Genomic DNA, 72,089 nt, shown 5'->3' with positions numbered 1-72,089 from the left:
CTGAATCTTTATTTAACTAGGCAAGTCAGTAAATAAATTCTTATTTACAATGACTGCCTACCAAAAGGCAAAAGGCCTCCTGCGGGAACAGGGGCTGGGATTAAAAATAAAATAAAGATATAGGACAAAACACACATCACGACAAGAGAGACAACACTACATAACGAGAGACCTAAGACAACAACATAACATGGCAGCAACACATGACAACACAGCATGGTAGCAACACAACATGACAACAACATGGGCATAGAAGTTAGTTCAGTAGGTAGGTAGGTAGGTAGGTAGGTAGGTAGGTAGGTGGGTAGGTGGGTGGGTGGGTGGGTAGGTAGGTAGGTAGGTAGGTAGGTAGGTAGGTACTGTAGGTAGGTACTGGAGGTAGGTAGGTAGGTAGGTAGGTAGGTAGGTAGGTACTGGAGGTAGGTAGGTAGGTAGGTACTGGAGGTAGGTAGGTACTGGAGGTAGGTAGGTAGGTAGGTAGGTAGGTAGGTAGGTAGGTAGGTAGGTAGGTAGGTAGGTAGGTAGGTACTAGAGGTAGGCAGGTACTGGAGGTAGGTAGGTACTGTGGGGAGATACTGGAGGTAGGTACTGGAGGTAGGTAGGTACTGTAGGTAGGTAGGTACTGTAGGTAGGTAGGTAGGTAGGTAGGTAGGTAGGTAGGTAGGTAGGTAGGTAGGTAGGTACTGGAGGCAGGTAGGTAGGTAGGTAGGTACTGTAGGTAGGTACTGGAGGTAGGTAGGTACTGGAGGTAGGTACTGGAGGTAGGTAGATACTGTAGGTAGGTAGGTACTGGAGGTAGGTAGGTACTGGAGGTAGGTACTGGAGGTAGGTAGATACTGTAGGTAGGTAGGTACTGGAGGTAGGTACTGGAGGTAGGTACTGGAGGTAGGTAGGTACTGGAGGTAGGTAGGTACTGTAGGTAGATACTGTAGGTAGGTACTGGAGGTAGGTACTGTAGGTAGGTAGGTACTGGAGGTAGGTACTGTAGGTAGGTAGGTACTGGAGGTAGGTACTGTAGGTAGGTACTGTAGGTAGGTACTGTAGGTAGGTAGGTACTGGAGGTAGGTAGGTAGGTAGGTAGGTAGGTAGGTAGGTAGGTAGGTAGGTAGGTAGGTATTTAGGTAGGTACGTAGTTAGTTAGTTAGTTAGTTAGTTAGTTAGTTAGTTAGTTAGTTAGTTAGTTAGTTAGTTCGGTCAATAGATCGATAGATCAATAGATTCTATAGTATGCTAGTTTACTACATAATTATATAGTAAGTACTGTAGTAATCTATAGTAAACTAATATTTTTTTCATGTGGGTAGTGTAGCTTGCTGGCCAAATGCAAATTCACCACTGAAGAAAGAACGTGGATCCTCCTTGGCTTTCCACTTCATTTACCCACACAGGGGATTATGTCATCCCACTGGGTTTGGAGGCACAAAAACTCTCCCCGACAGACGAACGGAAGCACAGAAGCCTGAGGATGCGTCAGTAAAATCCACTGCACACCCAGACAGGTGTTGTTTTGTTTTCAGTTTGCAGCTCAGAGTCAACTAACATAATCAGATTACAGTTACCGTGCCGCCGTCCCCCCAAGGAGGCTGGATATTGACTGTGGATATTTTGAGAGTTGCATCTCTTCTCCTTCTCCTCTGTTGGTGGGGTCTTTAGTTGGAAGTGGCAGGTGAGAAGAGAGGGAAGCCCCACTTGTGTGCGCATGAAACCACACCACACACACACTAATTAGCATACATCCCTTTTATCCCACTCACCTATTAATTATTCATCGCCCAGACATGCATTATTCAACACTCACACTTCCACAACAACAGAGGGGGGGAATGAGAGTGATACCTCCTCTCTCCTTCTCTCTCCTTATCTCTCCCTCTCTCCTTATCTCTCCTCTCTCTCTCCCTCCCTCTCTCCTTATCTCTCCTCTCTCTCTCTCTCCCTCCCTCTTTCCTTATCTCTCCTCTCTCTCCTTATCTCTCCTCTCTCTCTCCCTCCCTCTCTCCCTTATCTCTCCTCTCCTCTCTCTCTCCCTCCCTCTTTCCTTCTCTCCTCTCTCTCTCCCTCCCTCTTTCCTTATCTTTCCTCTCTCTCTCCCCTCCCTCTCTCCTTATCTCTCCTCTCTCTCTCTCCTTATCTCTCCTCTCTCTCCCTCCCTCTCTCCTTATCTCTCTTCTCTCTCTCCCTCCCTCTCTCCTTATCTCTCCTCTCTCTCTCTCTCCTTATCTTTCCTCTCTCCCTCCCTCCCTCTCTCCTTATCTCTCCTCTCTCTCTCCCTCCCTCTCTCCTTATCTCTCCTCTCTCCCTCCTCCCTCCTTATCTCCTTATCTGTCCTCTCTCTCAATTCCCCGAGCTCCATTTCTCTCTCTCTCTCTTGTGGCATTGTCTCTCTTAGGTGTACAAAGACAAATGATCTTGATGAGGAGGAGAGGAGTGGAAGAGAGGAGGAAGAGGGCAGAGGGGAGTAGAGGAGAGGAGAGGAGAGGAGAGAAGGAGGAGGAGAGAAGGAGAGGAGGGCAGAGGAGAGGAGAGGTGTAGGAGAGGAGGAGTACTTTTGAGATTTTCCATCCGCCCACACGTTTACTGCACCTCTATCAGGGTTTTCTTCTCTCTTTCATCTGATATTTAATTCAATCCCTCCATCTAATAAGTGCCACAGTATTCCATCAAGGTGACTGAATGACAAGCGTCCCAAATGGCATATTATTCCCTATACTGTGCATAACTTCTAATCAGGGCCCATAGTAGTGCACTACACTGACAATAGGTTGCTATTTGGGATGCAGCCGAGAAGCTTAATGAACACCTCACTGGAGGTGGTGGGCTCATCAAACGACCTGTCAATCAAACAACCTGTCAATCAAAACCCCAAACTTATTTACTCCATCATCTGAAAATGTCTTCAGTCAGACGGGAGGGGTAGAAGAGGAGAGAGAAAGTGTTTATTTTTAACCATAACTTCATGTACAGACTAATGAGATGTGCTTACTGTGATGTTGCCGGAGTGATCTAACTCAGAGGTTCACAAACTTTGTCACTGCACCCCCCCCTCAGCGTAGGAGGACATCCCCAGCACGCGTCTATTTCTACACAAGCACTGCTCATGACATAAACTGGAAACACCTCTCCTGCTTGTAAAGATGACTTTGCAGGTATTAAGCTAATTCTCTGCAATTCTACACATTTTGTCATGTAGTGCAGGGAAAATGGTGCAGTTTTCAAGCAGATTTTTGTGCAGTTCTGTAAAACTTTCCATGTCTAATGTATATTCATGTGATATCTGAGTGACAAAAAAATTACAACAACATCTATAGGCTAAAAAAAACATTAGCTGACATTAAAACATTAGCTGACGCGGCTACTTTAAACATCTCTTTATTAAGGTCTGTAATGACTGACATGACAAGAGGACCTGATGATGTAACTGATGATGTAATAACCAATTTCGAAATTGCACCTTGTGCATTCTACTATTACAACTTTCAAGAGTAAATTTAAAGCTGGAATGAGTTCCTTTAATATATATATATATTTATATAACAAATAAATTATGCCCTAATCTATGGATTTCACATGACTGGGCAGGGGTGCAGCCAATCAGAATTATTTTTTCCCCACAAAGGGGCTTCATTACAGGCAGAAATACTTCTCAGTTTCCTCAGCTGTCCAAGTGGCTGGTCTCAGATGATCACTGTAGGTGAAGAGGCCGGATGTGGAAGTCCTGGGCTGGTGTGATTACACGTGGTCTGTGGTTGTGAGGCCAGTTGGACGTAGTGCCAAATTCTCTAAAACAATATTGGAGGTGGCTTATGGTAGAGAAATAACCATTCAATTATCTGGCAACAACTCTGGTGGACATTCCTGCAGTCATCATGCCAATTGCATGCTTCCTCAAAACTTGAGATATCTGTGGCATTGTGTTGTGTGAGAAAACTGCACATTTTTTGAGTGGCCTTTTATTGTCCCCAGCACAAAGTGCACCTGTGTAATGATCATGCTGTTTAATCTGCTTCTTGATATGCCACACCTGTCAGGTGGATGGATTATATTGTCAAAGGAGAAATGTTGACTAACAGGGATGTAAACAAATTTGTGCACATTTGAGAGAAATAAGCTTTTTGTGTGTTTGGAAAATGTCTGGGATATTTTTATTTCAGCTCATGAAACCGACCGACACTTTATGCTTTACATGTTTATATTTTTGTTAAATAGCTAAAGTTGAAGTCGGAAGTTTCCATACACTTTGGTTTGGCGTTATTAAAACTCGTTGTTCAACCACTCCACACATTTCTATAGTTTTGGCAAGTTGGTTTGAACATCTACTTTGTGCATGACACAAGTAATTTTTCTAACAATTGTTTACAGACAGATTATTTCACTTATAATTCACTGTATCACAATTCCAGTGGGTCAGAAGTTTACATACACTAAATTGACTGTGCCTTTAAACAGTTTGGAAAATTCCAGAAAATGATGTCATGGCTTTAGGAGCTTCTGATAGGCTAATTGACATCATTTGAGTCAATTGGAGGTGTACCTGTGGATGCATTTCAAGGCTTACCTTCAAACTCAGTGCCTCTTTCATTGACATCGTGGGAAAATCAAAAGAAATCAGCCATGCTCGCTTCGAGGTAAGTAACACTGAAACATGCATGAGAGCACCAGCTGTTCCGGACTGCGCTGACCAACTGACAAGTATCTTCACCGACATTTTCAACCTGTCAGACTGAGACTGAGTCTGTAATACCACCATGTTTCAAGCAGACCAACATAGTCCCTGTGCACAAGAACACTAAGGTAACTTGCTTTAATGACTACTGACCCGTAGCACGCACGTCTGTAGCCATGAAGTGCTTTGAAAGGCTGGTCATGGCTCACATCAACACCATTATCCCAGAAACCCTAGACCCACTCAATTTGAGTACCGCCCCAATAGATCCACAGATGATGCCATCTCTATTGCACTCAACACTGCCCTTTCCCACCTGGACAAAAGAAACACCTATGTTTTACCTTTATTTAACTAGGCAAGTCAGTTCAGAACAAATTCTTATTTTCAATGACGGCCTAGGAACAGTGGGTTAACTGCCTTGTTCAGGGGCAGAATGACAGATTTGTACCTTGTCAGCTTGGGGATTTGAACTTGCAACCTTTTTGTTACTAGTCCAACACTCTAACCACTAGGCTACCCTGCCACTATGTGAGAATGCTATTCATTGACTACAGTTCAGCTTTCAACGCCATAATGCCCTCAAAGCTCATCAATAAGGTAAGGACACTGGTACTAAACACCTCCCTCTGCAACTGGATCCTGGACTTCCTGACGGGCCGCCCCAGGTGGTAAGGATAGGTAACAACACATCCGCCACGCTAATCCTCAACATGGGGGTCCCTCAGAAATTCATGCCCAGTGAGGGGTACAAGCTCAGTCCCTCCTGTACTCCCTGTTCACTCATGACTGCATGGCCAGGCACGTCTCCAACACCATCAATCAAGTTTGCCGTTGACACAACAGTGGTAGGCCTGATCACCGACAACGATGAGACAGCCTATAGGGAGGAGGTCAGAGACCTGGTCGTGTGGTACCTGGACAACAACCTCTCCCTCAATGTGATCAAGACAAAGGAGATGATTGTGGACTAAAGGAAAGGGAGGACCGAGCACACCCCCATTCTCATTGACGGGGCTGTAGTGGAGCAGGTTGAGAGCTTCAAGTTCCTTGGTGTCCACTTCAACAACAAACTATCATGGTCCAAACACAGTAAGACAGTCGTGATGGGGTCACGACAAAGCCTATTCCCCCTCGGGAAACTAAAAAGATTTGGCATGGGTCCTCAGATCCTCAAAAGGTTCTACAGCTGCACCATCGAGAGCATCGTGAACGGTTGCATCACTGCCTGGTACGGCAACTGCTCGGCCTCCGACCGCAAGCCACTACAGAGGGTAGTGCGTACGGCCCAGTACATCTCTGGGGCCAAGCTTCCTGCCATCCAGGACCTTTATACCAGGCGGTGTCAGAGGAAGGCCACCCTAGTCATATACTGTTTTCTCTGCTACCGCACGGCAAGCGGTACCGGAGCACCAAGTCTAGGTCCAAGATGCTTCGGAATGACTTCTTAACTGCTTCTACCTCCAAGTCATAAGACTGCTGAACAGCTAATCAAAGGGCTACCCAGACCCCTCTTTTACGCTGCTGCTACTCTCTGTTTGTTATCTATGCATAGTCACTTTAACTCTACCTACATGTACATATTAAGTCAATTACCCCGACTAACCGGTGCCCCTGCACATTGACTCTGTACCGGTACACCCTGTATATAGCCTCACTTGTTAATTTTTCTGCTGCGGTTTAATTATTTCTTACTTTCATTTTCTATTATCTATTTTTTACTTAACACTTATTTTTTTCTATATTTGCATTGTTGGTTAAGGGCAAGTCAAGTCTAGGTCCTTAACTGCTTCTACCCCATGTCATAAGACTGAACAGCTAATCAAAGATTGGTTAAGGGCTTGTATTGTTTTATATATAAAGCATTAAAGGCTTGTAAGTAAGCATTTCACTGTAATACCCGTTGTATTTGGCGCATGTGACAAATTAAATGAGATTTTATTTTATTTAGTTTATCCAATGTGTATTATCACCTGTAGCCCAACTGATGTAGCATAGTGGCTATAAATAAATAGGCAGAGGAATGGGCTTGCCTATGATTGTCATTAGCTAGATCAGTGCTAACTCACCCCTTTCATCATGGGGGGACAGCCGCAACATTGAGCCCAACCATAACCAATTACCACTCGTTTTTCACACTAGCGCACAAAATGATCATCTCTTCACAATAGAAAAAAACTGGCTATCCTTTTCTACTTAATTCTTATTCATGCTCATGAATTGACCATGTTAAATGTGACAGTACTTCTTTATGTGTTAAAAGTTAGCTGACAGAATGAAGGGTTTTCGTTGGGGTGAATAGAGAAAAAGAGAAGCTATTGCTCATTCTTCTTACCTTGAGGACATGATTGCATAATTGGCATCAGGGGGTCCAATCAAAAAGTGAATGATTTAGTAGCACTGTTGTTGTCCACACACAAACACACAAACACAAACACACAAACACACAAACAAACACATGTCGCTACTCATTACTGTATCTATTATTACGTGTTTTATTTTTTCTATTGTTTCTCTATTTTCTTTCTCTCTGCGTTGTTGGGAAGTAAGCATTTTACTGTTAGTCCACACCTGCTGTTTACCAAGTACAGTACCAGTCAAAAGTTTGGACACATCTACTCATTCAAGGGTTTTTCTTTATGTTTACTATTTTCTACATTGTAGAATAATAGTGAAGACATCAAAACTATAAAATGACACATATGGAATCACGTAGTAACCAAAAAAGTGTTCAACAAAAGTAGCCACCCTTTGCCTTGATCCGAGCGTTGCACACTCTTGGCATTCTCTCAACTAGCTTCATGGGTAGTCACCTTGAATACAATAAAATTAACTGGTGTGCATTGTTAAACGTTAATTTGTGAAATTTCTTTCCTTAATGTGTTTGAGCCAATCAGTTGTGTTGTGACAAGGTACAGGTGGTATACAGAAGATAGCCCTATTTGGCGAAAGATCAAGTCTATATTATGGCAAGAACAGCTCAAATAAGCAAGGAGAAAATGACAGTCCATCATTACTTTTTAAGATAGATCAGTCAATTCGGAAATCAAGAACTTTGAAAGTTTCTTCAAGTCTGAAATCAGTTTTGACTGGTACTGTATATATATATTTTTTATCTTTTATAATATAATTGTCACAACTCTCCACTTGGTAAGAGTTTAGTCTGACTGCTGGATCTAGTATGTTTCCTGGAGAGTATGTAGGAGCTCGACTAGAGGGGGTGCACAAGTCTTGTTTGGTACGACGCTTCAGCGGGAAGTTCAACAGTTTTTTGTGTTATTATTTTATTCTCGTATGTCAGGTTCAGTCTTCTGACATTTAAAACGATACATTAATTTCCTCCTTTTCCTTAACCACTTTATCACTCGACTTTTCAAAAATAAATCAAGAGGGAGCAGAAATTCTGATACAGATATCGGTGCCCTTTGTTTCTTCCCATGTGACTTCAGATATATTATTGTCACTGGCAGAACCTATAATACTCCATTGATCTATGCGGCAAATTAGGATGACAAAAATGTTCTGTCTTCACTTCCAGATATGACCTCACACACTTCCAGTGGTTAACCTTCCAGTTACTCTAACCACTAGGCCAACGCGTCCAACACTCTAACCACTAGGCTACCCTGCCGCCCCACTTTGGATCATTCCTCCAACAAAATCAGCACACCTTCTAAGTCTGCTAAGGGTATCCAAACTTTTCTTGAAGACTTTACCGTTACAGACCTCTGGCGTTTTTTCAATCCAACTAGTAGGGAATATACATTTTTATTCCGTGTCCATCACACTTATACCACGCATTGATCACTTCTTCTTCTTGGATAAGACTTCTTTCCTCTGTATGGAGATGGAGGAGACGGTAGTCTAGTGCTCATACCATTCCATTGTCATATCTGATCACGCCCCTTCTGACTTCAGAGCTATAGGTTGGTGGTGGGACTCTTTTGACAACATTCCGACTGCTCAGATTGATGTTTCTATAGCTACCAACGACGTTTCAGCCTCTGTTCTGTGGGAGACGTTAAGAGGTCAAATAATTTGATACACTAGTTTTGAAAGAAAGCGTTTGATAAAAGAGACTCTCTGAACTGAAAAATAAGTATTTTACAGTTAGACAGTACTTACGCGACCTCACCATCCCTAAATGTGTACAGGGATCGACTCTCTTTACAAGCTGAATTCAATACCTTGTCAACAGACAGGCCAAATTGAGGAACTGCTGCTTAGGTCGCGACATACTCACCATGAGTATGGTAAAAAGTAAATTGCTTTTCTCACCCTAGCCATAACCATTTCCAATGTATACCTAGTCACAATCCAACCACTGTCCAAACATTCCTGCAATGTTTCTACTGTGGGAGGATTGTGACTTGGAATTCAAATCAATCTGAAGGGTCTGTGTGGACCCATTGCACCACAGCTGTTCACATCCTGGTTCAACCCTAACCCTTAACCACCACCCTAACCCTAACCCTTAACCCTAACCCTAACCCTTAACCACCACCCTAGCCCTTAACCACCACCCTAACCCTTAACCACCACCCTAGCCCTTAACCACCACCCTTACCCTAACCCTTAACCACCACCCTAGCCCTTAACCACCACCCTAGTTGGTTCCACGCTAACCCTTAACCACCACCCAAATCCTTAACCACTACCCTAGCCCTTAACCACCACCCTAGTTGGTTCCACCCTAACCCTAGCTTCCTGTCCACATCCCGGTTCAACCTTAACCCTAGCTTCCTGTCCACATCCCGGATCAACCTTAACCCTAGCTTTCTGTCCACATCCCGGTTCCACCCTAACCCTAGCTTCCTGTCCACATCCTGATGGAGGACGGTAACACCCAGCAACAGTCAGCAAAGAGCTATTTGAAAGGTTATTTCTTAAAACCAGTGAATCAAATTGTTTGGGGACAGACTTGATGGAGACAACCGACCACTGAAGGTTATCATTGGTAAAGATTGCCACTCCACCACCTTTGGAAGATCTGTCTTGCCGAAAAGGTTACAACCAGAAAGGTTAACATCAGTATTCAAAACACTCTTCCTTTACCACATCTCAGTAATGACCAACACATCTGGATTGGAGTTGTGTTAAGCTTCTAGTATTAATGTGCAGAAAACCCAGGTTTTTACGAGAGCAGAAATCAGTGAAGCAGATATCAGAGCACAAGTCAGAATTGGGGCTAGCAACAGTAGACGGGCCAGGGTGTACATGCACATTTCCAGATATCATCAGTAGTAATACAATCAGGGTACGGCAGAGGACAGGGAGAGCTCTGCAGTGCTGATTTATGACATCTGATTGTGCATTAGATGGCAACAAGATCATATTGTAACTTCAACAGGTAACATGAATACAAAGCCAGCGAGAGGTGGTTAGATAGGATGGGGGGCCAAAAGTCTGTGTAACCAATAGAGGGTCACAGTCCCGAGTGTGGGAACAAACATAGTTTGTCCCACGGTTGGGTAAACAAGAAAGTTCATACTCAACAAAGCATGCATGAGTCATGAGGCAAATACCAAAATGCACAAGAAAAAATATATAACGACTTGGGGCTAGCCATTGCAAGTTCAGAGTCCTTCGCCCAAAACAGTGTGTGTTCATGTCCACATCCCGGTTCAACCTTAACCCTGAAACCACCACCCTAACCCGAGTTTCATGTCCACATCCTGGTTCAACCCTAACATCTCCATACATGGTGGAGATGGCAGTCTAGTGGAGGAGATGGTAGTCTAGTGGAAGAGATGGAGGAGATGGTAGTCTAGTGGAAGAGATGGAGGAGATGGCAGTCTAGTGGAGGAGATGGTAGTCTAGTGGAGGAGATGGTAGTCTAGTAGAGGAGATGGTAGTCTAGTGGAGGAGATGGTAGTCTAGTGGATGAGATGGTAGTCTAGAGGAGGAGATGGAGGAGATGGTAGTCTAGTAGAGGAGATGGTTGTCTAGTAGAGGAGATGGTTGTCTAGTGGAGGAGATGGTAGTCTAGTGGAGGAGATGGTAGTCTAGTAGAGGAGATGGTAGTCTAGTAGAGGAGATGGTAGTCTAGTGGAGGAGATGGTAGTCTAGTGGAGGAGATGGTAGTCTAGTGGAGGAGATGGTAGTCTAGTGGAGGAGATGATAGTCTAGTGGAGGAGATGGTAGTCTAGTGGAGGAGATGGTAGTCTAGTAGAGGAGATGGTAGTCTAGTAGAGGAGATGGTAGTCTAGTAGAGGAGATGGTAGTCTAGTAGAGGAGATGATAGTCTAGTGGAGGAGATGGTAGTCTAGTGGAGGAGATGGTAATCTAGTGGAGGAGACGGTAGTCTAGTGGAGGAGACGGTAGTCTAGTGGAGGAGACGGTAGTCTAGTGGAGGAGACGGTAGTCTAGTGGAGGAGACGGTAGTCTAGTGGAGGAGACGGTAGTCTAGTGGAGGAGACGGTAGTCTAGTGGAGGAGACGGTAGTCTAGTGGAGGAGACGGTAGTCTAGTGGAGGAGACGGTAGTCTAGTGGAGGAGACGGTAGTCTAGTGGAGGAGACGGTAGTATAGTGTAGGAGATGATAGTCTAGTAGAGGAGATGGTAGTCTAGTGGAGGAGATGGTAGTCTAGTGGAGGAGATGATAGTCTAGTGGAGGAGATGGTAGTCTAGTGGAGGAGATGATAGTCTAGTAGAGGAGATGGTAGTCTAGTAGAGGAGATGGTAGTCTAGTGGAGGAGATGGTAGTCTAGTGGAGGAGATGGTAGTCTAGTGGAGAGAGATGGTAGTCTAGTGGAGGAGACGGTAGTCTAGTGGAGGAGACGGTAGTCTAGTGGAGGAGACGGTAGTCTAGTGGAGGAGACGGTAGTCTAGTGGAGGAGACGGTAGTCTAGTGGAGGAGACGGTAGTCTAGTGGAGGAGACGATAGTCTAGTGGAGGAGACGGTAGTCTAGTGGAGGAGACGGTAGTCTAGTGGAGGAGACGGTAGTCTAGTGGAGGAGACGATAGTCTAGTGGAGGAGATGATAGTCTAGTAGAGGAGATGATAGTCTAGTAGAGGAGATGGTAGTCTAGTGGAGGAGATGATAGTCTAGTAGAGGAGATGGTAGTCTAGTGGAGGAGATGGTAGTCTAGTGGAGGAGATGATAGTCTAGTGGAGGAGATGGTAGTCTAGTGGAGGAGATGATAGTCTAGTAGAGGAGATGGTAGTCTAGTAGAGGAGATGGTAGTCTAGTAGAGGAGATGATAGTCTAGTGGAGGAGATGGTAGTCTAGTAGAGGAGATGATAGTCTAGTAGAGGAGATGGTAGTCTAGTGGAGGAGATGGTAGTCTAGTAGAGGAGATGATAGTCTAGTGGAGGAGATTGTAGTCTAGTGGAGGAGATGGTAGTCTAGTGAAGGAGATGATAGTCTAGTGAAGGAGATGATAGTCTAGTGGAGAGAGATGGTAGTCTAGTGGAGAGAGATGGTAGTCTAGTGGAGAGAGATGGTAGTCTAGTGGAGGAGATGATAGTCTAGTGGAGAGAGATGGTAGTCTAGTGGAGGAGATGGTAGTCTAGTGGAGGAGACGGTAGTCTAGTGGAGGAGATGGTAGTCTAGTAGAGGAGATGGTAGTCTAGTGGAGGAGATGGTAGTCTAGTGGAGAGAGATGGTAGTCTAGTGGAGAGAGATGGTAGTCTAGTGGAGGAGACGGTAGTCTAGTGGAGGAGATGGTAGTCTAGTAGAGGAGATGATAGTCTAGTGGAGGAGATGGTAGTCTAGTGGAGGAGATGGTAGTCTAGTGGAGGAGATGGTATTCTAGTGGAGGAGATGATAGTCTAGTGGAGGAGATGGTAGTCTAGTGGATGAGATGGTAGTCTAGTGGAGGAGATGGTAGTCTAGTGGAGGAGATGATAGTCTAGTGGAGGAGATGGTAGTCTAGTGGAGGAGATGGTAGTCTAATGGAGGAGATGATAGTCTAGTAGAGGAGATGGTAGTCTAGTGGAGGAGATGGTAGTCTAGTGGAGAGAGATGGTAGTCTAGTGGAGAGAGATGGTAGTCTAGTGGAGGAGACGGTAGTCTAGTGGAGGAGACGGTAGTCTAGTGGAGGAGATGGTAGTCTAGTAGAGGAGATGATAGTCTAGTGGAGGAGATGGTAGTCTAGTGGAGGAGATGGTAGTCTAGTGGAGGAGATGGTATTCTAGTGGAGGAGATGATAGTCTAGTGGAGGAGATGGTAGTCTAGTGGATGAGATGGTAGTCTAGTGGAGGAGTGGTAGTCTAGTGGAGGAGATGATAGTCTAGTGGAGGAGATGGTAGTCTAGTGGAGGAGATGGTAGTCTAATGGAGGAGATGATAGTCTAGTAGAGGAGATGGTAGTCTAGTGGAGGAGATGGTAGTCTAGTGGAGGAGATTGTAGTCTATTGGAGGAGATGGTAGTCTAGTGGAGGAGATGGTAGTCTAGTAGAGGAGATGATAGTCTAGTGGAGGAGATGATAGTCTAGTAGAGGAGATGGTAGTCTAGTGGAGGAGATGGTAGTCTAGTGGAGGAGATGGTAGTCTAGTGGAGGAGATGGTAGTCTAGTGGAGGAGATGGTAGTCTAGTGGAGGAGATGGTAGTCTAGTAGAGGAGATGATAGTCTAGTGGAGGAGATGGTAGTCTCGTGATGGACCGAGGTTGCCATTGCAGTGATTCAGTGCACTGTGCAGGTCTTTGGCAGAGCGATGCCTTGGCACAGAGGGAGACTCAGTGGGACTTAAGAGATGGCTTCTTACACTGTCACGTCCGCGCCCACACAGCCAATCTGCTGCCACTGCTGCTCTCTGTGTGTCTGTGTGTGTCTGTGTGTGTCTGTGTGTGTGTGTGTGTGTGTGTGTGTGTGTGTGTGTGTGTGTGTGTGTGTGTGTGTGTGTGTGTGTGTGTGTGTGTGTGTGTGTGTGTGTGTGTGTGTGTGTGCGTGCGTGCGTGTGTGCGCGTTCGTGCGTGTGTGTGTGTGTGCGCGCGTGTGTGTTTGCGCGTTCGTGTGCGTGTGTGTACTCCAGCCTTTTTGATCTGCCTTCTTGCTGTCAAGATACCGTCTTCCTCCTTCTCCAACGACACCCAACACAACACTGGGACTCCTACAACTGAACAATGTTCGACGATCATCTTCAATTACATTCTATCCATGAAACATTGAGAATTTAAAAGAACTCATTTAACGTTCGATATTTTTTTATCTCTCCATCCAGCGTCAGGAAGGGGCAGTAGATATGTTCAGTTTGACGGATACAAAGAGACCAAAGATCTCACTTTAACATTGGAAAATACAGACCATCGGGGGTTGTTAACATAACCCCAGGGTCATCCCCTGTGAATGTACCTCTGTACGTACTGTACAGGCATAACAAGATAGATAGGGTTCAGATAGATAAGGGCAACCATTTTGTAAAAAGTCAGATAAATTGTACAAACACCCCCCCCCCCCTCCCGATATGTTAAAAGTTATCTGTAAAATGGATCCCTGTGTCTGTCATGTAACGTTACGTTTGGAGTTGCTGTGTGTGTTGACTGTGGATGGCGGACGGACAGACAGCCTGGGGAGGGGAGATGAGTCATGAGGGAGGGAGGGAGGGAGGGAGGGAGGGAGGGAGGGAGGGAGGGAGGGAGGGAGGGAGGGAGGGAGGGAGGGAGGGAGGGAGGGAGGGAGGGAGGGAGGGGGAGGGAGGGAGGGAGGGAGGGAGGGAGCGAGGGAGCGAGGAGCGAGGGAGCGAGGGAGCGAGGGAGGGAGGGAGGGAGGGAGGGAGGGAGGGAGGGAGGGAGGGAGGGAGGGAGGGAGGGAGGGAGGGAGGGAGGGAGGGAGGGAGGGAGGGAGGGAGGGCACAGGATATTGAGCTCCCAGAATTACCTGTTTCACCTTGCAACACATGTTCACAGGACGACGGGCACAACTTCTGGTGCTGGACAGCTTGTGTCATCCTTCCGTTCTCCCTCCCCCACATTCTGACCACTCCTTGGTATGACCCGTTGGTAATTGGCACATCCACCTCGTCATCTGAAACTCCAAAGTGACGCCACCCACCAGCCCCCTGTGCCATCCCCCTCAATATCATTCCTTCCACATTCTTAATTTACTGATTCAGTCAATGAGTGTCCAACATGTCACTGACATAAGAACAAAAAAACACTGCCAACCCAGATTAGAACGGGTCTGAGGACTGACAACCCAGATTAGAACGGGTCTGAGGACTGGCAACCCAGATTAGAACGGGTCTGACATACAAACACTACCAACCCAGATTAGAACGGGTCTGAGGTCTGACAACCCAGATTAGAACAGGTCTGACATACAAACACTACCACTACCAACCCAGATTAGAACGGGTCTGACATACAAACACTACCAACCCAGATTAGAACAGGTCTGACATATAAACACTACCAACCCAGATTAGAACGCGTCTGAGGTCTGACAACCCAGATTTGAACGGGTCTGACATATAAACACTACCAACCCAGATTAGATCGGGTCTGAGGTCTGACAACCCAGATTAGAACGGGTCTGACATACAAACACTACCAACCCAGATTAGAACGGGTCTGACATATAAACACTACCAACCCAGATTAGAGTGGGTCTGACATACAAACACTACCAACCCAGATTAGAACGGGTCTGACATACAAACACTACCAACCCAGATTAGAACGGTTCTGACATACAAACACTACCAACCCAGATTAGAACAGGTCTGAGGAATGACAACCCAGATTAGAGCAGGTCTGACATACAAACACTACCAACCCAGATTAGAACAAGTCTGACATATAAACACTACCAACCCAGAATAGAACAGATCTGACATATAAACACTACCAACCCAGATTAGAACAGGTCTGACATATAAACACTACCAACCCAGATTAGAACGGGTCTGAGGTCTGACAACCCAGATTAGAACAGTTCTGACATACAAACACTACCAACCCAGATTAGAACGGGTCTGAGATCTGACAACCCAGATTAGAACAGGTCTGACATATAAACACTACCAACCCAGATTAGAACGGGTCTGACATATAAACACTACCAACCCAGATTAGAACAGGTCTGACATATAAACACTACCAACCCAGATTAGAACGGGTCTGACATATAAACACTACCAACCCAGATTAGAACAGGTCTGACATATAAACACTACCAACCCAGATTAGAACGGGTCTGACATATAAACACTACCAACCCAGATTAGAACGGGTCTGACATATAAACACTACCAACCCAGATTAGAACAGGTCTGACATATAAACACTACCAACCCAGATTAGAACAGGTCTGACATATAAACACTACCAACTCAGATTAGAACAGGTCTGACATATAAACACTACCAACCCAGATTAGAACGGGTCTGAGATCTGACAACCCAGATTAGAACAGGTCTGACATATAAACACTACCAACCCAGATTAGAACGGGTCTGACATATAAACACTACCAACCCAGATTAGAACAGGTCTGACATATAAACACTACCAACCCAGATTAGAACAGGTCTGACATATAAACACTACCAACTCAGATTAGAACGGGTCTGACATATAAACACTACCAACCCAGATTAGAACGGGTCTGAGATCTGACAACCCAGATTAGAACAGGTCTGACATATAAACACTACCAACCCAGATTAGAACAGGTCTGACATATAAACACTACCAACCCAGATTAGAACGGGTCTGACATATAAACACTACCAACCCAGATTAGAACAGGTCTGACATATAGACACTACCAACCCAGATTAGAACGGGTCTGAGGTCTGACAACCCAGATTAGAACAGTTCTGACATACAAACACTACCAACCCAGATTAGAACGGGTCTGAGATCTGACAACCCAGATTAGAACAGGTCTGACATATAAACACTACCAACCCAGATTAGAACGGGACATATAAACACTATCAACCCAGATTAGAACAGGTCTGACATATAAACACTACCAACCCAGATTAGAACGGGTCGGACATATAAACACCAACCCAGATTAGAACGGGTCTGACATATAAACACTACCAACCCAGATTAGAACAGGTCTGACATATAAACACTACCAACCCAGATTAGAACGGGTCTGACATATAAACACTACCAACCCAGATTAGAACGGGTCTGAGGACTGACAACCCAGATTAGAACAGGTCTGACATATAGACACTACCAACCCAGATTAGAACGGGTCTGAGGACTGACAACCCAGATTAGAACAGGTCTGACATATAGACACTACCAACCCAGATTAGAACGGGTCTGACATATAAACACTACCAACCCAGATTAGAACGGGTCTGACATATAAACACTACCAACCCAGATTAGAACAGGTCTGACATATAAACACTACCAACCCAGATTAGAACAGGTCTGACATATAAACACTACCAACCCAGATTAGAACGGGTCTGACATATAAACACTACCAACCCAGATTAGAACGGGTCTGACATATAAACACTACCAACCCAGATTAGAACGGGTCTGAGGACTGACAACCCAGATTAGAACAGGTCTGACATATAGACACTACCAACCCAGATTAGAACGGGTCTGAGAGGACTGACAACCCAGATTAGAACAGGTCTGACATATAGACACTACCAACCCAGATTAGAACGGGTCTGACATATAAACACTACCAACCCAGATTAGAACGGGTCTGACATATAAACACTACCAACCCAGATTAGAACAGGTCTGACATATAAACACTACCAACCCAGATTAGAACAGGTCTGACATATAAACACTACCAACCCAGATTAGAACAGGTCTGACATATAAACACTACCAACCCAGATTAGAACAGGTCTGACATATAAACACTACCAACCCAGATTAGAACAGGTCTGACATATAAACACTACCAACCCAGATTAGAACGGGTCTGACATATAAACACTACCAACCCAGATTAGAACAGGTCTGACATATAAACACTACCAACCCAGATTAGAACGGGTCTGACATAAAAACACTACCAACCCAGATTAGAACAGGTCTGACATATAAACACTACCAACCCAGATTAGAACGGGTCTGAGGACTGACAACCCAGATTAGAACAGGTCTGACATATAGACACTACCAACCCAGATTAGAACAGGTCTGACATATAAACACTACCAACCCAGATTAGAACGGGTCTGACATAAAAACACTACCAACCCAGATTAGAACAGGTCTGACATATAAACACTACCAACCCAGATTAGAACGGGTCTGAGGACTGACAACCCAGATTAGAACAGGTCTGACATATAGACACTACCAACCCAGATTAGAACAGGTCTGACATATAAACACTACCAACCCAGATTAGAACGGGTCTGACATAAAAACACTACCAACCCAGATTAGAACAGGTCTGACATATAAACACTACCAACCCAGATTAGAACGGGTCTGAGGACTGACAACCCAGATTAGAACAGGTCTGACATATAGACACTACCAACCCAGATTAGAACAGGTCTGAGATATAAACACTACCAACCCAGATTAGAATGGGTCTGAGGACTGACAACCCAGATTAGAACAGGTCTGACATATAGACACTACCAACCCAGATTAGAATGGGTCTGAGGACTGACAACCCAGATTAGAACAGGTCTGACATATAGACACTACCAACCCAGATTAGAACAGGTCTGACATATAGACACTACCAACCCAGATTAGAACGGGTCTGAGAAAGTGTAAACAGGAGGATTGTTAGCATAAGAACACATGAAAGTGTACGTTTCCCAGGCCTATAGATCGGTGTCCTACTCAGACAGGCTGTCAAGGATTGCTTATTTATCAACTGTGACCTGAACAGTGGCCGACCAACAATGTATTGAGACAGGAAGCAGAAATGGTACACGGGAATGAGGAAAAATAGGAAGAATATCCACAATGCACTGGTCCCTGCTAGTGAGCAGGCAGCTTGTTTTCCAGTTCCACGGATGTGTGTAGTCATGCGTGATTATGCACTTGCTATTTATACAAACACCCTTACTGTACACAAGTGATTATTATGGGGTCTAATCACATGGATGAACAGGTAATTATAGGGATGGTGCGATGTACACTCCTTCCTCCTTCTCTGTGTGTCCATAGGTGTTACGATACAGAGAGTCTTCGCTGCTGCATGTATCACTCAGAGATTGAATGCCATCCATCAAATTAACATGTAAATCAACATGCCACCCATCCGATAATACAGTGTGTTTCAGGGAGCTTCTACCATGATCTACTTCTCCCATCGTCTGTTTTTGTATTTTACAGAGCTCAAAAAACATGTGCTGATTACAGCGATGGATCTGTTACATCCAATACAAAACAAAATATGTCTCTCTCTCTCTCCTCTCTATCTCTACTCTCTATCTCCTCTCTCTCTCTCTCTCTCTCTCTCCTCTCTCTTTCTCTCTCTCTCTCTCCCCTCCTCTCTCTCTCCCCCTCTCTCTCCCTCTCTCCCTCTCTCTCTCTCCCTCTCTCCTCTCTCTCTCTTCTCTCTCTCCTCTCTCTGACTCCTCTCTCCTCTCTCTCTCTTCTTTCTCGCTCTCTCTCTTCACTCTCTCCGCTCTCTCTTTCCCTCTCTCCTCTCTCTCTTTCAAAATTGATTCAATTGTTTTAATGTTGAAACATCTTTGGCAGCACCTTTGGCAGCACCTTAGGCAGCGATTACATCCTCTAGCCTTCTTGGGTAGGATGCTACAAGCTTGGCACACTTGTATTTGGAGAGTTTCTCACATTCTTCTCTACAGAACCTCTCAAGCTCTGTCAGGTTGGATGTGGGCATCGCCGCACAGCTAATTTAGGTCGCTCCAGAAATGTTTGATTGGGTTTAATGTCGGCTACTCTCCACAGAGGAACTCTGGAGCTCTGTTAGAGTGACCATCAAATTAAATCAAATCAAACATTATTTGTCACATGTGCCGAACACAGCAAGTGTAGACTTTACTGTGAAATGCTTTACTTAGAAGCACTTAGCCAACAATAAGAATAACAATAACGAGGCTATATACAGGGGGCACCGGTACAGAGTCAATGTGGAGGTTATATACAGGGGGCACCGGTACAGAGTCAATGTGGAGGTTATATACAGGGGGCACCGGTACAGAGTCAATGTGGAGACTATATACAGGGGGTACCGGTACAGAGTCAATGTGGAGACTATATACAGGGGGTACCGGTACAGAGTCAATGTGGAGGCTATATACAGGGGGCACCGGTACAGAGTCAATGTGGAGGCTATATACAGGGGGCACCGGTACAGAGTCAGTGTGGAGACTATATACAGGGGGCACCGGTACAGAGTCAATGTGGAGACTATATACAGGGGGTACCGGTACAGAGTCAATGTGGAGACTATATACAGGGGGTACCGGTACAGAGTCAGTGTGGAGGCTATATACAGGTGGGTACCGGTACAGAGTCAATGTGGAGGCTATATACAGGGGGCACCGGTACAGAGTCAATGTAGAGGCTATATACAGGGGGTACCGGTACAGAGTCAATGTGGAGGCTATATACAGGAGGTACCGTTACAGAGTCAATGTGGAGACTATATACAGGGGGTACCGGTACAGAGTCAATGTGGAGACTATATACAGGGGGTACCGGTACAGAGTCAATGTGGAGACTATATACAGGGGGTACCGGTACAGAGTCAATGTGGAGGCTATATACAGGGGGTACCGGTACAGAGTCAATGTGGAGGCTATATACAGGGGGTACCGGTACAGAGTCAATGTGGAGGCTATATACAGGGTGTACTGGTACCGAGTCAGTGTGGAGGCTATATACAGGGGGTACCGGTACAGAGTCAATGTGGAGACTATATACAGGGGTACCGGTACCGAGTCAGTGTGGAGACTATATAGAGGGGGTACCGGTACAGAGTCAATGTGGAGGCTATATACAGGGGGTACCGGTACAGAGTCAATGTGGAGACTATATACAGGGGGTACCGGTACCGAGTCAGTGTGGAGACTATATAGAGGGGGTACCGGTACAGAGTCAATGTGGAGACCATATACAGGGGGTACCGGTACAGAGTCAATGTGGAGACTATATACAGGGAGGTACAGAGTCAATGTGGAGACTATATACAGGGGGTACCGGTACAGAGTCAATGTGGAGACTATATACGTTTTTAATGTCCCGTTTGGTAGGACAATCTTAATCACACGTCATCCATTTTATTTTCCAATGATTGCACGTTAGCAAGAAGAACGAATGGCAGTGGGAGTTTACTCGCTCGGCCTACAAATTCTCAGAAGGCTGCCTGATCTGCGGCTCCTTTTCCTGCGTCTTTTCTTCACGCAAATAGTGGGGATTTGGGCCTGTTCCAGTGAAAGCAGGATATCCTTCTCGTCGGACTCGTTAAAGGAAAAAAGTTTATTCCAGTCCGCGGTAAGTAATCTGTGGGACCTTATATAGACAGGTGTGTGCCTTTCCAAATCATGTCCAATAAATTGAATTTACCACAGGTGGACTCTAATCAAGTTGTAGAAACACCTCAAGGATGATCGATGGTAACAGGACGCACCTGAGCTCAGTTTCAAGTCCCAGAGAAAAGGGTCTGAATAGTTAAAAAAGTTGTTTCTGTTTTTCATTTTTAATACATTTGCAAAAATATTATGGGATATTGTGACGTCATTATGGGGTATTGTGATGTCATTATGGGGTATTGTGATGTCATTATGGGGTATTGTGATCTCATTATGGGGTATTGTGATGTCATTATGGGGTATTGTGATCTCATTATGGGGTATTGTGATGTCATTATGGGGTATTGTGATCTCTTTATGGGGTACTGTGATGTCATTATGGGGTACTGTGATCTCATTATGGGGTATTGTGATGTCATTATGGGGTATTGTGATCTCATTATGGGGTATTGTGATCTCATTATGGGGTATTGTGATGTCATTATGGGGTATTGTGATCTCATTATGGGGTATTGTGATCTCATTATGGGGTATTGTGATGTCATTATGGGGTATTGTGATCTCATTATGGGGTATTGTGATGTCATTATGGGGTATTGTGATGTCATTATGGGGTATTGTGATCTCATTATGGGGTATTGTGATGTCATTATGGGGTACTGTGATGTCATTATGGGGTACTGTGATCTCATTATGGGGTATTGTGATGTCATTATGGGGTATTGCGATCTCATTATGGGGTATTGTGATGTCATTATGGGGTATTGTGATCTCATTATGGGGTATTGTGATGTCATTATGGGGTATTGTGATCTCATTATGGGGTATTGTGATGTCATTATGGGGTATTGTGATGTCATTATGGGGTATTGGTATGTCATTATGGGGTACTGTGTGTAGATTGATGAGGATTTCTAATTTTTGATCCATTTTAGAATAAGGCTGTAAAGTAACAAAATGTGGAAAAGGGAAGAGTCTGAATACTTTCTGAATGCTCTGTACATCAGAGGTCAATTTTCTTATCTATGGTGATAAGGTATGAGCGGAACTGAAGAATTGTGGTTGTTTATGTTATGGTTTGAAAGAGAAACACATACTTTAAATGCACCAGATAAGGCAGGGAACTGGCGGCCAAATTTGGCCCGCGGATGGTTTAATTTAGCAAATGTTTTTTTGTAAAAAATATTTAAAAAACACCAGGAAGTGTTTTTAAATCTAAGAAATTTGTACCCAGCTATCGTCACGCATAATAAAGCAAGGTTTGAAATGATTATATTTTAGTCAAACAATATATCTATTTGGGCATCTTGCGGTTAATTTGCAGTCTACAAATGATTAGCAATTATGGTCCGGCCCCGACAATCTGCTCAAGAAAACAAATGGGCCCACGGCTGAATCTAGTTGATGATCCCTGAGTTATAGGGTGTTAATTTCAAAACAGTATGACTGTGAAAAGCAGGGTGCAGAGAATTCACACACAGGGCTGTCCTCTATCTCTCCTTCTTTCCCTTTGTTTCTTTCTTTCATTCTTTCATTTAGCTTTCTTATCACTTGTTTACTAATCAGTTATGCATGGATAGCACCCTTTAAAACACACTCCCCAAACACTACGTTCTCCTTCATGTAAACATCACCTCATGTACAATTAAATGCTGAACAAAGACTAATATATAACATGCATGGATAGCACCCTTTAAAACACACTCCCCAAACACTACATTCTCCTTCATGTAAACATCACCTCATGTACTATTAAATGCTGAACAAAGACTAATATATAACATGCATGGATAGCACCCTTTAAAACACACTCCCCAAACACTACGTTCTCCTTCATGTATCATCACCTCATGTACTATTAAATACTGAACAAAGACTAATATATAACATGCATGGATAGCACCCTTTAAAACACACTCCCAAACACTACGTTCTCCTTCATGTAAACATCACCTCATGTACTATTAAATGCTGAACAAAGACTAATATATAACATGCATGGATAGCACCCTTTAAAACACACTCCCCAAACACTACGTTCTCCTTCATGTATCATCACCTCATGTACTATTAAATACTGAACAAAGACTAATATATAACATGCATGGATAGCACCCTTTAAAACACACTCCCCAAACACTACGTTCTCCTTCATGTAAACATCACCTCATGTACTATTAAATGCTGAACAAAGACTAATATATAACATGCATGGATAGCACCCTTTAAAACACACTCCCCAAACACTACGTTCTCCTTCATGTAAACATCACCTCATGTACTATTAAATGCTGAACAAAGACTAATATATAACATGCATGGATAGCACCCTTTAAAACACACTCCCCAAACACTACGTTCTCCTTCATGTAAACATCACCTCATGTACTATTAAATGCTGAACAAAGACTAATATATAACATGCATGGATAGCACCCTTTAAAACACACTCCCCAAACACTACGTTCTCCTTCATGTAATCATCACCTCATGTACTATTAAATGCTGAACAAAGACTAATATATAACATGCATGGATAGCACCCTTTAAAACACACTCCCCAAACACTACGTTCTCCTTCATGTAAACATCACCTCATGTACTATTAAATGCTGAACAAAGACTAATATATAACATGCATGGATAGCACCCTTTAAAACACACTCCCCAAACACTACGTTCTCCTTCATGTAAACATCACCTCATGTACTATTAAATGCTGAACAAAGACTAATATATAACATGCATGGATAGCACCCTTTAAAACACACTCCCCAAACACTACGTTCTCCTTCATGTAAACATCACCTCATGTACTATTAAATGCTGAACAAAGACTAATATATAACATGCATGGATAGCACCCTTTAAAACACACTCCCCAAACACTACGTTCTCCTTCATGTAAACATCACCTCATGTACTATTAAATGCTGAACAAAGACTAATATATAACATGCATGGATAGCACCCTTTAAAACACACTCCTCCAACACTACGTTCTCCTTCATGTAAACATCACCTCATGTACTATTAAATGCTGAACAAAGACTAATATATAACATGCATGGATAGCACCCTTTAAAACACACTCCTCCAACACTACGTTCTCCTTCATGTAAACATCACCTCATGTACTATTAAATGCTGAACAAAGACTAATATATAACATGCATGGATAGCACCCTTTAAAACACACTCCCCAAACACTACGTTCTCCTTCATGTATCATCACCTCATGTACTATTAAATACTGAACAAAGACTAATATAAAATATGCATGATGTCAGTCGCCGATGACCTGCATGCAGTTATCTATCTATTCCCAAATAGCATGATGAGCTAAAGCGCCTCCTCTTTTCATGACATTCCCCTAACAAATTATGTCCTAACCCATGACATCTAATGTAGCCTGGTCCCAGATCTATTTGTGTTGTCTTGCCAACTCCTATGGTTGTTTTGTGTGACAATGACCATGGGAGTTGGCAAAACAGCAAACACAGATCTGTGACCAGGCTACTAAGGTGATTCTCTTATTACAAGGATCAACGGCAATAAACTTTATAAAATCATTTTAGAATCTCTCTCTCTCTCTTCCCGCTCTTTAGACAGACCTTTTCTGTTGGTGTGGAATTTGATGACGTTCAGGGTTCCTGTATGGCTAAAAGGATAGTTGGACAATCGTTCACCATAAAAGCTTCATTTTTTTTTTTTACCAACAAAAGCATCAGCACAATTGGAGGATTCCCTAAAAAAAAATTTTTTTTATTCAAAGTAAAAACCCGATGCAGCAGAAATGGGTTACTGAGTGTTGTTCTTCTACAAAAGAAACAACGTGATTGTTATGCTCAGGGCCGTTGTGCCATATGGACTTTATATATACATAACAGTAAATTGGGAATTAAACTATTTTACTTTTCTGTCCTGCCACCTGTCTTAACTCAAATTCATCCCAGCACAGCGGAAAGATGCCCTGCATAGCATGTATTAAGTTACAATAAAGGTCTGTATATGCTCAGCCTGTTTTTTTATTATTTATTTTTTATTTAACTGGGCAGGTCAGTTAAGAACAAATTCTTATTTACAATGACGGCCTACACCAGCCAAACCCGGACAACACTGGGCCATTTGTGCACTTCCAATCGCGGCCGGTTGTGATACAACCTGGAATCGAACCAGGGTGTCTGTAGTGACGCCTCTAGCACTGAGATGCAATGCCTTAGACCACTGTGATACAGCCTGGAATCCAGCCTGGAATCCAACCAGGGTGTCTGTAGTGCCCTGGACAGCCGTACCACTCGAGAGCCTGTAGCTCTATAGGTAAGAGCTCCAGCTGAGGTTTCTGTTAATTGCAACAGTTCAGAGGTCAGAGGGTCAATTTAGTTTCTCTTTCATCTTAATGAGAAAAGAGATCAGAGGATCAACTCAGTTTCTCTTTCATCTTAATGAGACCAGGGCTGTATGCAAAACGTTTGGTCTGTTGCAAAACGGTTTGCAACAGAAACCGTTTATCTTTTACTTGAGGAACCAAACGGAAGCAAACAGAGCAAACGGAACGAAACGGGAGGGACCTACCCGAATTTGTCCAATAGAAACTCTTTTTTTTTTTGCAACAGATGAAATGTTTTTCAACAGAATCCGACTAATGAATACACCCCAGCTGAACCTTAGAACAATCCATTGAGTCATCAAACCGCTGAACGTGCACACGCACTAACACACACACTGGAACCATGCATAGCATAATTAATATATCGCCTAAACTTAGTGATTCTCATTGTTTATAGTGGAGGAAACATATGAATGACGCGCATGGATTATATAAAGGACTAAAACCTTCTATACTATGTTTATACTTGTGTGGCATGGACCACGGCTGGGTATATGAATGAAACATGGATGGATACTGGCTCAGCATTGAATGACATCCCAAATGACACAGGCCAGTGACCTTCACTTACCCATTCTTCTAATAAACTCATTTAATTCAGAAAGAAAAATAAAACGAGTGAGGAACTAGACTCAGACAGGAAATTAACTTTAAACTCAGCAATAACATAAACAGTCATTTAAGTTGGATTCTTTATTTACACCATGTCTCAGAGACAAGGCTATGGTATGTCTATACCTCTATGACCTCACGGAGAATCTCACTCCATAGGCTGTGACCTCATAGCCCGAGGATCCTCTCTCATTGGATACGAGACAGACGGATCCTCTCTCTCATTGGATACGAGACAGACGGATCCTCTCTCTCATTGGATACGAGACAGACGGATCCTCTCTCTCATTGGATACGAGACAGACGGATCCTCTCTCTCATTGGATACGAGACAGACGGGTCCTCTCTCTCATTGGATACGAGACAGACGGATCCTCTCTCTCATTGGATACGAGACAGACGGATCCTCTCTCTCATTGGATACGAGACAGACGGGTCCTCTCTCTCATTGGATACGAGACAGACGGATCCTCTCTCTCATTGGATACGAGACAGACGGTTCCTCTCTCTCATTGGATACGAGACAGACTGATCCTCTCTCTCATTGGATACGAGACAGACGGATCCTCTCTCTCATTGGATACGAGACAGACTGATCTTCTCTCTCATTGGATACGAGACAGACGGATCCTCTCTCTCATTGGATACGAGACAGACGGATTCTCTCTCTCATTGGATACGAGACAGACGGATCCTCTCTCTCATTGGATACGAGACAGACGGGTTCTCTCTCTCATTGGATACGAGACAGACGGGTCCTCTCTCTCATTGGATACGAGACAGACGGGTTCTCTCTCTCATTGGATACGAGACAGACGGGTTCTCTCTCTCATTGGATACGAGACAGACGGGTTCTCTCTCTCATTGGATACGAGACAGACGGGTCCTCTCTCTCATTGGATACGAGACAGACGGGTTCTCTCTCTCATTGGATACGAGACAGACGGATCCTCTCTCTCATTGGATACGAGACAGACGGGTTCTCTCTCTCATTGGATACGAGACAGACGGGTTCTCTCTCTCATTGGATACGAGACAGACGGATCCTCTCTCTCATTGGATACGAGACAGACGGATTCTCTCTCTCATTGGATACGAGACAGACGGATCCTCTCTCTCATTGGATACGAGACGGACAGGTCCTCTCTCATTGGATACGAGACAGACGGGTCCTCTCTCTCATTGGATACGAGACAGACGGATCCTCTCTCATTGGATACGAGACAGACGGATCCTCTCTCTCATTGGATACGAGACAGACGGATCCTCTCTCTCATTGGATACGAGACAGACGGATCCTCTCTCTCATTGGATACGAGACAGACGGGTTCTCTCTCTCATTGGATACGAGACAGACGGGTCCTCTCTCTCATTGGATACGAGACAGACGGGTTCTCTCTCTCATTGGATACGAGACAGACGGGTTCTCTCTCTCATTGGATACGAGACAGACGGGTTCTCTCTCTCATTGGATACGAGACAGACGGGTCCTCTCTCTCATTGGATACGAGACAGACGGGTTCTCTCTCTCATTGGATACGAGACAGACGGATCCTCTCTCTCATTGGATACGAGACAGACGGGTTCTCTCTCATTGGATACGAGACAGACGGGTTCTCTCTCTCATTGGATACGAGACAGACGGATCCTCTCTCATTGGATACGAGACAGACGGATTCTCTCTCTCATTGGATACGAGACAGACGGATCCTCTCTCTCATTGGATACGAGACGGACAGGTCCTCTCTCTCATTGGATACGAGACAGACGGGTCCTCTCTCTCATTGGATACGAGACAGACGGATCCTCTCTCTCATTGGATACGAGACAGACGGATCCTCTCTCTCATTGGATACGAGACAGACGGGTTCTCTCTCTCATTGGACGTGACATGAGATCTGACAACATGGTACAACAAGGAGAATGCTGCCCTCTGTCCTTCACTATACTATACATGCTATGCTTTGCTCTCATTATATGCTTTGAAGGGCTAGATTGTACACCACTTATTATTGATCAATAGCGCCATCTGGGTGGTTGGCTATTGATTAAACGTGTCAATGAGATGAGAAGTTCAGGATGATAACCATTGATGGACTTTTTGATTAGTACCGTCAAGGAGCTTTCAATTAAAAGACAGTTGATGTAGCCTATTGCTGCGAGTATGTACTTAGCAAGGGCCAAAACCTCAGCCAACTGGGCAAAAAACAGGTTGAATCAATGTTTGTTTCCACGTCATTTCAACAACAAACAAACAAAAAGTGTTTGATGATGTTGAATCAACGTGGGAAAACGGATTGGATGTGTAATAAGTCATCAATGTAAGGGAATTTAGTATTTTTTTTCACCCAACTTTGAAAGGTCTGGATCCCTCATACTCAACCAGAACGGGGTCAATACTACAAACAAATTCGAGACTACAAAATATATATATATTTTTTTTTAATTCGGTTGGGCTTCACCCCTGGTATCACATTCGCCCCTGGTATCACACAAGACATGGAAAATTTGCTTTAAAACAGCAAACAATATCTCTGTCCCATGCAACATGTGTATAATTGAAGAAAATTTGATTTCAAATGGCTAAATGTTCTCTACGTCAACAAGATTGGTGTGAACAGTTTAGGGGTCGCATTAGTCGCGACTACGCCGATAAATGACAATCATCCATCCGGACCTTTGCCAACTAGGAAATGTGTGTCTGGACATTCTCAAATAGTACTTGATTAACCCTGGTCTAGACAGTTACCTGAATTAGCTGGGGTTCATCCAAATTAAGTTGTTGGGCCATGGTTCAGTTTGTTATGTTAAAGTAGCCTACACTCATCAAGTTTAGTGAAATCAATTGATTAATATACACCTTTCTGCTTGGAGAGGTTTGCATGGTTTTTGCACACATATTTTTCTTGATCTTTATGAAAAAGCATGACATCTCCTGTGTTAGGCTCCGCCTAGTGGCCAGAGCCAAGCATTGCATTTTTTGTTGGGTGCATAGGAATTTTACAAAAACATTCTTCTCCCTGACAAATATTTGTGCATTAATGCATAGAAAAATACAATGGGAAATAAATTGCCAATCCATTTGAGATATCCAAACTGGTGGAGAGAGTGCTGGGAAGAGTGGAGGCTGTGAGGATCAGTAGAGGCGGGCTTGTTTAGATTGTTTTGTGCTTCGGAGGAATATTTAAAAAATAAAATTTAACCTTTATTTAACTAGGCAAGTAAGTTAAGAACAGATTCTTATTTTCAATGATGGCCTAGGAACAGTGGGTTAACTGCTTGTTCAGGGGAAGAACAACAGATTTGTACCTTGTCAGTTCGGGGGTTTGAATTTGCAAACTTCCGGTTACTAGTCTCACGTTCTAACCACTAGGCTATCCTGCCGCCCCAAGAAGTGTGTTATGTCTCACCAGATTGGATAAATTTGAAGTGTCGTGTGTGTCTCCTCGGAACACTGGTGAATTAAGAAAAAGTGAAGAGTTTCTGTTCTTTGTTTTTGAAATGTAGTCTCTCCCTACTCATGTAGGCGGCAAGTAGCCTAGTGGTTAGAGTGTAGAGGGGTTAGGTAGCTTAGTGGTTAGAGTGTAGAGGGGTTAGGTAGTCTAGTGGTTAGAGTGTAGGGGCGGTAGGGGAGCCTAGTGGTTAGAGTGTAGGCGGTAGGTAGCCTAGTGGTTAGAGTGTAGAGGGGTTAGGTAGCCTAGTGGTTAGAGTGTAGAGGTGGCAGGTAGCCTAGTGGTTAGAGTGTAGGGAGGCAGGTAGCCTAGTGGTTAGAGTGTAGAGGTGGCAGGTAGTCTAGTGTTTAGAGTGTAGGGGAGGCAGGTAGCCTACTGGTTAGAGTGTAGGGGCGGCAGGTAGTCTAGTGGTTAGAGTGTAGGGGCGGTAGGGTAGTCTAGTGGTTAGAGTGTAGGGGAGGCAGGTAGCCTAGTGGTTAGAGTGTAGGGGCGGCAGGTAGTCTAGTGGTTAGAGTGTAGGGGCGGCAAGTAGCCTAGTGGTTAGAGTGTAGGGGAGGTAGGTAGCCTAGTGGTTAGTGTGTACCACCCTCTCAGGTCATAGAGCTGTACCACCCCTCTCAGGTCCTAGAGCCGTACCACCCTCTCAGGTCCTAGAGCCGTACCACCCCTCTCAGGTCATAGAGCCGTACCACCCTCTCAGGTCCTAGAGCCGTACCACCCCTCTCAGGTCCTAGAGCCGTACCACCCTCTCAGGTCATAGAGCCGTACCACCCTCTCAGGTCCTAGAGCCGTACCACCCTCTCAGGTCATAGAGCCGTACCACCCTCTCAGGTCCTAGAGCCGTACCACCCTCTCAGCTCCTAGAGCCGTACCACCCTCTCAGCTCCTAGAGCCGTACCACCCTCTCAGGTCATAGAGCCGTACCACCCTCTCAGGTCCTAGAGCCGTACCACCCCTCTCAGGTCATATAGCTGTACCACCCTCTCAGGTCCTAGAGCCGTACCACCCTCTCAGGTCATAGAGCTGTACCACCCTCTCAGGTCCTAGAGCCGTACCACTCTCTCAGGTCCTAGAGCCGTACCACCCTCTCAGGTCATAGAGCTGTACCACCCTCTCAGGTCATAGAGCCGTACCACCCTCTCAGGTCCTAGAGCCGTACCACCCTCTCAGGTCCTAGAGCCGTACCACCCTCTCAGGTCATAGAGCCGTACCACCCTCTCAGGTCATAGAGCTGTACCACCCTCTCAGGTCCTAGAGCCGTACCACCCTCTCAGGTCATAGAGTCGTACCACCCTCTCAGGTCCTAGAGCCGTACCACCCTCTCATGTTCTAGAGCCGTACCACCCTCTCAGGTCATAGAGCCGTACTACCCTCTCAGGTCATAGAGCCGTACCACCCTCTCAGGTCATAGAGCTGTACCACCCTCTCAGGTCCTAGAGCCGTACCACCCTCTCAGGTCATAGAGCTGTACCACCCTCTCAGGTCCTAGAGCCGTACCACCCTCTCATGTTCTAGAGCCGTACCACCCTCTCAGGTCATAGAGCCGTACCACCCTCTCAGGTCCTAGAGCCGTACCACCCTCTCAGGTCCTAGAGCCGTACCACCCCTCTCAGGTCATAGAGCTGTACCACCCCTCTCAGGTCCTAGAGCCGTACCACCCTCTCAGGTCCTAGAGCCGTACCACCCTCTCAGGTCCTAGAGCCGTACCACCCTCTCAGGTCATATAGCCGTACCACCCTCTCAGGTCCTAGAGCCGTACCACCCCTCTCAGGTCATAGAGCCGTACCACCCTCTCAGGTCCTAGAGCCGTACCACCCTCTCAGCTCCTAGAGCCGTACCACCCTCTCAGCTCCTAGAGCCGTACCACCCTCTCAGGTCATAGAGCTGTAACACCCTCTCAGGTCCTAGAGCCGTACCACCCCTCTCAGGTCATAGAGCTGTACCACCCTCTCAGGTCCTAGAGCCGTACCACCCTCTCAGGTCATAGAGCCGTACCACCCTCTCAGGTCCTAGAGCCGTACCACCCTCTCAGGTCCTAGAGCCATACTACCCTCTCAGGTCCTAGAGCCGTACCACCCTCTCAGGTCCTAGAGCCGTACCACCCTCTCAGGTCCTAGAGCCGTACCACCCTCTCAGGTCCTAGAGCCGTACCACCCCTCTCAGGTCCTAGAGCCGTAACACCCTCTCAGGTCCTAGAGCCGTACCACCCTCTCAGGTCATAGAGCCGTACCACCCTCTCAGGTCATAGAGCCGTACCACCCTCTCAGGTCATAGAGCCGTACCACCCTCTCAGGTCCTAGAGCCGTACCACCCTCTCAGGTCCTAGAGCCGTACCACCCTCTCAGGTCATAGAGCCGTACCACCCTCTCAGGTCCTAGAGCCGTACCACCCTCTCAGCTCCTAGAGCCGTACCACCCTCTCAGCTCCTAGAGCCGTACCACCCTCTCAGGTCATAGAGCCGTACCACCCTCTCAGGTCCTAGAGCCGTACCACCCCTCTCAGGTCCTAGAGCCGTACTACCCTCTCAGGTCCTAGAGCCGTACCACCCTCTCAGGTCCTAGAGCCGTACCACCCTCTCAGGTCCTAGAGCTGTACCACCCTCTCAGGTCCTAGAGCCGTACCACCCCTCTCAGGTCATAGAGCTGTACCACCCTCTCAGGTCCTAGAGCCGTACCACCCTCTCAGGTCATAGAGCTGTACCACCCTCTCAGGTCCTAGATTCGTACCACCCTCTCAGGTCCTAGAGCCGTACCACCCTCTCAGGTCATAGAGCTGTACCACCCTCTCAGGTCCTAGAGCCGTACCACCCTCTCAGGTCCTAGAGCCGTACCACCCCTCTCAGGTCATAGAGCTGTACCACCCCTCTCAGGTCCTAGAGCCGTACCACCCTCTTAGGTCCTAGAGCCATACCACCCTCTCAGGTCCTAGAGCCGTACCACCCTCTCATGTCCTACAGCCGTACCATCCTCTCAGGTCATAGAGCCGTACCACCCTCTCAGGTCCTAGAGCCGTACCACCCTCTCAGGTCATAGAGCCGTACCACCCTCTCAGGTCCTAGAGCCGTACCACCCTCTCAGCTCCTAGAGCCGTACCACCCTCTCAGCTCCTAGAGCCGTACCACCCTCTCAGGTCATAGAGCTGTACCACCCTCTCAGGTCCTAGAGCCGTACCACCCCTCTCAGGTCATATAGCTGTACCACCCTCTCAGGTCCTAGAGCCGTACCACCCTCTCAGGTCCTAGAGCTGTACCACCCTCTCAGGTCCTAGAGCCGTACCACCCTCTCAGGTCCTAGAGCCGTACCACCCCTCTCAGGTCCTAGAGCCGTACCACCCTCTCAGGTTCTAGAGCTGTACCACCCTCTCAGGTCATAGAGCCGTACCACCCTCTCAGGTCCTAGAGCCGTACCACCCTCTCAGGTCCTAGAGCCGTACCACCCTCTCAGGTCATAGAGCCGTACCACCCTCTCAGGTCATAGAGCTGTACCACCCTCTCAGGTCCTAGAGCCGTACCACCCTCTCAGGTCATAGAGTCGTACCACCCTCTCAGGTCCTAGAGCCGTACCACCCTCTCATGTTCTAGAGCCGTACCACCCTCTCAGGTCATAGAGCCGTACTACCCTCTCAGGTCATAGAGCCGTACCACCCTCTCAGGTCCTAGAGCCGTACCACCCTCTCAGGTCCTAGAGCCGTACCACCCCTCTCAGGTCATAGAGCCGTACCACCCCTCTCAGGTCCTAGAGCCGTACCACCCTCTCAGGTCCTAGAGCCGTACCACCCTCTCAGGTCATAGAGCCGTACCACCCTCTCAGGTCCTAGAGCCGTACCACCCTCTCAGGTCATAGAGCCGTACCACCCTCTCAGGTCCTAGAGCCGTACCACCCTCACAGGTTCTAGAGCTGTACCACCCTCTCAGGTCATAGAGCCGTACCACCCTCTCAGGTCATAGAGCCGTACCACCCTCTCAGGTCAAAGAGCCGTACCACCCTCTCAGGTCCTAGAGCCGTACCACCCTCTCAGGTCATAGAGCCGTACCACCCTCTCAGGTCCTAGAGCCGTACCACCCTCTCAGGTCATAGAGCCGTACCACCCTCTCAGGTCCTAGAGCCGTACCACCCTCTCAGGTCCTAGAGCCGTACCACCCTCTCAGGTCATAGAGCCGTACCACCCTCTCAGGTCATAGAGCCGTACCACCCTCTCAGGTCAAAGAGCCGTACCACCCTCTCAGGTCCTAGAGCCGTACCACCCTCTCAGGTCATAGAGCCGTACCACCCTCTCAGGTCCTAGAGCCGTACCACCCTCTCAGGTCATAGAGCCGTACCACCCTCTCAGGTCCTAGAGCCGTACCACCCTCTCAGCTCCTAGAGCCGTACCACCCTCTCAGCTCCTAGAGCCGTACCACCCTCTCAGGTCATAGAGCTGTACCACCCTCTCAGGTCCTAGAGCCGTACCACCCTCTCAGGTCATAGAGCTGTACCACCCTCTCAGGTCCTAGAGCCGTACCACCCTCTCAGGTCATAGAGCTGTACCACCCTCTCAGGTCCTAGAGCCGTACCACCCTCTCAGGTCCTAGAGCCGTACTACCCTCTCAGGTCCTAGAGCCGTACCACCCTCTCAGGTCCTAGAGCCGTACTACCCTCTCAGGTCATAGAGCCGTACCACCCTCTCAGGTCCTAGAGCCGTACCACCCTCTCAGGTCCTAGAGCCGTACCACCCTCTCAGGTCATAGAGCCGTACCACCCTCTCAGGTCCTAGAGCCGTACTACCCTCTCAGGTCATAGAGCCGTACCACCCTCTCAGGTCATAGAGCCTTACCACCCTCTCAGGTCCTAGAGCCGTACCACCCTCTCAGGTCCTAGAGCCGTACCACCCTCTCAGGTCATAGAGCCGTACCACCCTCTCAGGTCCTAGAGCCGTACCACCCTCTCAGGTCATAGAGCCGTACCACCCTCTCAGGTCCTAGAGCCGTACCACCCTCTCAGGTCCTAGAGCCGTACCACCCTCTCAGGTCCTAGAGCTGTACCACCCTCTCAGCTCCTCAAGCCTGAGAAGGGAGATATGGAGAATTAAAAGAAGGAAGGAAGTGGGAGTTTTGTTTGTTTTAGCAATGTACTATTTTTATTGGGGTGGATTAACTTAGTTTCACTATTCCATATGGATTTATTTTAGATTTTTTTCAAACCATCCAGTTGGTGGCGGCAATACACCTTTAATGGGGTTGTAGTCCGCCATAAAACCCACAGAAGTAGAAGAAGATTTACTTTAAAGGTGGTCATGTGACTAACTTCTGTAAGCCAAAGACGTTTGTTGTTAGCCAATGTGTGAACTGTGAAAATGGAGCCGTTTAGAAGGCTAGTGAACTGTTTTGTGTTTCTATCTGCAGTATGGGATGTCGCTCATTTGCTGGACGGTGGAATGCTCTTCCCCGAGAGTCGTCGTCGCGGGAGATCAAAGAGCTGAATGGGCTGTGGGACTTCGAGCCGACGTCTCCCACGACAGGAACTTGGGCTTTGAACAGGCATGGTATAAACGTCGTCTTGCAGAGGTAAACATCAACATCCATGGTTTAATAAACCACATTAACTATGTAACGTGGATATGGTGTCATAAAAGCGTCGCCAAAAGCATGCGGACAACGAGTTCCTGTTTGTTCAGAATAGTTATCTGCCACTTTATAACTTTTTTAATGCGTGGTGTGTTTGGGGAACATTGATAGGCTAGTCTGTCAACAAAATTATTATCCAATCTCTAGTCTGCAGAACATCTGTAGTCTATGTTGAAACTTCAAACCAACTAAAACTTGTTTGTTTCGCCAAGTCTTTGCATGTATTTGAGCTAATACTTTGTGTAAACTGTCTCGATGATGATTCAAGTCAAAACGAGTGTAAACATTTGTTCTTATTCATTTTTCACCTCTTCTCTTTTTCTCTCTCTCTCTCTCTCTCTATTTTTATCCGTTTGTCTAGACCGGTCCAGTGATTGACATGCCAGTGCCTGCCAGCTACAACGACATCACCCAGGATCCACAGCTGAGGGATTTCATTGGCTGGGTGTGGTATGAGAGAGAGGTGTTGGTACCCTCACGATGGGTGTCTGATGAGGGAACCAGAGTTGTGCTGAGGGTTGGGAGTGCACACTACTACTCAGTGGTCGTGAGTATTTCATATGTCTTCTACCACTTGTTTTCAGCTCCAGTTGACATTCTGTATTTGTGTGATAGCTCTAACTCCACAACCTACTCTTACGTGATTTAATCTGCAATGTACACCCCTCAGTGTGTGTGGATAGATAAAAGTCGGAAGTTTACATACACTTAGGTTGGAGTCATTAAAACCCGTTTTTCAACCACTCAAACTATAGTTTTGGCAAGTCGGTTAGGACATCTACTTTGTGCATGAAACAAGTAAATTTCTCCAACAATTGTTTACAGACAGATTATTTCACTTATAATTCATTGTATCACAATTCCAGTGGGTCAAATACACTAAGTTGACTGCCTTTAAACAGCTTGGAAAATTCCATAAAATGATGTCATTAAATGATGTCATTAATTATGTAAATTAACCTAAGCCAATTGGAGGGAAGGAAGGAGGAGTGTTCTGTCTCCTAAAGATTAACATTTGTGTGAAAAGTGCAAATCAATCCCAGAACAACAGCAAAGGACCTTGTGAAGATGCTGGAGGAAACCGGTACAAAAGTATCTATATCCACAGGTCTGAGTCCCATATCGACATAACCTGAATGGCTCCTCAGCAAGGAAGAAGCCACTGCTCCAAAACCACCATAACAAGCCAGACTTCGGTTTGTAACTGCACATGGGTACAAAGATCGTACTTTTTGGAGAAATGTCCTCTGGTCTGATGAAACAAAAATAGAACTCTTTGGCCATAATGACAATCGTTATGTTTGGAGGAAAAAGGGAGGACTGCAAGCCAAAGAACACCATCCCAATCGTGATGCACAGGGGTGGAAGCATGTTGTGCTTTTCTGCAGGAGAGACAGGAATAGATGGCACATGAAGGGAGAAAAATGATGTGGATATTTTGAAGCAACTTCTCAAGACATTAGTCAGGAAGTTATAACTTGGTTGCAAATGGGTCTTCTACTTGGATTAAGTGTCAGGAATTGTGAAAAACTGAGTTCAAATGTATTTGGCTAAGGCGTATGTAAACTTCCGACTTCAACTGTGTGTGTGTGTGCGTGTCACTGGCTACATGGGAATAACAGTCCTATATTTCTCACACTCTTTTTCCATTCCCTGCCAGTGGGTGAATGGAATCAAAATGACAGAGCACGAGGGTGGCCATCTTCCCTTTGAGGCTGAGATCGGCGATGCCCTCCGTAAGGACCCAGGTGTGGCCTGCAGGATCACCATAGCTGTCAACAACACCCTGACTCTCCAGACTCTGCCCCGGGGACCATTCAACATATTGACGACCCCACCAGGTAAAGTGATGACTTAATTTCAATGTAAAAATATATTCAAATGTGGGTGAGGGGGGTTTATAATTTTTAAGTTGGGAGTAATCTCACATTGTCAGACACTAATTTTAGATGTTCTGGAGACCAAGCCTAGAACGTCTGAGGTTGAGGCTAAGTAAGCAACAATGCAATTTCTGATGTTTTGAGCGTGGTAAAATACAAAATATTGTACCAGAAATCCAAATGTATTGTCTATGTATTGTCTACAGGTATCCTGCTGACTGTGGTGTCTATGTATTGTCTACAGGTATCCTGCTGACTATGGTGTCTATGTATTGTCTACAGGTATCCTGCAGACTATGGTGTCTATGTATTGTCTACAGGTATCCTGCTGACTATGGTGTCTATATGTATTGTCTACAGGTATCCTGCTGACTATGGTGTCTATGTATTGTCTACAGGTATCCTGCTGACTATGGTGTCTATATGTATTGTCTACAGGTATCCTGCTGACTATGGTGTCTATGTATTGTCTACAGGTATCCTGCTAACTATGTTGTACAAAACACAAACTTTGACTTCTTCAACTATGCTGGTTTGCATCGTCCTGTTCTACTGTATACCACTCCGAAGGCGTATGTTGATGACATCACAGTGCTGACATCCTTTGCTGACAACATTGGTGAGTGCAACAACAACAACAACAAAACATATTTTCTCATCCACTTGCTCAAGTGACTGTTTAGGTCTTTTCATTCCCAAGTTTATCCATACCCTGTTTACACTATCATGCTGAACAAAACCTTACCGTGCTTGCCTTGGCTGTTTCCCTTTCACATTGTCCTTTTCATGATTCCAGGAACTATGGAATAGTGTGAAAAATGGCACTAGTGTACTAAGGTGTTGGTCTCTCCTGTTCGGCCCTTTGGTGTAGGGCTCATCAGTTACCAGGTGTCAGTGCTTGGCAGTCTCAACTCCACGTTGAAGGTGACCCTGTCGGACAAAGATGGCCACTCTGTGGCCTCCTCCACTGGAGCGTCTGGCGTCCTCAAAGTGAAGGACGTCAGCCTGTGGTGGCCGTATCTAATGCATGAGAGCCCAGGATATCTGTATTCTATGGAGGTAAGTTGGGCTATGTTCCTAGTTGCAAGGCTTAGGTGATCCACTGTCTGTTCCTTTTTAGTGTTTGTTTTTAATGTAACGTTTCATCAATATGAACAACCATGACATTAATTATACTGAACAAAAAATATAAACGCAACATGTGAAATGTTGGCCCCATGTTTCATGAGCTGAAATAAAAGATCCCAGAAATGTTCCATACCGACAAAAATATTTAGTAGGTGGGCCTATGTCCTCTCAGGCACACACATGGCTGCCCCTCCTGCCCATGTGAAATCCATAGATTAGGGCCTAATGAATTTATTTAAATTGAGATTTCCTTATGAAGTCATTGTAATTGTTGCATTTTTGTTTAGTGTATATTTTAGAGAAATAAAAGCACTTGCTTAATATTTACTGGTTTGTTCTCATGTATTAACCTTTTCCTTGTGATGAGTCAACGCTACCGTGAACTTCGCCTTAGTTTGACAACTCAGCATCACACCGTCCCTACTTCCTGTGTTAATGGAAGGGCTCTGACTGGAACAGTCTTCCTGGCCTAGGGCCTGTTCATTACAGAATGTAATGCAACATTATAGAATGTTCAGATAGATATATATGATTATCTGTAGTGCAGATTTGTTTTTGTCAGCTCTACTCTTTCCATTTCTATCTGCTACATTCTGAACATTCCACCTCATCTCAATTGTTTCCAGGTTCACATGGCGACAGCTGGCGACGGTTCTGTCTGTGAGGATGTTTATGCTCTGCCTGTGGGAATCCGCACTGTCCAGGTCACCAACACACAGTTTCTCATCAACAGCAAACCCTTCTATTTCCACGGAGTCAACAAACATGAGGATGCTGATGTGAGTACTGAGTAGTACCTCTAGAGGGCAGCAAAACACTGTCAGTTTCATCTTGCGTGTACAACTTGTGTCCTGCAGGTGTTGTTCAGTTGTATTCCATATTTGCCAAAGATATAGAAGAAATGAATGTTGACGTTGATTTTCAAGTTATCGGTTTCTCTGGTTTTTAACAAACTCATTTCAGTAGTTCTGTCACGCGTTTTGGAATGATTTTAAAGCTCAATGGAAATAGGTCTCTCTTAAGTCTATTAAATAGGTCTCTTAACTGTTGCCCCCTGCTTTCTGCGTCAGATCAGAGGGAAGGGCCTGGACTGGCCCCTGATGGTGAAAGATTTTAACCTGTTGAAGTGGCTGGGGGCCAACTCGTTCAGGACCAGTCACTACCCCTACGCTGAGGAGATCCTGCAGATGGCAGACCGCCATGGCATCGTGGTCATTGACGAGTGTCCCGGGGTGGGCATCGCAGACATGTAAGGCAAATTCAAATTGTATTTGTCACATGCGCCAAATAAATACAAACAACAACAACCGTACAGTGAAATGCTGACTTTACAAGCCCTTAACCAACAGGTGTAGACCTTACTGTGAAATGCTGACTTACAAGCCCTTAACCAACAGGTGTAGACCTTACTGTGAAATGCTGACTTACAAGCCCTTAACCAACAGGTGTAGACCTCACAGTGAAATGCTGACTTACAAGCCCTTAACCAACAGGTGTAGACCTTACAGTGAAATGCTGACTTACAAGCCCTTAACCAACAGGTGTAGACCTCACAGTGAAATGCTGACTTACAAGCCCTTAACCGACAGGTGTAGACCTCACAGTGAAATGCTGACTTACAAGCCCTTAACCGACAGGTGTAGACCTCACAGTGAAATGCTGACTGACCAGCCCTTAACCAACAGGTGTAGACCTCACAGTGAAATGCTGACTTACAAGCCCTTAACCGACAGGTGTAGACCTCACAGTGAAATGCTGACTGACCAGCCCTTAACCAACAGGTGTAGACCTCACAGTGAAATGCTGACTGACCAGCCCTTAACCAACAGGTGTAGACCTTACTGTGAAATGCTGACTGACCAGCCCTTAACCAACAGGTGTAGACCTCACAGTGAAATGCTGACTTACAAGCCCTTAACCAACAGGTGTAGACCTTACAGTGAAATGCTGACTGACAATGCAGTTCAAGAAACCTGAGTTAAGAAAATATTGACTAAATAAACTAAAGTAAAAAACAAAAACAAATTTAAGTATCAAGAAAAGATGTAACAATAACGAGGGGGTACCGAGTCAACGTATGGGATTAGTCCTGGTAATGTGTAAAGTGACGATGCATAGATAATAAACAGTGAGTTTTCTAAATAGTCTGGTGACCATTTTATTTTTTTATTTTACCTTTATTTTACTAGGCAAGTCAGTTAAGAACAAATTCTTATTTTCAATGACAGCCTAGGAACAGTGGGTTAACTGCCTGTTCAGGGGCAGAACGACAGATTTGTACCTTATCAGCTCCGGGATTACGAACTTGCAACCTTTCGGTTACTAGTCCAACGCTCTAACCACTAGGCTACCCTGCCGCCCCATTTGATTAATTGTTCAGCAGTCTTATGGCTTGGTTGTTCAGGAGCCTTTTGGTCCTAGACTTGGCGCTCCGGTACTGCTTGCCGTGTAGTAGCAGAGAGAACAGTCTATGACTAGACTTGGTGCTCCGGTACCACTTGCCGTGCGGTAGCAGAGAGAACAGTGTATGACTAGATTTGGCGTTTCGGTACTGCTTACCGTGTAGTAGCAGAGAGAACAGTCTATGACTAGACTTGGTGCTCCGGTACCACTTGCCGTGCGGTAGCAGAGAGAACAGTGTATGACTAGATTTGGCGTTTCGGTACTGCTTACCGTGTAGTAGTAGAGAGAACAGTCTATGACTTGGGTAACTGGAGTCTTTGACAATTTTTTTGGGCCTTCCCTCTGACACCACCTGGTATAGAGGTCCTGTATGGCAGGAAGCTTGGCCCCAGTGATGTACTGGGCCCTAAGCACTACCCTCTGTAGCTCCTTACGGTCAGATGCCGAGCAGTTGCCATACCAGGCGGTGATGCAACCAGTCAGGATGCTCTCGATGGTGCAGCTGTAGAAATTTGAGGATCTGAGGACCCATGCCAAATCTTTTCAGTCTCCTGAGGGGGAAAAGGTGTTGTCGTGGCCTCTTCACAACTGTCTTCTTGTGTTTGGACCGTGATAGTTTATTGGTGATGTGGACCCCTTGAAACTCTTGACCCGCTCCACTTCAGCCCCTTGGATGTTAATGTTTTTCTGTAGTCCACGATCAGCTCCTTTGTCTTGCTCACATTGAGGGAGCGATTGTTGTCCTGGCACCACACGACCAGCTCTCATTGTCTGTGATCAGGCCTACCACTTGTGTTGTCAGCAAACTTAAGGATGGTGTTGGAGTAGTGCTTGGCCATGCAGTTGTGGGTGAAGTCCAGGATCCAGTTGCAGAGGGAGGTTTTTAGTCCCAGGGTCCTTAGCGTAGTGATGAGCTTTGTGGGTACTACGGTGTTGAACGCTGAGCTGTAGTCAATAAACAGCATTATCACATAGGTGTTCCTTTTGTCCAGGTGTGAAAGGGCAGTGTGGAGTGCAATAGATATTGCAACATCTGTGGATCTATTGGGGCGGAATGCGAATTGCAGTGGGTCTAGGGTTTCTGGGATAATGGTGTTGATGTGAGCCATGACCAGCCTTTCAAAGCACTTCATGGCTACCGACATGAGTGCTACGGGGCGGTAATCAGTTAGGCAGGTTACCTTTTGTTTTTTTGTTTTTTTTTGTGCATTGCCATGTTGGCAATTTCTGTGACCTCTAAAAGGTGAGTTAAAAGGAACACATTCCACAGGGGCACATTCATTCAGCTGATTTATTTTAGAAAAACATTTCTTAACCGGAAGCAAATGGAAAGAAACAGGGAGAGGCATGCCTGTATTTGTCCAATTTTTAAAAACGCATGTTTTGCCTCCGTGTGCTTCCATTTGGTTCGTAAACGTTTTCTGTAATGAATACACCCCTGGTGCAACATTTTTGACGAGAACGTCAGGTGTTTTTCACACGGAACAGTGTCTAAGACGTTTTTAAATACTTTTTTTTTTTTTTTTGCCTGCTTGCATGTCTTTACCATTAACCTCTCAGTTGTTAATGGACAGTTACGTTTATATACCACATAAAACAGAGCATTATTATCAATGCTCTGCCATTACATGGTGGATAGAATCTAGCATCATGTCTTCTGTGTCTCTGGGATAGCCATTAACCCTGTCCTCTCTCTTGTCCCCCAGCCGGTTTTGGGAACGCCTCCCTGTCTCATCACCTGGTGGTCATGGACGAACTGGTGAGAAGGGACAAGAATCACGCCTCCGTGGTCATGTGGTCTGTAGCCAATGAGCCGGCCGCTGAGATGCCCCCTGCTGGATTCTATTTCAAGTAAGAGAATGTTTAGCATTCATCCCGAGAACGTTTAGCATTCATCCCGAGAACGTTTAGCATTCATTCCGAGAACGTTTAGCATTCATTCCGAGAACGTTTAGCATTCATTCCGAGAACGCTTAGCATTCATTCCGAGAACGCTTAGCATTCATTCCGAGAACGCTTAGCATTCATTCCGAGAACGTTTAGCATTCATTCCGTGAATGTGGGTTGTTTAAAAAAATAAAAATGTAAATGCACATTCACATTATGATGGAGTGATGTTGTAGTGAACAGATTGTCAGTTAGTTTTTAACTTCCTCTTTTCGCTTCTCACATGAACACGTTACTGGTGATGTCATAAAGGAAGGGAAATGGTGTGGTAATGGTGACCTCATAGAGGAAAGGAAACGGAGCATTACAGCGTTTTGCGGTTGCTGACACACTTGTTGCAGAATTTGTCTCATTGTGTCAACTCTACACACACACACACACACACACACACACACACACGCGCCAAATAAGACAACACTTCTATGTCAACATGAAACTCTGCAATTAAAACCTTTTTCAAAATGTCATTTTTTTGCAACAAAATAATACACACACATGCACCGTTTTGAATGACTCTTTCATAGCAGTAACAACACACTGATGTACTTTATACAAAACACTGTCTTCAGTACTTTGTATACCTTATCATACAGGCTTCTATTAAAGATTGTTCCGTACAGTACATTTTCAATGAACACAAAAATAAAATGGCTTCAGAAAACAAATATATACAGCTTATTTATTTTTTTGCCATTGCAGGTTTTTACAACAAAACACACGTAGAATTACAGTAATTCATATGTTACTGGGAACTCATGGAAACAAAAAGAATTACAGTGCAATGATTTTTAATTTTTTTTATAAAAAAGTATTTCAAGGGATGGGGTGGACGGTTTATGGATCCCGTCGACTGTTAAGGTCTGGCAACAACACCTCATGTCATCCCTGGTTAGGCAACGGGGAAAATAATGGCCTTGTGTGTGCCGTATCCAACCCTGGACTGACCCCAGCTCAGTGTCTCCGCATGCCTTTTCCATTACTTGCAGAAGAGGCAGGCAGCAGGCATGTGGTTGGCGGTTCATACACTTTCCAACACCAAGACAAAAATAATGCCTCAATCGGATTGAGAAATGGGGAGTCAAGGAGGCAAGTATACAACTGAGAAGTTAATGTGGTTGGTGAACCAGTCCCTGACCAGAGCAGCCCGGAGGAAACTAACATTATCCCAGATGGCAACAAACCTGGGCTGCTCTGGTCCGTCCTGTACAACTGTATTATGTTGTGCCTCCAGAAACATGATTATGTGTGCAGTATTGTAGGGACCGGAACTCCTTGCAGATTAATGGTGTCACACAAGGTGCTATTTCACCCGCCCTGCCCATGGACATTCACAATGGCTTTTTGTCCTATAACGTTCCCCCTCGCTGCCCAGGGACATTCACAACGGCTCTTTGTCCTATAACATTCCTCCTCGCCCTGCCCAGGGACATTCACAATGGCTTTTTGTCCTATAACGTTCCCCCTCGCTGCCCAGGGACATTCACAACGGCTCTTTGTCCTATAACATTCCTCCTCGCCCTGCCCAGGGACATTCACAACGGCTCTTTGTCCTATAACATCCCCCTCGCCCTGCCCAGGGACATTCACAACGGCTCTTTGTCCTATAACATTCCTCCTCGCTACCCAGGGACATTCACAACGGCTCTTTGTCCTATAACATTCCCCCTCGCCCTGCCCAGGGACATTCACAACGGCTCTTTGTCCTATAACATTCCCCCTCGCCCTGCCCAGGGACATTCACAACGGCTCTTTGTCCTATAACATGTCGGGCCCCGACGCCTGGTTTAGATTGAGTCCAGCTTCATCGTGAGGCTGTGCAGCTGTATCAAGGTCCGGGACTCTTTTTAACAGAAGATGTCTACATTTTCACACAAGGGTGGGGGTGTTTTTTTTATTTTATTATTATTATTTTTTTACTGTTGACCCGGATCACTGGTTGCTGCGGAGAAGGAGGAGGTCAAAAGGGGGAGGTGAGTGTAATCGATGTGAAATGGCTAGCTAGTTAGCGGTGGTGCACGCTAATAGCATTTCAATCGGTGACGTCACTCGCTTTGAGACCTTGAAGTAGTGGTTCCCCGCGGCTTTTGTGGAGCGATCGGTAACGATGCTTCGTGGGTGACTGTTGTTGATGTGTGCAGAGGGTCCCTGGTTCGAGCCCGGGTAGGGGCGAGGGACGAACCTAAAGTTATACTGTTACATTGGAACAATTTTGCAACAGCAAAAAAGAATAAACCGCTCCCCCTGCCTAGGTCACATACTGCTTTGTCTGAATGTATCTATGCAGTGCTAGTAGGACACAATCTACTGCCAGTATCGCTCAGTGACACTTACTTGCACGTCGTCATAGCGAAGGATCTTTGACTCTTAACTCTGTTCAACTCAAATGGAACCCTGTTGTACAGCCGTGTCGACCTACTGACACGGGTTGATTTATTATGGAATGTTGCGATGATTTGCTCTCGTAGTTGATGTAGGCGGATGGTGGTGTTTGCCAACACTAGATTGGCAATGGCCAGTTCCTGTTCATGGTGAACAGACGTCGCTTTCCACCCACAGGAGGTCGCCTGGCAGTTCTGTAGAAAATGCAAGAATATGATGCCATTGGCTTGGTTCTTTTTTTTACATAATGTACTGTCATACTGGACACAGTAACATCACAACTGCATTACATGCACTTCACAGCACTATACCCATTTGTTTTGTTCACTGAGGAGCGTAGACCTAATATTGTAGGACGACATCGTATTGTACTGTGATGCAGAATGATGTGCAACAATTACATAGGTACAGTCTAGTGTAGAACGTTGAAGACATACCTGTTCTCCAGTCTAAAATGTCCGTATAATGGATGCTACCGTGTAGCGACTCAGGTTGGGCTGGACTCTCGGCCTCCCTCATCGTCAGGACATGTGTTATGACACGGTCCACCAAAGTAGCCCTTAATGTCGTCAGAAATATGTCTCCGTCTATTGCCCCTTTGTTCTTGTCTTCGTCCTCCTTCTACTCCTCTTCCCCTCTCTCTCGCTCTCATTGCTTGGAAAGTTCTCTCAAAAGAGGTGAGCTTACCTGAGGTCTATTTGTAGTGGTAAGGCTCTGACTAATTGGTGTTCAGTTACTGTAGAAGTGTTTTCATGTGTGTGTGTGTGTGTGTGTGTGGGTGTTGCCAATTTTCAGGTATGTTTTTGCATTTTGAATTGAAGCGTTTTTCCCAATGATTGCAAGAGATTTCATTCTTGAACAAAGTGTCTAATGTACACTTTAGAGAGACTGAGTTCATGGTGAACTGCATTCAGTATGTCGGCTCAACCATATTGAAACGATGTAAGAAACGATGTGCAGAATTGCAAACCAAAGTGCAAAGCAGAAAAATGTTTGTACTTTTGGTGCCTTTTTTGTTTTAAGGCATGATTACAAAAGTTTTCATGCTTTTATCTAAGCATTCACTTTCAGTGTGTAAACAATCGGCAAAAACTGTAAGGGTGACATCATAGAGGAAGGGAAACGGCATCACAGAGATTGTAGGCTGTGTTATTATTGGCGGACTACCTAGCATTACTGACGTCATAGAGGAAGGGAAACGGCATAACAGAGATTGTAGGCTGTGTTATTATTGGCGGACTACCTAGCATTACTGACGTCATAGAGGAAGGGAAACGGCACCACAGAGATTGTAGGCTGTGTTATTATTGGCGAGGACTACCTAGCATTACTGACGTCATAGAGGAAGGGAAACGGCATAACAGAGATTGTAGGCTGTGTTATTATTGGCGGACTACCTAGCATTACAGACGTCATAGAGGAAGGGAAACGGCATCACAGAGATTGTAGGCTGTGTTATTATTGGCGGACTACCTAGCATTACTGACGTCATAGAGGAAGGGAAACGGCATAATAGAGATTGTAGGCTGTGTTATTATTGGCGGACTACCTAGCATTACTGACGTCATAGAGGAAGGGAAACGGCATAACAGAGATTGTAGGCTGTGTTATTATTGGCGGACTACCTAGCATTACTGACGTCATAGAGGAAGGGAAACGGCATAACAGAGATTGTAGAATGTGTTATTATTGGCGGACTACCTAGCATTACTGACGTCATAGAGGAAGGGAAACGGAGCATAACAGATTTTTACATTTTTTATTTGACCTTTATTTAACTAGGCAAGTCCATTAAGAACAAATTCTTATTTTTGATGACAGCCTAGGAACAGTGGGTTAACTGCCTTGTTCAGGGGGCAGAACGACAGATTTTTACCTTGTCAGCTCAGGGATTCGATCTTTCATCCTTTCGGTTACTAGTCCAACACTCTAACCACTAGGCTACCCTGCCGCCCCAAAGATTGTAGGCTGCGTTCTTATTGGGAGGACTACCTAGCATTGCTCAGTGCTGCTTGAGGGCGGGCGGGCAAGGCCTTGAAGGCTACAATTTCCAAGGTATTTCAAGCAGTGTTGGTATTCGTCTTTAAAACTCACGCATGTGAGTGGGTGTGTACTTTGCTTATTCATCAGATGGGAGCGCAGTGTGTGGGTGAGTCTGAGCATGTCCTGGTAGAATGGATTACTGGCATGTGGAATGCAGTCCGAGTACTACTGAACCCGGCCGTTCACAGAGCAGCTACAGGTGTCCTTACATCCACTCGGGGCAGGGAGTGACAGACCGACAGGCAAACAGCAGGAATTTCCTCCATAAAGTTGTTTGATGTTACAGTACTTCACTATGTGGTGTAGTCAACAACGACAGTCTGATACCTCGAGGAGAGGTCGACCGATTATGATTTTTCAATGCCGATACCGATTAATCGGACAATTTTTATTTATTTATTTATACATATATTTTTATTTGCAATGACAAATACATCAATACTGAATGAAACATGAACACTTTTATTTTTATTTTAACTTTAAATTTAATACATCAATAATCAAAGCTCAAATAAATAGTGAAACATTTTCAATTTGGTTTAAATACTGCAAAAACAAAGCGTTGGAGAAGAAAGTAAAAGTGCAATATGTGCCATGTAAGAAAGCTAATGTTTAAGATCCTTGCTCAGAACATGAGAATATATGAAAGCTGGTGGTTCCTTTTAACATGAGTCTTCAATATCCCCAGGTAAGAAGTTTTAGGTTGTAGTTATTATAGGACTATTTCTCTCTATAGCATTTGTATTTCATGTTCCTTTGACTATTGGATATTCTAATAGGTACTTTAGTATTGCCAGCCTAATCTCGGGAGTTGATAGGCTTGAAGTCCTAAACAGCGAAGAGCTGCTGTCAAATGCAGTAAAGTGCTGTTCGAATGAATGCTTACGAGCCTGCTGCTGCCTACCACCGCTCAGTCAGACTGCTCTATCAAATCATAGACTTAATTATTATTTTTTATTTATTTTATTTATTTCACCTTTATTTAACTAGGTAGACAAGTTGAGAACAAGTTCTCATTTACAATTGCGACCTGGCCAAAATAAAGCAAATCAGTTCGACACATACAACGACACAGAGTTACACATGGAGTAAAACAAACATACAGTCAATAATACAGTATAAACAAGTCTATATACGATGTGAGCAAATGAGGTGAGATAAGGGAGGTAAAGGCAAAAAAGGCCATGGTGGCAAAGTAAATCCAATACAGCAAGTAAAACACTGGAATGGTAGATTTGCAGTGGAAGAATGTGCAAAAGAGCTAAATGAATAAAATAAATATAGTAGGGAAAGAGGTAGTTGTTTGGGTTAAATTATATATGGGCTATGTACAGGTGCAGTAATCTGTGAGCTGGTCTGACAGCTAGTGCTTAAAGCTAGTGAGGGAGATAAGTGTTTCCAGAGATTTTTGTAGGTCGTTCCAGTCATTGGCAGCAGAGAACTGGAAGGAGAGGCTACCAAAGAAAGAATTGGTTTAGGGGTGACCAGAGAGATATACCTGCTGGAGAGCGTGCTACAGGTGGGTGACGCTATGGTGACCAGCGAGTTGAGATAAGGGGGACTTTACCTAGCAGGGTCTTGTAGATGACATGGAGCCAGTGGGTTTGGAGACGAGTATGAAGCGAGGGCCAGCCAACGGAGCGTACAGGTCGCAATGGAGGGTTGTTAACACCGTGTCCAAAGAAGGGCCAGAAGTATACAGAATGGTGTCGTCTGCGTAGAGGTGGATCAGAGACTCACCAGCAGCAAGCGCGACATCATTGATGTATACAGAGAAGAGAGTCGGCCCAAGAATTGAACCCTATGGTACCCCCATAGACTGCCAGAGGTCCGGACAACAGACCCTCCGATTTGACACACTGAACACTATCAGAGAAGTAGTTGGTGAACCAGGCGAGGCAATCATTTGAGAAACCAAGGCTGCCGGTGAGGATGTGGTGATTGACAGAGTCGAAAGCCTTGGCCAGATCAATGAATGCGGCTGCACAGTAATGTTTCTTATTGATGGCGGTTAAGATATCGTTTAGGACCTTGAGCGTGGCTGAGGTGCACCCATGACCAGCTCTGAAACCAGATTGCCTAGCAGAGAAGGTATGGGGAGATTCAAAATGGTCGGTAATCTGTTTTGTTGACGTAGCTTTCGAAGACCTTAGAAAGGCAGGGTAGGATAGATATAGGTCTGTAGCAGTTTGGGTCAAGAGTGTCCCCCCTTTGAAGAGGGGGATGAGGGGTCCAATTTTTACAGCTCTTTCAGAACATCAGCTGACTGGATTTGGGAGAAGGAGAAATGTGGAAGACTTGGGCGAGTTGCTGTGGGGGGTGCAGTGCTGTTGACCGGGGTAGGGCTAGCCAGGTGGAAAGCATGGCCAGCCGTAGAAAAATGCTTATTGAAATTCTCAATTATAGTGGATTTATCGGTGGTGACAGTGTTTCCTATCTTCAGTGCAGTGGGCAGCTGGGAGGAGGTGCTCTTATTCTCCATGGACTTTACAGTGTCCCAGAACTTTTTGAGTTAGTGTTGCAGGAAGCAAATTTCTGCTTAAAAAAGCAACAATATATAATAAACACAGAAATACGAGCCTTTGGTTTTTAATATGGTCAAATCTGGAAACTATAATTTCGAAAAAGTTTATTCTTTCAGTGAAATACGGAACCGTTCCGTATTCTATCTAACGGTTGGCATCCCTAAGTCTAAATATTGCTGTTACGTTGTACAACCTTCAATGTTATGTCATAATTACGTACAATTCTGGCAAATTAGTTTGCAACAAGTCAGGCGGCCCAAGCTGTTGATGAACGCAAGAGAAGTGACACAATTTCCTTAGTTTAATTTAGTTTAGTTTGCCTGCTAACTTGAATTTATTTTAACTAAATATGCAGTTAAAAAAAAAAAAAAAAAAAACTTCTGTGGATTTTAAGAAAGGTATTGATGTTTATTGTTAGGTTCATATGTGCAACGATTGTGCTTTGTTTCACAAACGTTAAATCATCCCCCGTTTGGCGAAGTTGGTTGTCTTTGTTAGGAAGAAATAGTCTTCACAATTCGCAACGAGCCAGGCGGCCCAAACTGCTGCATATACCCTGACTCTGTTGCACAGAACGCAAGAGAAGTGACACAATTTCCCTAGTTAAAAGAAATTAATGTTAGCAGGCAACATTAACTAAATATGCAGGTTTAAAAATATATACTTGTGTATTGATTTTAAGAAAGGCATTGATGTTTATGGTTAGTACACATTGGTGCAACGACAGTGATTTTTTTAGCGAATGCGCTTGTTAAATCACCCGTTTGGCGAAGTGGGCTATGATTCAATGATAAATTAACAGGTACCGCATAGATTATATGCAACGCAGGACAAGCTAGATAAACTAGTAATATCATCAACCATGTGTAGTTAACTAGGGATTATGTTAAGATTGTTTATTTATTTATAAGATACATTTAATGCTAGCTAGCACCTTACCTTGACTCCTTGCTGCACTCGCATAACAGGTAGTCAGCCTGCCACGCAGTCTCCTCTTGGAGTGCAATGTAATCGGCCATGATCGGTGTCCAAAAATGCCAATTACCGATTATGAAAACTTCGGCCATTAATCGGCCATTCCGATTAATCGGTCGACCTCGAACTGTGATACACTCAGTATCTTAGTCAACAAAGACGGCCTCACAGTATCAGTCATTTTCTTCTTCCAGGTCCTTTCTTCCTCCTCACTAAGTCTCTGTACCCTGACCCCCTGACCCCATCTTGGAACAAGGAAACCGTTGCTCTCTAAATGTGTTTTGTTTGTCTTTTTCAGGACACTGATAGCTCATACCCTGACATTCTGACCCCCTGACCCCATCTTGGAACAAGGAAACCGTTGCTCTCTAAATGTGTTTTGTTTGTCTTTTTCATGACACTGATAGCTCATACCCTGACATTCTGACCCCTGACCCCATCTTGGAACAAGGAAACCGTTGCTCTCTGAATGTGTTGTTTGTCTTTTTCAGGACACTGATAGCTCGTACTAAATCTCTGGATGTCACTCGACCGGTCACGTTTATCACCGCCAGTAACTTTGCCAGGGACAAGGGGGTGAGACTTCACTGTGTTTCTCTTCTTATGTTTATGAAGGATTATTCACAGAACTGTGGCTTTCTCAATTTGCTTGTCCTCGATTCCTCTCCTTCTCCAAACTTTTTAAAAAAGGTCAGAGGGGGAATTGTGGACCTCTTCCAAGACGTTTTCAGGGTAGAGGATATGAGGAATCGAGGAATGACTAACTGAAAAAGAGCCTTTGACTGTACTTGATGCCTATATATATAGCAGTTTCTTTTTGAAGGCATACCTATGCCCTGATTCAATCATCCTGGCTCGCCGAGGTGTGACTCCCTGCTGCAGATAACTCTATAAGAGGAATGGTTTTACTGAATGTCTGTTCCACTCATAGTTTATCAGTGACTAAACTAAGCTCAGTTATGACTGGAACATTCCATACATTTCTACGGCAATTCAATGCCAATGAATGAATGAATGAATGAAGGAACGAACCTACCTATCTATCTCTCTATCTATATCTCTATCTCTATCTCTATCTCTATAAACAAGGACAGCAACACTGAACCAGTCGTTATATTTCTTCTCATATTGAAAACCGTCTATACATAGGCTCCATCCATTTAAATTATGAACGTAACGTTCCATGCATTTACAATGGCAATTCAATACCAATGAAATTGTAGTTGAACACCGTAAAACTGCTCCCCCCCCCCCCCCCCCACAAGGCTCCCTATGTGGATGTGATATGTGTGAACAGTTACTTCTCCTGGTACAGTGACCCAGGTCACCCGGAGGTCATCCCCTTCCAGCTCAACACCCAGTTTGAGAACTGGTACGGGAAGTACCAGAAACCCATCATCCAGAGTGAATACGGTGCTGATGTGGTTCCGGGAATGCACATGGTGAGTGTTCCAGAACTACTTTGTTGTTCTACGTTCCGTGTCATGTTCTCCACAGGTCAGAAACAAAACAAAACAAAAAACATAAGGTATTGTCAAAAGTAAACAGACCTGTGCTTGTTAAGATTTCAAGGGTCTCTCTTTGAGGCGAACAATAGTCTGGATACCATTTTGTCAAATGTGCTTGAACACTGGCTTGAACACTGGCTTGAACACTGGTAAAGTGGTTGAGCTTGAATGAGCAATGGAAATAAAATGTTTTCTGTTTTTACAGGATCCTCCCATGATGTTCACTGAGGAATACCAGAAAATAGTGTTAAAAAACTACCATGATGTGTTCGACCAGAAGAGGAAGGAGTATGTCATTGGAGAGCTCATCTGGAACTTTGCTGACTTCATGACGGCACAAAGTAAGGAGTAATTCCTGAAAACCTGAAGGACTGGAATAGATTGAAAGGGTCGTTATGACAACCGTTCTTACAACTTTTTTCGTTCTTTTTTTTTCTTCTTCTCCTTTACTCAAGGGGCTCGATTCAATCCGTATCGCAGAAGTTCAGCGCTATAGCACGATTTTTAAATTGATAGGCATTGTTCCAGCGTTGGCAGAGACTGAGTTCATGGTGAACTGCATGCAGTATGTCGGCTCAACCGTATTACTGTGATGAACTTCCGCCGTACGGATTGAATGGAGCCTAGAGTAAGGGGAAAGACGGCAGTAGTACGAGGAGTTAGTGGGGTAGGAGTTAGTGGGGTAGGGGTAGGAGTTAGTGGGGTAGCGGTAGGAGTTAGTGGGGTAGCGGTAGGAGTTAGTGGTGTAGCGGTAGGAGTTAGTGGTGTAGCGGTAGGAGTTAGTGGTGTAGGAGTTAGTGGTGTAGGAGTTAGTGGTGTAGGAGTTAGTGGGGTAGGAGTTAGTGGGGTAGGAGTTAGTGGGGTAGGAGTTAGTGGTGTAGCGGTAGGAGTTAGTGGTGTAGGGGTAGGAGTTAGTGGTGTAGGGGTAGGAGTTAGTGGTGTAGGGGTAGGAGTTAGTGGTGTAGCGGTAGGAGTTAGTGGTGTAGCGGTAGGAGTTAGTGGTGTAGCGGTAGGAGTTAGTGGTGTAGCGGTAGGAGTTAGTGGTGTAGGAGTTTGGTGTAGGAGTTTGGGGTAGGAGTTAGTGGGGTAGGAGTTAGTGGGGTAGGAGTTAGTGGGGTAGGAGTTAGTGGTGTAGCGGTAGGAGTTAGTGGTGTAGCGGTAGGAGTTAGTGGTGTAGCGGTAGGAGTTAGTGGTGTAGCGGTAGGAGTTAGTGGTGTAGCGGTAGGAGTTAGTGGTGTAGCGGTAGGAGTTAGTGGTGTAGCGGTAGGAGTTAGTGGTGTAGCGGTAGGAGTTAGTGGTGTAGGAGTTAGTGGTGTAGGAGTTAGTGGTGTAGGAGTTAGTGGGGTAGGAGTTAGTGGGGTAGGAGTTAGTGGGGTAGGAGTTAGTGGTGTAGCGGTAGGAGTTAGTGGTGTAGCGGTAGGAGTTAGTGGTGTAGGGGTAGGAGTTAGTGGTGTAGCGGTAGGAGTTAGTGGGGTAGGAGTTAGTGGGGTAGGAGTTAGTGGGGTAGGAGTTAGTGGTGTAGGAGTTAGTGGTGTAGCGGTAGGAGTTAGTGGTGTAGCGGTAGGAGTTAGTGGTGTAGCGGTAGGAGTTAGTGGTGTAGGAGTTAGTGGGGTAGGAGTTAGTGGGGTAGGAGTTAGTGGGGTAGGGGTAGGAGTTAGTGGTGTAGCGGTAGGAGTTAGTGGTGTAGCGGTAGGAGTTAGTGGTGTAGCGGTAGGAGTTAGTGGGGTAGGGGTAGGAGTTAGTGGTGTAGGAGTTAGTGGGGTAGGAGTTAGTGGGGTAGGAGTTAGTGGGGTAGGAGTTAGTGGGGTAGGGGTAGGAGTTAGTGGTGTAGGGGTAGGAGTTAGTGGTGTAGGGGTAGGAGTTAGTGGGGTAGGAGTTAGTGGTGTAGCGGTAGGAGTTAGTGGTGTAGCGGTAGGAGTTAGTGGGGTAGGAGTTAGTGGGGTAGGGGTAGGAGTTAGTGGTGTAGGAGTTAGTGGTGTAGGAGTTAGTGGTGTAGGAGTTAGTGGGGTAGGAGTTAGTGGGGTAGGAGTTAGTGGGGTAGGAGTTAGTGGGGTAGGAGTTAGTGGGGTAGCGGTAGGAGTTAGTGGGGTAGCGGTAGGAGTTAGTGGGGTAGGAGTTAGTGGGGTAGCGGTAGGAGTTAGTGGGGTAGGAGTTAGTGGGGTAGCGGTAGGAGTTAGTGGGGTAGGAGTTAGTGGGGTAGCGGTAGGAGTTAGTGGGGTAGGAGTTAGTGGTGTAGCGGTAGGAGTTAGTGGGGTAGGAGTTAGTGGTGTAGCGGTAGGAGTTAGTGGGGTAGGAGTTAGTGGGGTAGGAGTTAGTGGGGTAGGAGTTAGTGGGGTAGGAGTTAGTGGGGTAGGAGTTAGTGGGGTAGCGGTAGGAGTTAGTGGGGTAGGAGTTAGTGGGGTAGCGGTAGGAGTTAGTGGGGTAGGAGTTAGTGGGGTAGGGGTTAGTGGTGTAGCGGTAGGAGTTAGTGGGGTAGGAGTTAGTGGTGTAGCGGTAGGAGTTAGTGGGGTAGGGGTTAGTGGTGTAGCGGTAGGAGTTAGTGGGGTAGGGGTTAGTGGTGTAGCGGTAGGAGTTAGTGGGGTAGGGGTAGGAATTAGTGGTGTAGCGGTGGGGTAGGTGTTAGTGGTGGAGCGGTAGGAGTTAGTGGTGGAGTGGTAGGAGTTAGTGGGGTAGCGGTGGGGTAGGTGTTAGTGGTGGAGCGGTAGGAGTTAGTGGTGTAGCGGTAGCAGTTAGTGGGGTAGCGGTAGGAGTTAGTGGGGTAGCGGTAGGAGTTAGTGGGGTAGCGGTAGGAGTTAGTGGGGTAGGAGTTAGTGGTGTAGCTGTAGGAGTTAGTGGTGTAGCGGTAGGAGTTAGTGGTGTAGGAGTTAGTGGTGTAGCGGTAGGAGTTAGTGGGGTAGGAGTTAGTGGGGTAGGAGTTAGTGGGGTAGGAGTTAGTGGGGTAGGAGTTAGTGGTGTAGGAGTTAGTGGTGTAGCTGTAGGAGTTAGTGGTGTAGCGGTAGGAGTTAGTGGTGTAGCGGTAGGAGTTAGTGGTGTAGCGGTAGGAGTTAGTGGTGTAGCGGTAGGAGTTAGTGGTGTAGCTGTAGGAGTTAGTGGTGTAGCTGTAGGAGTTAGTAGGGTAGGAGTTAGTAGTGTATGAGGTGGGAGTTAGTAGTGTATGGGGTGGGAGTTAGTAGTGTAGGGGTGGGAGTTAGTAGTGTAGGGGTGGGAGTTAGTAGTGTAGGGGTGGGAGTTAGTAGTGTAGGAGTTAGTAAATAAAATCTAATTTTATTTGTCACATACACATGGTTAGCAGATGTTAATGCGAGTGTTGCGAAATGCTTGTGCTTCTAGTTCCGACAATGCAGTAATAACCAACAAGTAATCTAACTAACAATTCCAAAACAACTGTCTTATACACACAAGTGTAAGGGGATAAAGAATATGTACATAAAGATATATGAATGAGTGATGGTACAGAGAGGCATAGGCAAGATACAGTAGATGGTATCGAGTACAGTATATACATATGAGATGAGTGTGTAAACAAAGTGGCATAGTTAAAGTGGCTAGTGATACATGTATTACATAAAGATGCAGTAGATGATATAGAGTACAGTATATACGTATACATATGAGATGAATAATGTAGGGTATGTAAACGTTATATTAGGTAGCATTGTTTAAAGTGGCTAGTGTTATATTTTACATAATTTCCCATCAATTCCCATTATTAAAGTGGCTGGAGTTGAGTCAGTGTGTTGGCAGCAGCCACTCAATGTTAGCAGTTTGATGGCCTTGAGATAGAAGCTGTTTTTCAGTCTCTCGGTCCCAGCTTTGATGCAGCTGTACTGACCTCGCCTTCTGGATGATAGCGGGGTGAACAGGCAGTGGCTCGGGTGGTTGTTGTCCTTGATGATCTTTATGGCCTTCCTGTAACATCGGGTGGTGTAGGTGTCCTGGAGGGCAGTTTGCCCCCGATGATGCGTTGTGCAGACCTCACTACCCTCTGGAGAGCCTTACGGTTGTGGGCGGAGCAGTTGCCGTACCAGGCGGTGATACAACCCGCCAGGATGCTCTCGATTGTGCATCTGTAGAAGTTTGTGAGTGCTTTTGGTGACAAGCCGAATTTCTTCAGCCTCCTGAGGTTGAAGAGGCGCTGCTGCGCCTTCTTCACGATGCTGTCTGTGTGGGTGGACCAATTCAGTTTGTCTGTGATGTGTACGCCGAGGAACTTAAAACTTACTACCCTCTCCACTACTGTTCCATCGATGTGGATAGGGGGTGTTCCCTCAGCTGTTTCCTGAAGTCCACAATCATCTCCTTAGTTTTGTTGACATTGAGTTATTTTCCTGACACCACACTCCGAGGGCCCTCACCTCCTCCCTGTAGGCCGTCTCGTCGTTGTTGGTAATCAAGCCTACCACTGTTGTGTCGTCCGCAAACTTGATGATTGAGTTGGAGGCGTGCGTGGCCACGCAGTCGTGGGTGAACAGGGAGTACAGTAGAGGGCTCAGAACGCACCCTTGTGGGGCCCCAGTGTTGAGGATCAGCGGGGTGGAGATGTTGTTGCCTACCCTCACCACCTGGGGCGGCCCGTCAGGAAGTCCTGTTCCCAGTTGCACAGGGCGGGGTCGAGACCCAGGGTCTCGAGCTTGATGACGAGCTTGGAGGGTACTATGGTGTTAAATGCCGAGCTGTAGTTGATGAACGGCATTCTCACATAGGTATTCCTCTTGTCCAGATGGGTTAGGGCAGTGTGGTTGAGATTGCATCGTCTGTGGACCTATTTGGGCGGTAAGCAAATTGGAGTGGGTCTAGGGTGTCAGGTAGGGTGGAGGTGATATGGTCCTTGACTAGTCTCTCAAAGCACTTCATGATGACGGAAGTGAGTGCTACGGGCGGTAGTCGTTTAGCTCCGTTACCTAAGCTTTCTTGGGAACAGGAACAATGGTGGCCCTCTTGAAGCATGTGGGAACAGCAGACTGGTATAGGGAGAGATTGAATATGTCCGTAAACACACCAGCCAGCTGGTCTGCGCATGCTCTGAGGGCGCGGCTGGGGATGCCGTCTGGGCCTGCAGCCTTGCGAGGGTTAACACGTTTAAATGTTTTACTCACCTCGGCTGCAGTGAAGGAGAGTCCGCATGTTTTCGTTGCAGGCCGTGTCAGTGGCACTGTATTGTCCTCAAAGCGGGCAAAAAAGTTATTTAGTCTGCCTGGGAGCAAGACATCCTGGTCCGTGACGGGGCTGGTTTTCTTTTTGTAATCTGTGATTGACTGTAGACCCTGCCACATACCTCTTGTGTCTGAGCCGTTGAATTGAGATTCTACTTTGTCTCTATACTGATGCTTAGCTTGTTTGATTGCCTTGCGGAGGGAATAGCTGCACTGTTTGTATTCGGTCACCTTGCCCTGATTAAAAGCAGTGGTTCGCGCTTTCAGTTTCACGCGAATGCTACCATCAATCCACGGTTTCTGGTTTGGGAATGTTTTAATCGTTGCAATGGGAACGACATCTTCAACGCACGTTCTAATGAACTCGCACACCGAATCAGCGTATTCGTCAATGTTGTTGTCTGACGCAATACGAAACATATCCCAGTCCACGTGATGGAAGCAGTCTTGGAGTGTAGAATCAGATTGGTCGGACCAGCGTTGGACAGACCTCAGCGTGGGAGCTTCTTGTTTTAGTTTCTGTCTGTAGGCAGGGATCAACAAAATGGAGTCGTGGTCAGCTTTTCCGAAAGGAGGGCGGGGCAGGGCCTTATATGCGTCGCAGAAGTTAGAATAGCAATGATCCAGGTTTTGCCAGCCCTGGTTGCGCAATCGATATGCTGATACAATTTTGGGAGTCTTGTTTTCAGATTAGCCTTGTTAAAATCCCCAGCTACAATGAATGCAGCCTCAGGATGTATGGATTCCAGTTTGCAAAGAGTCAAATAAAGTTTGTTCAGAGCCATCGATGTGTCTGCTTGGGGGGAATATATACGGCTGTGATTATAATCGAAGAGAATTCTCTTGGTAGATAATGCGGTCGACACTTGATTGTGAGGAATTCTAAATCAGGTGAACAGAAGGATTTGAGTTCCTGTATGTTTTTGTGATCACACCACGTCTCGTTAGCCATAAGGCATACGCCCCCGCCTCTCTTCTTACCAGAAAGATGTTTGTTTCTGTCGGCGCGATGCGTGGAGAAACCAGCTGGCTGCACCGACTCCGATAGAGTCGCTCCAGTGAGCCATGTTTCCGTGAAGCAAAGAACGTTACAGTTTCTGATGTACCTCTGGAATGCTACCCTTGCTCGGATTTCGTCAACCTTGTTGTCAAGAGACTGGACATTGGCGAGAAGTATACTAGGTAGTGGTGCACGATGTGCCCGTCTCCGGAGTCTGACCAGAAGACCGCCTCGTTTCCCTCTTTTACAAAGTTGTTTTTGGTTTGCCGGCTGGGATCCATTCCGTTGTCCTGGGTGAAAGGCAGAACATAGGATCCGCTTCGCAAAAGTCATATTCTTGGTCGTACTGATGGTGAGTTGACGCTGCTCTTATATTCAGTAGTTCTTCTCGACTGTATGTAATGAAACCTAAGATGACCTGGGGTACTAATGTAAGAAATAACACGTAAAAAAACAAACTGCATAGTTTCCTAGGAACACGAAGCGGGCGGCCATCTCTGTCGGCGCCGGGTAGTGTAGGTGTGGGAGTTAGTAGTGTAGGGGTTAGTAGTGTAGGGGTTAGTAGTGTAGGGGTTAGTAGTGTAGGGGTTAGTAGTGTAGGGGTTAGTAGTGTAGGGGTTAGTAGTGTAGGGGTTAGTAGTGTAGGGGTTAGTAGTGTAGGGGTTAGTAGTGTAGGGGTTAGTAGTGTAGGGGTTAGTAGTGTAGGGGTTAGTAATGTAGGGGTTAGTAATGTAGGGGTTAGTAGTGTAGGGGTTAGTAGTGTAGGGGTTAGTAGTGTAGGGGTAGGAGTTAGTAGTGTAGGGGTAGGAGTTAGTAGTGTAGGGGTAGGAGTTAGTAGTGTAGGGGTAGGAGTTAGTAATGTAGGAGTGGGAGTTAGTAGTGTAGGAGTTAGTAGTGTAGGAGTTTGTAGTGTAGGGGTGGGAGTTTGTAGTGTAGGGGTGGGAGTTTGTAGTGTAGGGGTGGGAGTTTGTAGTGTAGGGGTGGGAGTTTGTAGTGTAGGGGTGGGAGTTTGTAGTGTAGGGGTGGGAGTTTGTAGTGTAGGGGTGGGAGTTTGTAGTGTAGGAGTTTGTAGTGTAGGGGTGGGAGTTAGTAGTGTAGGAGTTAGTAGTGTGGCGGTGGGGTAGTGGTAGGAGTTGAAACTCGGCCAGTTCTTGAAAAGGTGCTGATATTGATGTGAATTATATTTAAAGCTCCCGGTGGTTGGTAAGCTCGGAGTCAGCAGGAATGGGTGTGGCACACAAGGAGGGTTTACACCAGGAATCATCAACTAGATTCTGCCGCGGGCCGATTTTCTTCTTGAGCGGATGGTCAGGGGACCGGAACATAATTACCAAATCATTTGTACACTCTAAAATGACAGCAAGAAGCCCAAACATTTTGAATAAAATATAATCATTTGTACACTCTAAAATGACCGCAAGAAGCCCAAACATTTTGACTAAAATATAATCATTTGTACACTCTAAAATGACCGCAAGAAGCACAAACATTTTGACTAAAATATAATCATTTGTACACTCTAAAATGACCGCAAGAAGCCCAAACATTTTGACTAAAATATAATCATTTGGTACACTCTAAAATGACAGCAAGAAGCCCAAACATTTTGACTAAAATATAATCATTTGTACACTCTAAAATGACCGCAAGAAGCACAAACATTTTGACTAAAATATAATCATTTGTACACTCTAAAATGACCGCAAGAAGCCCAAACATTTTGACTAAAATATAATCATTTGTACACTCTAAAATGACCGCAAGAAGCCCAAACATTTTGACTAAAATATAATCATTTGTACACTCTAAAATGACCGCAAGAAGCCCAAACATTTTGACTAAAATATAATCATTTGTACACTCTAAAATGACAGCAAGAAGCCCAAACATTTTGACTAAAATATAATCATTTGTACACTCTAAAATGACCGCAAGAAGCCCAAACATTTTGACTAAAATATAATCATTTGTACACTCTAAAATGACCGCAAGAAGCCCAAACATTTTGACTAAAATATAATAATTTCATGCCTTGCTTACATTTTGTATATGATTACATCTCTCTACCATGCGTGGGAATACATCAGAACAAATTTCTAAAATGAAAATCACTTGGAGCTGATTTGCTGACGTTTTCACTAGGGCCGGGATGATACCAGTATCTTGGCAAGGAAACAAAACACAAAATAAAATATGAATCGAACCACGAAGCCAATTTTATTTTTATTTTTTTGACTTCTTCTTCTTTAAGGAAAACAAGCCATCATTATGATGTCATTCAGAGTCACATTTAATTATTTTCCAAGCTATAGCACACCACATTTTATATACAGCATTTTTTTAAAGGTCAGCCTTTGGTTTGCTTTGTGTTTTTAATATTTGCCACGGGGGGGAAAAAAAAAAAACATTGCAATACTGGTATCGTCCTGGCCCTAGTTTTTTGTATTTTATGTCCCAAAAAATGTAATAACAAATTCCTAATGCTTCATAAGTAAGTGATCAATACCAAGCCATTTTGACGTACTGAAAGACCTGTAGGCCTATGTTAGTAATTGTTGATTGATGTCCCGTTTGCTTTATGAGCTTGCAAAGTTAACAGTTGATCTTCTTGATAAACCCCAAACTCTTTGGAGCTGCATATTTATTTATGGAAATCCTCTCTCCTTACAATTTTATGTTTGTTCAGGACCCGAGCCAATAGCTGTACAGCAAATCAACAATCTGTAAACTAGCTCAGTGGTTTTCAAACTGTTTGACCTGCGGGAAAAAGAGAAGAAAAAAAAACTGGGTCAAAAACTTGCAACACAAAGCTGCCCGAATGGAACCTGTCATTACAGCCATAAACGGCAATGCATTTTCAAAACTTAAGATGCAGGTGTAAAACAATTTATTTCTGTTTTTTTTTTTTTTTGTTGTTGTTGAAAGTCATTCATGTTAGCAGCCAATATCACTTCTCTGGAGTCCAGAGCAAGCAGAATCGCACGGCCTGCAGAATCGCACGGCCTGCAGAATCGCACGGCCTGCAGAATCGCACGGCCTGCAGAATCGCACGGCCTGCAGAATCGCACGGCCTGCATCTATGCAGTGGAGGTTGCAGGATTAGATGGACAGCATGGTCTGTCTGCACATTATCACTTTGGACAGCCTGGTCTCGTAGACTCGATGTAACCAGTACGGGACACTCAAATTAGTATGATATGTTTGGTATGGTCAGTGGTGTAAAGTACTTAAGTAAAAATACTTTAAAGTACTACTTAAAGTACTTAAGAAACAATACTTTAAAGTACTACTTAAGTAGTTGTTTTGGTGGTCTCTGTACTTCAATATTACTATTTTTGATTACTTTTGCTTTACTACTTTTTACTCTATACATATTTCCCCCGACACCCAAAAGTACTCGTTACATTTCGAATGCTTAGCAGGATGGGATAATGGTCCCATTTACACACTTATGAACAGAACATCCCTGCTCTACTGCCTCTGGTCTGGCAGACTCACTAAACACACATTTTGTTTGTGGATTATGTCTGTGTGTTGTGCCCCTGGCTATCCATAAATTTAAGAAAAACAAACTGCCATCTGGTTTGGCATTTTTAAATTATCTGTACTTTTGAGACATAAGTATATTTAGAACAAAATATTTGGACTTTTACTCAAGTGGTATTTTACTGGATGACTTTCACTTTTACTTGAGTCATATTCTATTAAGGTATCTTTACTTTTACTCAAGTATGACAGTTGGGTACTTTTTCCACCTTCATGAAACTACTTAGCCTACATTTTGAATGTCACCGCAGAAGCTTCAAGGCATCTTCCCAATTAAGTAGCCTAGTTTCGTTGTTTGGCTACCTCTTCCGATGCATTGTGGGAAAGTGTGCATTGAATTCTACTAGATGAAGAGCTGAAATGAGGAACATCCTGATATTTTATTAAACCGGATTAAACTGGATTTTCTTTTTAAATGTTGAGTACTATTATAAACATTCTATTTTCGACATCTTGACAATGAGTCACGTCAAATTGTATTAGTCACATGTGTCAAATGCAACAGGTGTAGTAGACCTCACAGTGAAATGCTGAATACAACAGGTCTGGTAGACCTCAGTGTAATGCTGAATACAACAGGTGTAGTAGACCTCACAGTGATATGCTGAATACAACAGGTGTAGTAGACCTCACAGTGAAATGCTGAATACAACAGGTGTAGTAGACCTTACAGTGTAATGCTGAATACAACAGGTGTAGTAGAACCTTACAGTGTAATGCTGAATACAACAGGTGTAGTAGACCTCACAGTGAAATACTGAATACAACAGGTGTAGTAGACCTCACAGTGAAATGCTGAATACAACAGGTGTAGTAGAACCTCACAGTGAAATGCTGAATACAACAGGTGTAGTAGACCTCACAGTGAAATGCTGAATACAACAGGTGTAGTAGACCTCACAGTGAAATGCTGAATACATCAGGTGTAATAGAACCTCACAGTGAAATGCTGAATACAACAGGTGTAGTAGACCTTACAGTGAAATGCTGAATACAACAGGTGTAGTAGACCTCACAGTGAAATGCTGAATACAACAGGTGTAGTAGACCTCACAGTGAAATGCTGAATACAACAGGTGTAGTAGACCTTACAGTGAAATGCTGAATACAACAGGTGTAGTAGACCTTACAGTGAAATACTGAATACAACAGGTGTAGTAGACCTCACAGTGAAATGCTGAATACAACAGGTGTAGTGGACCTCACAGTGAAATGCTGAATACAACAGGTGTAGTAGACCTTACAGTGAAATGCTGAATACAACAGGTGTAGTAGACCTTACAGTGAAATACTGAATACAACAGGTGTAGTAGACCTCACAGTGAAATGCTGAATACAACAGGTGTAGTGGACCTCACAGTGAAATGCTGAATACAACAGGTGTAGTAGACCTTACAGTGAAATGCTGAATACAACAGGTGTAGTAGACCTCACAGTGAAATGCTTACTTACAAGCTCTTAACCATAACACTGTATTCAGGACAACAAGTGAATTGCTTTGTCACATTGTTTTGCAGTTTTACTTTAGTGCCTTGTTGCAGAGTGCATGTTCTGGATATTTTTATTCTGTACAGGCTTCCTCCTTTTCACTCTGTCATTTCGGTTCGTATTGTGAAGTAACTACAATGTGGTTGATCCATCCACAGTTTCCTCCTATCACAGCCATTTGAACTCTATTTTAAAGTCACCATCGGGCCTCATGGTGACATTCCTGAGCGGTTTCCTTCCTCTCCGGCAACTGAGTTAGGAAGGACGCCTGTATCTTTGTAGTGACTGGGTGTATTGATGCACCATCTAAAGTGCAATTCATAACTTCACCATGCACAAAGGGATAATCAATGTTTAATTTTATCTACCAATCGGTGCCCCCTTTGCGAGGCGTTGGAAAACCTTCCCAGTCTCTGTGGTGGAATCTGTTTTTTGAAATTCACTGCTCGACTGAGTGACGTTACAGATAATTGTATCTGTGGGGTACAGAGATGAGTCAATGCAACTTACTAAGCACAGTTTTACTCCTGAACTTATTTCAGCTTGCAATAACGAAGGGTTAAATACTTTGACTAGAAACATGTCAGCTTTTCATTTTTTTATTAGTTTTGAGAGAGCGAGAGGGAAAAAAAAAATGAAAAACATAATTCCGCTTTGACATTATGGGGTATTATGTGTGGGCCAGTGACGTCAAATCTCAATGTAATCCATTTGAAGTGCAAGGTTGTAACACAACAGTGTGGAGAAAGGGGTGTGAATACTTCCTGAAGGCACTGTGTGCCCCAGTCATGTGACTCGACCCCAGTCATGTGACTCGACCCCAGTCACGTGACTCGAGTGAGTCTACGCCTCTGGAATTTGGTGGTGACGAATTTGATGATGGTTCCCTTGTTTGCGTCCTGGGGAGGCAGGTGGTAGCCTAGTGGTTAGAGTGTTGGACCATTAACTGAAAGGTTGCTAGATCGAATCCAAGAGTTGACAAGGTAAAAATCTGTTGTTCTGTCCCTGAACAAGGCAGATAACCCACTGTTCCTAGGCCGTCATTATAAATAAGAATTTGTTCTTAACTGACTTATCTTGTTAAATGAAAAAAATAGCTTGTATTCTGTACAGATCTATAGTTTTATCTATACTTTGACGGCTGAAACAAAGCACTCTGGGAAATTAACATTTGTCTCTCTCACTCTCTGCAGCGGTGGCCCGTGTGGTGGGCAACAAGAAGGGAATTTTCAGTCGGCAGAGGCAGCCCAAAGCTGGGGCCTTCCTCCTGAGGGAGAGGTACTGGAGGCTGGCCAATGAGACGGGCCTGCTGCCCACCTGGTCCAGGTACCCCTGCTACCTGGCTACATATCCCTGACACACCTGGGTCGTATTCATCAGTGCAGAACCCTGCACATCATAACAAAACATTTCTAAACGCTTTGCAACCCGAAAACAAAAACAATCATTTCTTATTTGATGAGTCCAGGTAGTCCTCTGTTTTGTTCCGTTTTGTGTCTTAACACCAACCTGTATGTCGCAGATTGCGTGACGACTAGAACGCTATGAAGACACACAATTACCAGAAACAACGGGATAAATGGCTGCGTTTACACAAGCAGCTCAATTCTGATATTTGTTTCACTGAAATTGGTCAAATGACCAGATCTGATTTAGTGGAAGAATGATCAGAATTGGTGTGCCTGTGTAAACGCACCTGTGCGAGACGTTGCTGACGCCTGGCAGATCTTACTATCCGCGTATGTTATAGCAATGTCAGTCAATGGGTGGATTTGATTATGCTGAGCTGCAGGACAACGGTCTATGGCGCGTGACGTGAACGATCAAAAGCAGTAAGAAGGAGTGTCCTTCTCAAATCGAACAGTCATCTGCGCTGTTCGGTCATGTTAAGTTTTCATTCGGAAGGCAGATTGCTTTTGATTTTTTTTTTTAAGTCTCACTTTTGCATGTGAAAACACAGAATTCCTACTCATTACTCCCATGTCTTTAACCTGTTCCAAAACAAATGCAATCATCTATCACCCGGTGCAAAACACGCCTACCCGGGCCAGATGAATCAAATGCCCTTATTTGAGACAGTTGATGACTTTGTACACAACCATTGGTTACCACTTCTGCCTCTTTTTTGTAATTCAGGGACCAACCAGTTATATACATGAATGTGAATCATGATGCTGTTCAGTGTAAATAAATGGGAATGTGATGTATGAAAGAAAGAATATGCATTTTTATTTTTTACTCTTGTCGTTTTATTTGTATTCATTTTAGGACTTTATTCAGTCTGAATCGCATTGTGTGATAGAAATGTCAAGGACATATGCAGCGTTTACCGTAGACATACAGAAACTATTCAGACCCCCTGTGACTTTTCCCACATTTTGTTACTTTACAGCCTGATTTTAAAATGTCGTCTTCTCCCCCCCCTACATCTACACACACTATCCCGTAATGACAAAACAAAACCCGGTTTTTAGAAACCTTTTGTTGAAGCACCTTAGGCAGCGATTACAGCCTCGAGTCGTCTTTGGTAAGACTCGAGGCTGTAATCCGCCGCCCACAAGCTTTGGCAGACGTATTTGGGGAGTTTCGGCAGGCTAGCTCGGGGTTAACTCCATTTATTTTGACGTGTCTGAGCCGCGAGTTGAGGACCAATGAAATCCGATAACAATGCAAAAACAAAGTGTTGGAGAAAGTAAAAGTGCAATATGCGCCATGTAAGAAAGCTAACGTTTCAGTTCCTTGCTCAGAACATGAGAATATATGAAAGCTGGTGGTTCCTTTTAACATGTCTTCAATATTCCCAGGTAAGAAGTTTTAGGTTGTAAGTAATATAGGAATATTTCTCTCTATAGCATTTGTATTTCATTTGCCTCTGACTATTGGATGTTCTTATAGACAACTCCTCGCTCGAACCAGGAACACATCGACAACAGCCACCCTCGAAGCAGCGTTACCCATGCAGAGCAAGGGGAACAACTACTCCTAGTCTGAGCGAGTGACATTTTGAGCGAGTGACGAGCCTGCTGGTGCCTACCATCGTTCAGTCAGACTACTCTCAAAACATAGACTTAATTATAATAAACACAGAAATACAAGCCTTTGGTCATTAATATGGTCAAATCCGGAAACAACGTTTATTCTTTCATTGAAATACGGAACCGTTCGGTATTTTATCTAGCGTTTTTTTTTTACCTTTATTTAACCAGGCAAGTCAGTTAAGAACAAATTCTTATTTTCAATGACGGCCTGGGAACAGTGGGTTAACTGCCTGTTCAGGGGCAGAACGACAGATTTGTACCTTGTCAGCTCGGGGGTTTGAACTCTCAACCTTCCGGTTGCTAGTCCAACTCTCTAACCACTAGGCTACACTGCCGGTTGGCATCCATAAGTCTAAATATTCCTGTTACGTTGCACAACCTTCAATGTTATGTCATAATTACAGTAACATTCTGGCAAATTAGGCGGCCCAAACTGGTGCATTGAACGCAAGAGAAATGACAGTTTCAGTTAAATTTTTCAGTTACATATTTAGTGTAAATATTAAAGAGTGAGATGCTACAAGAAGAGGCATAAAGGTTACTTCAGATGGAATGTTTTTAATGGTAGACCATATCCACATGTCAACTTTCGCAACAGTTCTCACACAAGGGGAAGCAAATAGTGGATTTCATTTCTCTGTACCCATTCAATCTACCATTCACGTAATACTTTTTTCCATGTATGAAAATACAGCATTTGTCAACTTATTTGGCAAATACAGAAAGCAAACCTACAGTATTCCTCCCACAAACTGACGCTGACACATGGACATCCCTCGTTCTGAAATAACCCAGAAATGTTAAGTCTATACAGCTAAGATGTCGTGACCAATGGAGAGCCCATTCATACAAAATAAGTAGAGAAATACAAATGATTTCACTTGTCACCGAGAAAGAACTTTACAATCTTGTAATTCAGACAAAAGTATATTTTTTTATAGCAGAAACAAGTAACCTCTAACTCTAATGACAGAAATTAAAGATGAACATTTATTGAAAATAAAGTAGACAATGACCGTTTAAATACAAGACTCACCGAAAAGCCCTGTCATTTTTACCTCTCGCGTGGTTTATTCATTACAGAATCCGTTTTAAGAACCAAATGGACGTGGATTAAAATGAGTTGAGGGCTGCATTATACATTTATTTGTATTTGTTGATTTTGATTAATACATGTTTTATCTTCTAATGTGACTTGAATAAAATCAAACATTTTTAAAATGTGTTGACTCCTTATCCAGCAAGTTAGCGATAGGAACACATTCAGGAAGCTTCTCTTAAGGACTTTGACTTGTGTGACTTAAAGCCAAACACTCCACCCGCACATCTCTGGAACAAGTAACTTTGAGACTATTATTACACCTGTTTAAGTTTGTTGCTCCAACGTCAGGACCTATATGAATGCTGCCAACATGGGCTCTGTGAGTAACCCTTTAGGAAAGTCTATAGTGTACAACCAGACTGTAAGTCAAACTCTGGGAGTTGGGAGGTTTAGACCTTGTCATCATGCACAAAATGGCATCTCGTCCCAAAGACCTCAGGTGTTCCACTGCTAAAATTCGGATGCAACAGGCAATACCAGTATTCTTGTGTCAAAGACCTCGTGCAGCGCTAGTGAGTGAATTACTGGTTCCACATGGTTTGCATTGTAAGTACCTCATATTCCATCATGCGTGTACAACTGATGACCTAGCATGGTTTAGCAGGAAACAGTCAGCCATCTTTGTTTAGACCTCGGCCATAAGGAAACAATGGCAATTTCCTAATAAAGGAGCCAACTGGTGTAAAAAAAAAAAAAAAAAAAAAAATGTGACAATGTTGAGTGCCCATCTAAAACAGTTTCAATGAGATTGTTCAACGTGAGCCAGAGGATGCTCCACTGTCCATGAATGTGAATAGTAACTTACACATCAGGTTTGAAGGGCTTGATCTGTCGGCTATTGTGCTTCGCGATGATCCAACTGCCTTGGGTTGTAATCACACACTTTGGCCAATACTGAGAGGTTTCCTTCCCAAAAACTGTAGCTACAGTGCTGTTGTTCCACAGAGAGACACTGAACCTTACTACTTAAAAGAAGAAAAAAAGACAACCTTAACCTACAAAAAATGCCTAACTGAATGGCTGGCCTACTACTACCACCCTTGAGCTGACAGACGATCACTGTTTGGCAGCCTGTGCTACCGTATCATTGCGCTATACACAAGGGGTGAGGGAGACACCAATGGCCTTAAGTACACAATTTAGTAAATACAAAACAAAAAAAGCAATGGGTTTGTAACAATGGTGAGACAATGAGAAAAAAATAAAAGTGAAACATTTACACACCCCTCCACCCAATAAAGGGAATGCACGTCTCATTTACATATACCCCTCCACCCAACCAAATAAAGGAAATTCACGTCTCATTTACTTATACCCCTCCACCCAACCAAATAAAGGGAATTCACGTCTCATTTACATATACCCCTCCACCCAACCAAATAAAGGGAATTCACGTCTCATTTACATATACCCCTCCAACCAACCAAATAAAGGGAATTCACGTCTCATTTACATATACCCTTCCACCCAACCCAATAAAAGGAATTCACTTCGTCTCTTTCAGGCACATAAGTCAACATGGATCCCCCAGTGGTACAGTAGTGTGTGTCCAGGAATGCTTTTCGCACATAACGACAAGACAGGGAAGTTCACGGAGAGCAAGACTTCATCTTGGCAGAGAATAAATTAACTAGGGTCATGTACATTAGGCACCAAAGAAGAAAAAAATAAAAAACCTGAAACGGGGTACTACCTGGACAACAGACAGGTCGGTTGTTTAGCAACAAAACTGACGGGGTTATTTGTTAACGCAAACTATATTGTCGTCATTGTTTATTGAAAACATAAGTACATTGTTACAATCGTTGGTTAAACCAACTGAAACAAGCCACCTACGATCCCCTTCATGGTAGCTTCATGTCCATGTTGCTAGTCATCTGGCCATCCAGAATCACACCACCACACTGCCTTCTGCCCCATTGAAGCACGTGCATTGTTTTCGTGATGTCAGCTAACCGGTCTACAAGAAACGCACATTTTCATTTTCCAGTGCAAAACGTTGCGTTGCCTAATGAACACAACCCTGCTCTGAAGACTCTTGAGAGTGCACATATCATATGCTTTGTGACCTCGGTGAGTTAAAGACTTCTGAGAAAGAAACTGATTAGTGAACACATGAATCCACGCAAGTCTATGCAGCATGCCTCGCGTGGGGTTGCAGGAAGTTAAGACGTCACACACCGACTGCAAGAACGTCTTCAGACGGAGTTAATTCACCCAGAGGACAACTTGACTTTACTTTTTTTTTTTTCTTATTTTGTGATTTCTTTCGAAACATTTTTTTTAATTATTATTATTTTTAACTTAGTCTATGTCAACACTAAATCACAATCTAACCTGGACAATTTCTCAGCAGCTATTTACAGAATCAAAAAACAAAAAAACAAAACAATTCTGACTGATTTCCACACAGTTGCTCACAGTCTCACATGTTTAATATTAGTGGTACTATCAAAGACACAAAAAAAACCTGCTGTAAAGTGTAAACATTGAGGAAAAAAACAACAACTATTCTGTATGCTGTAGGATGTTAACCTGTTTGGCTCTCATGTTATCCTGGCTATGCTGCCAACTGTACGATTATAATCTCCACGATCATGCATTTGGTATTCTGACCCATTATTCAGTTCCGCTGAGGTTGTAGTGACGTTGCAGCTTGGCTCCGGAGCCAGTCAGGAACAGGACCTGCTAAAAAGGTGTATACTTGAACACGATAAGAAGTCCCAATTTTCCTTCTACGTTCTGGTCCTTTTTGTTCAAGAAGGGATGTCCTGTCCTCTCATCTTTCACAGTGAAGTGAACTGGGATTCTACCTTTGCTTTCCTGCTTGTTTATTATGTGTGAGGGGAGTATAAAAAAATAAAATAAAAAGAGAAACGAAGAGAATTCCCCCCCCCCCAACCCCGTTTGAAAATCCTTCCATTTATGCAACAATGAACTTGAGAGATGTCTGGCCCAGACTAGTCATCCTGTTTCTTATATATAACACACAGCATAATAAACAATGTTTTGGAAGCAAGGTCTCCGGGTGGCAAGTCAAAATGTTCTGTTCAAGAGTTCACGTAATTTGTTTAACTTTTTTTCTCCCACACCCACCCCACATCTTAGTCCTGTTTGACCGGCAGCTGCTGCTTCCAGGCCTCGTTCAAGTAAACCAGGCGCTTGTAGTTGAGCATAAAGAGAATGAAGCTAAGTGCATATGTGGTGATGCAGATAATGCAGAAGTCCTCGAGGACAAAGTAGAGGATGTAGCCGAGGTAGAGAGAGCCCATCACCGACAGGATGGACGTCGCCATGAGGATCAGGGCAGCCATCGCACTCACGGTGATTCCTGTAACCCACCAGAGAGACAGAGCGCGAGAGAGAGAGAGAGACACACACACACACACACAGAGAGAGAAAGAGAGAGCAGGGTTTAGGCTACTAATGTGTACAAACAAGTAAGACGTGCTGTGTGAGGCTAGCAGTGAAGAAACATGATGACAAACACTACTATGTGGAAAAGATATATACACGCGTATTGGATAAATGGGTCACAAAATGCCTGGACCTTGTACTTGAATCAGGGAGGAATAAGTCCGTGCCTTCCTCTGGTGACCTTGCATGATAACCAGTCAGCGTTAAGACTTAGCACTTAACTGACATATTTATCCATTCGCTTACTCATGCTTGACGATTATAAATATAAAAATAAAGAGATTGGACACCTGGCCGTCTTTCTGACCTTTAAATCTGACTACTCAGCTGTTGAACGTAACGGGGGGTTGGAACTCAGTGACCCATCAACTATGGCTAACTTACAGTGATGTCATAAAGGGCAGTGTATAGGGAACATGGTGCCATTTGGAACTCAGTGACACATCAACTATGGCTAACTTACAGTGATGTCATAAAGGGCAGTATATAGGGAACATGGTGCCGTTTGGAACTCAGTGACACATCCGCTATGGCTAACTTACAGTGATGCCATAAAGGGCAGTATATAGGGAACATAGTGCCGTTTGGAACTCAGTGACCCATCAACTATGGTTAACTTACAGTGATGCCATAAAGGGCAGTATATAGGGGAACATGGTGCCGTTTGGAACTCAGTGACACATCCACTATGGCTAACTTACAGTGATGTCATAAAGGGCAGTATATAGGGAACATGGTGCCGTTTGGAACTCAGTGACACATCCACTATGGCTAACTTACAGTGATGTCATAAAGGGCAGTATATAGGGAACATGGTGCCGTTTGGAACTCAGTGACCCATCCACTATGGCTAACTTACAGTGATGTCATAAAGGGCAGCCAGAATAACAGCAAACTAGCTGCATTTACGTAAAGCGGTTTTTGTAGTGACATTGATTTGGATACATCCATAACAATGAGCTAATGAGGCGCAATTTCACCCGGCATAGAACATGTGCTCTCTCTCATCAGGACACCATTGTTCAGAGAAGCTAGCCAACAACACAGCTAACACGCTAACTTCAAACTGAAGCTGAAAAGGCTGCATTTCGTTTGACTTTTTTTCAAGTGATTTTTTTTTGTATATATCCATAAAAATAATGACAGCCGATTCATGATTTCGACTGCCTGAGAAACACAGCCTGTCTCTTCCCGACATGATCATTACAATGGGACAGCAGGCGATTGAATTATAATAGTGAAACAATGTTGCAAATATCAGAGAGACAGACAGGAAGGTTTATACAAATCTGCTGTTGAAAATGAAATGTTAGATCATGTCTAGATTATTTTTATAGTGGAGATCAAGTTTATAAATTGCCTGGCTGGGCTGATGAGACAGTGGATTGTGCAGTCAGCTGGAACAGAGTGAATAGGCATTTTAACGTCC

At 44.6% G+C, this 72,089-nt stretch overlaps 1 pseudogene; it reads left to right on the top strand.

Moving 5' to 3' along the window:
• Positions 1 to 34,802: 34,802 nt before the first annotated feature.
• LOC135531535 (beta-glucuronidase-like) lies at positions 34,803 to 65,306 on the top strand (annotated as a pseudogene).
• Positions 65,307 to 72,089: the final 6,783 nt, after the last annotated feature.

This window comes from Oncorhynchus masou, unplaced genomic scaffold (genome assembly GCF_036934945.1).
Source record: "Oncorhynchus masou masou isolate Uvic2021 unplaced genomic scaffold, UVic_Omas_1.1 unplaced_scaffold_1629, whole genome shotgun sequence".
Classification (NCBI taxonomy): domain Eukaryota; kingdom Metazoa; phylum Chordata; class Actinopteri; order Salmoniformes; family Salmonidae; genus Oncorhynchus; species Oncorhynchus masou.
This window is presented reverse-complemented; position numbering and strand designations above follow the sequence as displayed.